Here is a 60,948-nt window from a genome sequence, read left to right as displayed (position 1 = left end):
TTTTACTTGAACAGTTAATCCGGTTACACACTTATGAGAGGACTTTAGTAAAATATTTTATTAAGGGAGAGAGATACAAGATTTAATAAAAGGTCTTTGTACACTTTTTTCAACATAGATGAGAATGGTCATAGTTAAAGAACTTATTTTTCAACATTTTCAACATTTGCAACTAGAATGTGAAAGAAAAAAAGATTCAGGAAATTGCATCAGATTTCCTGAAACAAAGTTCATGGAACAAAAGTCAGACACATCTTTTCGTTTAGAAATGAGTTATCAGTACCCAACCTTATCAGAGAAGGCAGTTAAATTCTTTTGCCTCCTTTAAGAAGGCAAACCACATGAGAACTGGGGTTCCTTATCCTGGTTAACAACAAAATTTTTTTAAAACCCAAGTAATTTTATTTATATTTAAAAACAAAGAACCATGAGCTTTATTGTTTTTAAAAGTTTTTAAATCTCAGAGTGGGCACCAAAAAAAAATTTTTTTAATATTGCCTCATATTTACCTTTCCCATTTCATTGGGCGATTTATTCTCAGGTCTTCATTTTGGATTATTAGGTTTATCAATATATTATGTCTTATTTTTACTTTTTAACATTTAACTTGTAATTATACTGTTTTCATAATATTTGTGTATTCTTTGCCATGAAGTAGTACTGATTTATCATTTTTCATATATAATTTTTGTGAAAAATAAATGAAATTTTGGAAAAATAGAGTTGTAAAAGCTAATCTATATAATTTCTTAAATAAATAATAATAGCATCAAAGGGTATTTGGATGACCAAATATTTGGAAACACTATGTTATGATTCACTTTTAGAATCAAGTTTCAAGGCATTGTTTATTCTTAAATTTTTAGGCTCAAGGAAAAACAGACACTTAAAAAGTTGCAATTATTCTTTCCACTCAATTAGCTTTATAACTAAATATCAATTTTAAGAACATTATCTCATTTTGCCATTAAATTACTGGCAAGTTTGGTTATTATTTATTCAAATATCAAATGTGTTTATATTTATTTTTCCTTCCAATCACTCTGATACTTGAAAGTAGGAACAGAAATGACCACGACAATAACTGCTCTCAAAGTATTTACTATTTGGTAGTGGAGGCAGAAGGCAGACATACAAACATATAGCCATAATGAAAAAAAAAAAAGAATGGATTTTGAGCTATGATAGATATATAAGCAAAGTCATGTGACAGTCCAACGCAGGTTAAGAAAAATAGTTATAAGTGAAACTGGAGAGGTGCAGACGGGGAATTTTCAAGGCTAAAAGAGCTGGTGGCATTTGATCAGAGGCTTGAGGAATGAGTAGGTAAAATTGTGATAGAATAAAGAAGTCCAGATACACAGAAACATGCCAGCAAATTTCTGCAGTGAAGAAAATGTAAGATATGTTCAAGAATTAACACCAAAAAACTAACAATCTGTTTTAAAAATGGGCAAAGGACATGAACAGATATGTGTCCAAAGAGGATGTATGGATGGGCAATAGATACATGAAAAGGTGCTCAACATCACTAATCATCAGGGAAATGCAAATGAAAATCACAATAAGCTATCACCTTATACCTGTCAGAATAGCTATCATCAATAAATCAAATGAGTGTTGGCAAAGATGTGGAGAAAAGGGAAAGCTTGTGCACTGTTGTAGGATTATAAATTGGTGCAGTCACTATGGAAAAGTGTGAAGGTTCATCAAAAAATTAAAAATAGAACTACCATATGTCCAAGTAATTTCAGTTTTGAGTATTTACCTGAAGCAATTCTAAACACTAATTTGAAAAGATATATGCACTCCTATGTTCATTGAAGTATTATTTGTGACAGCCATGATATGGAAGCAAACTAAATGTCCATCGATAAGCAAATAGATAAAGAAGAGGTGGCACATATATACAATGGAATATTACTTAGCCGTAAAAGGAAATGAAATAGTGCCATTTGTGACAACGTAGATGGACCTAGAGTGTATTATACTAAGTGAAAAAAGTCAGTCAGAGAACAACAAATACCATATTGTTTCATTTATATGTGAAATCCAAAAAACAAATTAAGCAAACGAATTAAACAGAAACAAACTCATAGGTAAAAGAGAACAGATTGATGGTTGCCAAAAGGGAGGAAGGAATGGGTGAAAAAGATGAAGGGATTAAGAAGTACAAATTGGCAGTTATAAAATTAGTCAAGGAGATGTAAAGCACAGCATAGTGAATATAGTCAGAAGTATTGCAATAACTTTGTATGATGCCAAGTGGGCACTAGGTTTATTGGGATGACCACGGCGTAAGTTACATAAATGTCCAATCACTATGTTGTATACCTGAAACTAATATAAATTGTATGTCAACTGTAATTGAAAATTGAAAAATAAATTAACTAAAAAAAAAAAAGCCTAATATGGCTGGAACACAAAGACATGGAGTCAAAAATGAACCTGTGAAGGAAAAACAAGCCCGAATATCAAACTAAGTAGTTTAGATTTTATTCGGGGAACTTATTAAAGCAATGGGTTAGTGAAAAGTTTGATCATTGCAACTCTATAACATCACATGCTGCAGTTTATGCACTTGGAATTGAGTCAGTTTTAGAGCTAATTCCTCCAAAGTCTCTTGGGAGAAGTAAATGCCAAGGCCAGAGGTCATTATCTCATCTTCAGAGCCACTCTTTCCATTTAGAAAAAAAAAGTAAAGCTCGCTGCCAGCGTTCATTTAACATCATGTGTAGGAATGCAACGTTTTCTAGGATTTAATATTTTCGGTGATGGAACTACTAAAAACAGAATGCTATAAATAGAATGTCATTTGTTTCCAAAGACTATCTTTTATTAGTGTGATATGAAAATAACAGTAAAAACGAGATATTTCATGGCAAACTTAGGGGGTCAGTTTAGGACTGTAATTTGTGAGTTATTTCAGGGTAAATGCTGCAGTCACGAGTGCTGTGGGCTAGTATTCTCCAGGCAAATGGGAAATAGGTTAGATTAAAATTGGAGATACACTGAAAAACCTCAACTCAAAAAAGACAGCCATCACAATTAAAACCAGTATTAAAGAGAGTAATTGCCTGGACATTTGCCAACTTTGAACTAATTAGATTTAGCCTTAATTTTTAAAAGTGCTGGTTGCAGCAAAATGAAAACATCCTTCTTCCATATAGTGAGACATTAATGTTTCCATTATCATTCATTTCACATTTGAGTTCTTCCCAACTCAAATCTGTTTAGCTGGTTTAAAAGGAATTGATGGTTGCAAATAACTTTGCTGTCAGGAAGACCTCCATCTGGCTCTAAATTAGTTAAATGAAAGGTATTAGTCCCACTTTCACCTGTCTTGCATGCTCTCAGCCTTAGTATTAACAGGTTTGAGGGTAATTATTCCTGGAATCAGAAAATTAAAAAACAAATTATGAATATCTAATCAAAAGATTCTACATTCTTAGATTTTGCTTTATGCTTGTGTATGTGTCTGAGTACATGAGCATGCATAGGAATGCCTGCTTTTAGTGAAACAAGCGAGTATGAGATACATCAATTGGGCTCTTCCTGTCATTAACTGTAGCAAACCTGCCACTTCAAGTGATAAATCACGTTGACAGGATGCATTACATTTTATAAGTTTTTTCTTTGTTCAGATCATTTGTAGTTGAAGCACATTTGCCATCATTTAAAAGTGAGCTCTGCAGCATTCCTCAGCCATTGAGACATTTCTCTTGACCTGGAGAGTCAATTTCTCTGATAGCACAGAAAATTTTTACCATGAACAAGAGCCTCTCAACCACTCTTTGCTTTGGACTTATAACTTTGTTATCTGTAATGATCTTTTTAGAATCAGTGCATGGACGGCCATATCTTATCCAAGGTATGTACATATGAATCTAAAATCCTATGGGTGAATAAATTAATCCTTATCTTCCCGTTTGCATCATTTTGATTTTTCTGCCATTACTGCAATAATATTTTAAGACATTAATATAATTTAATCATCAAACATCCCTTTAGTAATTGCTGTTTCAAACTAAATGTGATCTGTGATGCTGGTCTTCTCAAATAAATTAATTCCAACCAATATTATACTAAATTAATTTCAACTATGCTTTATTTTTTTCTAATCAGGGGCACCTCTTCCCTATCTTTGGTCATGAAATAGACCAAATGTATAAATAGTAATAAAATCCATCTCACATTCTCTGTATATTTCAAAAGTACATCTTGGGGAAAGGAAAATAAGATTTTCGTCCAATGAGATTGTTAGTAATTTACTTATGAAAAAAGAGTGACCCATAGAAGAACACATCAAGATAGAAGCTTATGTTTGAAGAAATTTGAGGGTAATAATGCATGGGGATATCTACCTAGTACTTTCAGAAGGATGATGCTGATGCTAATACCCACATTATGCATTGACTGTATCTATCAGATTTCTAACATATTTAGGGATTTATGTTAAATGAAGAAATTTAATCTATGACTCTAGAAAATATCTGCTGTAAAAGCTGGAGAAAATAAATTTCTCCTCTTGTAATATTATAACTTCTATTTATCTTTCCTTAAAATTTGCAGTGCTTTCTGTAGTGAATATAACTCTTGATCTGAGAATCGAGGGAGCTAGATTTAGTGCTACTTTATTAGGCAAACAATTTAACCTCATTGAACTTTTATATATTTCTCAATGCTATAAAAATAGTAACTCAAAATAGTGCGCTCTAATATTCCCTCTAGCTTGAAATTCTAGGGTGATCTATCATTTAACTGACCTCCTAGTCAGGAAGAGAAAGTTATCATTTACTTCCGTCTTATGTATGAGAACCAAGGCAGAATGTAATATTGTTTACATGATGCTGGGTTGCAAAAGGGATCTGGTTTCTCCTTTTTGGATCTAATTCAAGTTTACTAAATCATGTTGCTTTGAATATGGTTTTAAAAGTCAATGAAAATTAGAGCAGTTCTTTTGGCAGTGAAAATAAAATTAGATAAACCCTTGTCATTTATTTACAGGGATTTTCTCATTAAAAAACAAATAGCCTGAAAGATCTAAATATAAGCCTGGGGATCAAAGATTTTGAGTTTTATCTAGAGCACTCACATTTTGCTTTTGACCAGTCAAAATTATTGTACTTGGTAGGCCTTTGTTGCTCTTCCTATAAGATGATGAGATTTTTCAATGCTCTTAACACTGTAAATATATAAAGAAAAATGTGGCCATGTTAATGGTACCTGTAATTTCTGATTTCATGTGTATATGAAATACAGAAAAATCCACCTCTGATCCCGGCATATCACCCAGTGATATACACGTTATCACCGGCAGTATTTAGAGCGGTTTCTCTCTGGTATCCCTTTGATCTCAGTTTCATTGTATGTAGATGGGGAATATCAAATTATCAGTAAGGTTATTTTCTGTTCGAAATTGTCTACGATTGTTGTGAGCCTATCTCCATGTATGCATTTTCCAAAGAAACCAAATATTTGACTTACTTTAGTCTTTTAACACACTTTTTTAAAAAATATAAATTTGTCTACTGACCAACCGCAAAGTTGGGGTAGCTATCCTTCTTTGTCTGTGTTAGACAATATCTAAGACAAATGGCACAATCTGCCAGCTTTCATTTGACGAGGCCATGAAAAAAGCACACTCCAATGGCTAAACTTGAAAATGGGCAAACTGCCTATCACAAAAGGTAAAAGGCCAAATATTTTGACCAAGATAACTATGAAAATTTTACTTTTTGGTATATTATTGTTTGAAGGGGTAGGACTAGGTTTCTTTCTGGCAAAATTTCTTGTATATATCCAATAAAAAGCTTCCACTTAAATGGCAAGCAAGGAGACAACCAAGTCTTTGAAGACTGATTATCTCAAGTAGTAATGAATCAGTATTTTCTGTATTTGCATTTCCAAAAGCAATCACTCTCTGATTTCTGAGTAACTTTGCCATCCTTATTTTAAAGGTGCATCTGATGCAGTATTTTTTTATTCATACATTTCCTTTATCAATATTAATTTTTAGTTCAAAGATAAAACCATGTTAAAGGTAATGTGTTTTTTTCTTTCAAAGCTGTATGTTTAAAACTAAAAATGAAAACAAGAAAATAACTGTTTTTCCATTATTTTTCTTAGCCAATGTATCATACTTAACTTTTCTTCAGAGATTCCTATAAAAGATGGTTGTCTTAAAACATAGTGACAAGAATTCTGAGGATGGTAATATAGCTGTAATTATTGGAAATGAAAATGGTAAAGAAAGGCAAATATATTAATTTGCTTTTTTGAAAAATGTTTTAGTTAAATATGCAGAGAAATGGACTATGAATTAAGTAAATAAATGCTTTAAATCTACTCTTTCCTCGTTACCTTCCTTCTAGTCTTTCAATTCTCTAAATTTAGGGCACTGAATCTTTCTCTTATCGAAGTTCTTTGCCTGAAACAGTCATAATCACTTGGCTATAAACTATACCTTATTTTTTTTAATTAAAACATTATAAAGATTATAATTTAAAATATTAATGTACAACTATAAAAAATTACATTATTGTATAATCATATCTTTCTCTTAAACTAAACTGCCTGAGGGTATTTGTATCATAGACTTTAAGCAAAGGTTCCATTGATATTCTGCTAACATCGTAATTACTCAACAGAAAAAAAAATGCATAGAATTTCACAGATAATTTATATGTCTGTGAACTAAAGGAAATTGAACAACTGAGCAACAATTAAGTGTGTTTGGTCAATGCAGAAAAATTCTGTTACTTGTCCAAGTCACCTGTATTCTCTGTCAGCAATTCTTTCATTCCTTTAATTAGCCACTTAATTGTTTAAGTTCATCAATTGACATTTTGTAGACACAAGGAAAAACAAATGTTTTAAAGAAAGAATCTAGTCAAATTATGAGCCATTACTTTAGCTGAAACCACAATATTCTCACTCTTAAACTTTGAACTCCTTAATCTAGCTTCTGCTCACATTGAATCAGTTGGTACAAGGTGATAAAGAGAGAGAAAAATGATTCTATAAAATTATATGATAAAGGTTTGATTTTTTCCAGGCCACCTCACAAAAATTCATTTTGTTTGTAATAAACTAATTATTATATCAATTGCATTATTTGTTAATAGATATCTTGTTGACTACTCATGTTTTAAACTCTATAGCCCTGACTTCTACTCCAAAATAAAAAGGTTTAGGAATGAATGGGCTGTGAGGTAAACTGACCAAGATGGAAAGATATCAATATGGGAAAAGCAGACATCCCATACTTCTTCCACAAGGTTTTCTTAAATGGTTTAAAGGCCATACCCTGAACATAAAATGACTCATATTTAAATGTATATATCAAATGAAATCTCAAAATAAAATTATTAACTTTTTTCTTTTAAAAACTTTTAATTTATATTTTTTCTGTTAAATGCAGTAGTAGAAAATTTAAAAAACACAGATGAAAAAGAAAAAAGTAAAACTTACCTGTAATAATCACAGGTAAACGTAAAATGTTAAACTTTCCAGACATCATATTCTTTGTTTCAGCCTCTCTCTCTTTCACAAACAAAATTCCTCTTTGAGTATTCACATGCATTCAGTGATTTTTAAAACGGGCCTTCTCTTTGGATTATACACTTATCTTTACACTCCTTTTATTGGTGAATATACACATTGATAATTACCTGTAAAAACTATTTATTTAGAAACATTTTTAGTAACATAGATTGAGAGTAGAGGTTTTATTACACTAGGGTCATCAATACAGGAAATGAATTGTTTCCAGATAAAGAAGATACAAAACACAAGGAACTCTTGCTCTACTGAATAAAAATTTTGATTTTCAAAGACTGTTCAACATTGGTGAATTAAAAATAAAATCAAACTTTATTTATGAAAAAATAATAAAATCTATTCTATTTTCTGACTTGCTTTTTTCTAAATGTTAATTTATATTAAATAAAATAATAACTGCTCCATTTTATGCTGCATTGAAAGCTTAAATGTTTTCCTTGTTTCATATTCACACTAAAAGCAATACTTATTAAAAATATTAATATCTTATTTTCTTCAATTAGAGGGTCCTAATGGGATCAGTAACCATCCAGTTACAAAATAGTTATCTTTACTCATATTTTTCTCTCATCTATATAACTTCTCACTGGTAAAATGATCATTTTCTTTTACTAAATGCTGCAAGAATATTACTAAATGCTTGAAATCTGTTCATAGTTTTCCACTAGAAATTTCACAAATTAACCACATTATAGGCATTGAAAAAACATGCGGGGCTTTATATTAGGAGGTGTGGGTGATTTCAAAACATATGAAAAAGACCTTTGTCTTCCACATAAGATCTTAATTATGTGATCTGATGTGAATTAAATATTGCGTGCAATGTACTTTTTTCACATGACAAATGTATCTTGCAGATATAGAACTGGCTAATAAATTGGAAGAACTTAACCAGGTGAGTATGTGAAATACTTATATATTCAATTTTAATAATTATTATAAGGCAATTACTTTTAATGTAATTTTTTAAATTATTAATACTATAATATAAAATTTATAGCTGAAGTGATCATGGGACAAAATGTCTAGAAATATGAATTCTAGGCCTAGCTCTCCAATTACCTAACTGTGAGACTATGGCCAAATCAAAATTTTCTGTACCTAAATATCCTTTTATGTAAAATAGAAGGCTACAACTAGATTGTTGGTTTTCAAAAGAAATACTTTTTCCCAAACAAAGTTTTATATGGTCGCAGTAAATGAAGCATAAAAACGAAGCTGTTCAGCTTGAAGCAGCTGATGTGGGGGCCTAACAGTGCTGCCTTCTTGACCTGCTTTTGGCCTCCTGACAGGGAGCCCCTTATCAACAGGATTCCCACACTCCTTGACAGTCTAAGAAGAAAGTTTGAAAAATATTGTATTAGGTGATTTCTAAACTCTTTCAAATACAACTGCATGAAAATTCATTAATCTACAAACTGTGTGGCAATTTGGAGGAAAGAATTGCCCATCAGTCTCTCCTGAGCTGCTAGGCCAAGGACACATGCAGTAACCCTGGCTGGGCTCTCCTTTGGTATGGTTAGGTCTTCAGGCCTTAGGCAATCAGAGAGTTTAACGAAAATTAACATGGGCTGAATTCCGGATATAAACTCTAGGGCCTCAAAAATTTTCTCCTTTCACATTAGAAAGGACAAATACTTCAGGAAATTAAAATATGTGCATAACTCTTCGGAGTTCCTTGAAGAGAACTGCTCAGTATAGGTGACATAAAATCAAGTCCAGCTATACAAACTATGTTTATAGGCTCCCCGTTAATTAACACCCAGAGTAGACTTTCCCTCTAACCCTGTTTCTTCCGATTTCCTATTGAGTCATGTACCTTTCACAGCCAGTCTATAAATATACATTTCCTTTTTTCTCTAATTCTTTTTGTTTATTTTATTATTTTTTTTCCTTTTCCATTCGATTTTTCTCTTCCACCTTTTCTTGCTTTATTCTTCCTCTTCTTCAACAGAAAACAGAGTATTGTTGCTAAAGACTAATAATTATCGTATCTGATTTTTAACAGCTGGAAAAGCTAAGAGAGCAGCTCACGAAGGCAAGGTATGCTGAGATGTCCTATACTATAGGTGGTCTATCCTCTTCTCATTCTAATAAGAGAGGTATGTTTTCATTTTGAAGTTTAAAATTGACTTCTAAAATATTATTTTTGTAATTACTTATGAGAGGAGAGATATTAACTTGACATTTCTTAATCTCATTGAGGTGATCAAGATCAAGGCTTATATTTTTAGAAAAAAGTCAAATGAAAGTGTTCCCTTATAAATGAGTCGGAGCTTTGTCCTATTCATAACAGAGGGTAGCAAAGACTCATATTCCAAGTTAAGGTGAAATAAACCCTTACTGTTTAAAATTGTGGCCTACCCTTGCTATTTTGGCTGAAACACTGGAACTAGGAGGATTATCAATGGAAATCATCAAGTTTTTAGCCAATTCAGAATTTTAGAGCATCTTCATTGAAACAAGAACCCTCATTGCTATAACGCTTGGTCCAAAGTTTCATTCGTACCATTTAATTTCAGAAAGACATCTTTTGGATGTTTTTCCATAACACTTCCTGAGAAATTCTTGTTTCTTGCAGGAATAGTTCTTATATTTGAAAAAAAATTGTGTTTCTTTATCATGTAATGAAGTGAGATTCCCTAAGGCATTTTTAATTTTTACTTGTCCTTCTCTCAGATTTGTCTTCAACATCTGTAAAAATCAATTTTACAGTGTTACTAAGAGAAAAGAGGATGAGCTGCTGTTATTTAAACAGCATATACCAGATATTTTACATTTACATATCTCAAAATATTATAATTAAGCACATGGATTCTAGAGCTAAACTAGACTGCCTAGATTCAAATCTTAACTTTGACATGTCCCAGCTATGCGACCTTGTGCAATTATCTACTTTCACGTACTTCATTTTCTTTGCCCCCAAATTTAAATGATAATAATAATCCTTATGAGATGCTGGGAGAATTTGGTTAGTTATACATGAAAGACATTTAGACTATTGTCCAGCATACAGTAAGTACTGTCCAAGCTTAATCTTTTTTAAAAAATAATTTTCATCATTATTACTATAATTATTATTTTATTCTCATTATAAAAACCGTAAGGCAGCTATTACTAGGTTTATTTTATAAATGAGAAAATTACATCTTAGAGAGATTAAAATATGCTGAAAATAACCTAGCTGTTAAGTGACTTAGCTGGTAAGCTTGAAGCAAAGTGTTAGAAAATGAGCTGGAAGGTGGAAGGGAAAGAACCTTCAGGATTTTTAAGGTTGTTAGCTTTTACTCGGTATTATATAGAAAATTATCGGAAAGTCATGAGCAAGTGAGTAGTATGAAGTAAGTTGTTATAGAATCATTCTTGATGTTTTGTGTAGCATATACTGAAAAAGAGGGACAATGATGGAAATACTGATACCCTTAGTGAGGCTACTTTAATAATTCGGATGATAAATGGTGGTAGCTTGGATTAGAGTGGCAGTAGTGAATTGATAAGTAGGAGTCTGATTCTGAATATATTTTCGAACAATAAAGTCAATAAAATGTTCTTTAGTATTACAGTGTAAAAAAGAAAGACAGGTTTTAAAAATGACTCCAAGATTTTTGAGCAACTAGGAAAAAAGGGCGATTCCTATTTATTGAACCAGGCGTAGCTAGAGGGGAAAAACTTTTAGTGGTAAAGAAAGGTTAAAATAAAGATTTGTTGGACCTTGCCATAGTCAGTGTATCCTAGGCTATGATGTGTTAACAACTTTAATCTGAATCTCAGAGGCCTAATATAATGAAGTCTAAATATAAATTTCAATGCATGTAGTACAACGCTTTTTTATTTTGTGGCTATATCATGTAAAAAAATTGCTATATCTTGCCTGCCCCCAAGATTGCCATGACAGAGGAGAGGGATGGAGTACACGTGCCAGTGTGTCAGTTCGCAATTGTCTCAGTTTACAAAAAAGTCATCACTCTGCTGAAGTCCATTGGCCAGATTAGTCACTTGGGCTGCCACCAAAAACATTGGCAGGATAGGCTGAAAGGCTAAATGTCAGAAAGTACACATCATACTTGGGGAGCACTCCCTCTACTACGGTTAATGCTTTGATCTTTTCTTAAACAGATAGACTCTACTCAAGCCATTCCCATTAGAGACAATCCCAAATTCTTTTCACTGACTGCATGCAGAACAAAGAACAAGCTCTCCAAAAGATACTGACTAGCTTTCATCACATACAACATGACTCCTTTTCATTCACAGACCTGTTAGATAAAAGGACCCGTTATTCATCCCACGCAAATCCAATAATTAGCAGAAGAACAGGGAAAGGATAATCACAATCAAATCTTCCTAATGTGAGCTACTCCCCAAAGCTGCAGGTGCTGGGTAGTTGCAAACAGAGATGGAAGAAATAGGGCAAACCTAATATATCTAACCGAATAAGTCTGGCAAGTGAAAACAAAGCCTTCGGTTAATAATCTTAATCATAAATGGAAAGAACAAGAGATACATAACATCTAGGATGCTGGCCTCCACAGTTGTGAAATTCCACTGGGAAAATATTGTAAAAATTTTCTACCTTGGGGATGGAGAAAATTTTTCGATTAGGGCTGATAGTGTCTAGAAGGAGTTTTTTGCCCATTGTATTGTTTCTGCCGGCTCCATCCTTTCTGAGATTTTTGCTTTTTTTCATTATTATTCCTGGACACATCTTATGTGCTACTTGGCTATTATTTCCTCCTTGAGGATTGCACTGTTTTCTTGTCTCAGCCTACTCTTGCAAATTTGGAGGCACAAGGTTTATTTTGTCTCGAAGTGTCAAAAACATTTTTATTAGAATTTTTTTTTTGGTGGGGGGGGAGAATGATGTAATTTCAAAAATTTAACAAGCATCTCAATTATTTACTATGCAAAAGAGTAAAAAAATTATTTATTTTTCATTCTCACCTCCAACTTAGTAGCAGTTACATTGAAGGTATCCAGAATATACCTTAAAGATTGCATACTGAATCTGATTTTTACCCTCAGTTCTTTATTCTGACTGATATTTACAGAGACTCTGTCACTTAGAGTCATTTCTAATCTCATTTTACAGTGTTTGTGACTAGAAGCAGTTAGCTCTTTCAGTACTTCAAGACCTTGTATTCCTGAATTCTATTCCCTTTGTATTTGTGTGCAAAGACACCATTTCCTTGCTAACCTCATCTAGTTCTTGCAATACCTTGCTAAATATATCCAACATCAACCTAAAACTACTGCCAATATTCTATTTTCTAATCTTTTCCCTATGTGTTAAAGAGAAACATGATCTCCATCAAAACTGTGGTACATGTCAGCTTTACCACATATTTTGCTACTTCATAAAATGGCTCTTCATTTTTCCAGACTGTCAATTTTCTGTCTGCCATTAACCAATTGCTGAGACTGTGCCACGATTTAGGTTATTCTTAGAACAGCACCTTATTTTGAATTACCGTGTTGTATTTTGCAATAAATTAGGCAAACCACAATGACAAAATAACCTTAAAATCTCAGTGATGTAACTTGCTTTAAATTTTATTTTGTGTTAACATGAAGCCTTATGTACATTAGTCATTTTTCTTCTCTTTGTGCCTACACATTTTGTCCTTGTAGCAGGATAGGAGACAAAGGGAGATAAGCACACTCTTAACTGCCCAAATTGGGTACATGATCTCAATCTGACTGAACAGGGTTGGGGAAGTACCTGTGAAAAGAAGAGAAGTACAAGGATTAGTTGAAGAGTCCTATCCCTACCACAGACATTTTGGGCTTGTTTTGCCATGTACAACAAAATCTTCCCAATAGAGATTTGAGTACACCATTGAACATATAAATTTGGAGTTTAGGGAAGCAACTCAAATTGGAAATATAAGTTTGACAGTTATCAGCAAATCAATATTGAGTGGTATTGTGACGAGACCATCTAGGGAATGACTAAAGGAGAAAACATTCTAGGCAAAGGCCCAGACAACTGCAAAATATGAGATTGGGCAGATGGGAGAGAATCTGCAAAGGAGGCTGAGTAGGAGCAGCTACCAAGGAAGATGGTGACAAAGTAAGGAGTGCCCCAGAAGTCAATTTAAAAAAATCTGGAAGAAGTAGTTCAACTGTATCTAAAGCTATGATAGGTCCTATACAATGAGAACTGAGACTTTCCACCTGAACATCAATGGAAAAGTTATTAATGGCTTTGACAAGAATTGTTTGGCAGACTTTCGCTTAAAGAGAACATGATAAAACAACAGGAACCACTGACAAAAGACAGCTTTTGAGAAGTTTTGTTCTAAAGGTTAGAAAGAATTGGGATATTAGAGTAATTAGAGCTATTTGTTTGTTTTTAAGAAAGGAGATAGTAAAACATATTTGTATGTAATAGGAACAAAGCAGATATTTGTGGTGATAAACATATGAATTAGATACTCAGATTAGATGACAAAAACAACCCACATTATATGTAGTGTGGTTTTTTTTGGCATAACCAGAAACTATATACCATGAATAACAATGTATGAAGATAAATGGACCCAATAGAACTAACTCTCTGTGATGATGTGAGCATTCTGAATTTGCGCTGCCCGTAATGGTAGTCACTAGCTACAGGTTACTACTGAGCACTTAAAATGTGGCAAGTATGATGGTGAAGAGAAATCTTCAAATTTTATTTAATTCTAATTAATTTAAAGATCCACATGAGGCTAATAAAAACTGCATCGAACATCCCTTTTACATAATTTTCTCTTACTCAGGCACGCATATTTTATTCAAATCTAATGTTTTATCAAGTATCCTCCTAATAAAGAATTTGTTTTTGTGTTCTTTTTTAGCTTGCTTTTGGAAATACTGTGTCTAAAGTTGTTCTTCTGGATGCAAAAAAAAGATAAGAACATTAGAAAAAGACATACATCTCTTTACTACTTAAAATTGCAGCTGTTTAAAGAATAAAGAAACTGTGAATAGTGACAAAACGGTTGTACCTTCAATGGCATGGGGCTATCAAAATGGCTTTGCAGAGCTAAAGTTGAGAGTGTTATATCTATTGTATGCTTTTCATAAATTCATTGTCTACATATAGTTTTGTCCAGTGATGACTATACTGTTAAGCTATCAGTTAAAATATTTTTAAAAGCATCTTGGAAAATTAGAGTAAACTATATTGTCTCAATTCATGTGGAAAACATGCACCATGTCCTTTCTCTTTTTATGGTTGTGCCAGTTATTCTCTTTTCTGTGAATCTGGACAATTATCACTGAGACCACCACAACCAAAGGAATTCATTATTAGGGAGCAGAAATGTATTATTGGACTCTGGAGAGAGCAGTACTGGATGTCTCGGAGATAGGTATTAAGAAAACTTTTTTTATAGAGCGATTCATCTTTGACTTCTTAATTCTCATCTCTGCCTCCTCCACAACATCAAAAACTATTTGAGACTCTCAGCATGTCTGTAAGAGACTAGATTCAGTATGCTAAAAAACAACAAACAAAACAAAACAAAACAAAAACTCATTGGCTTTTCCTTGATTTCTTTTTCCCAAATCTATATATCAGACTGCTCTTGCTTACATCTGAGCAAGCTTATTTAATCAGTTTAAGGCTGAGAATTAAACTTCAATTTTGTCTGCCACCTTTGTTGGCACAGAAACATTGTCAAAGTAACTTTATAATTAAGGAATATTAATGACTAGAATTACTGGACAGATGAGCCTACACACATGCCCTTACTTCATAATATGGTGAAAATACATTTTATTTACATAATATTAATTGTGTAGTGCTTGAAAATAAAACCATCTCATAAGATAAAATGAAAAATATTGCTTAAAATGAAAACAAAACAAAAACAAAAACAAAAAACGTAAAACAGACAAAGTTGAGTAATATGCCTGTAGTGCTATATATATATATAGATACTGTTTAGGAGCCACTCAACTATACATAAGGATCAGTTGCTAAATAATCCCTAAATGCTCTCATGTATTTATGCGAGCTGTAAACAAACATAATATCATAAAGAAAGACAAAAACATGTTTCATCATCTCGTGTTTATTAACTTTGGAGCTGTTGAACAATATTTAAACATTTTGAAACTTAAAGGTAAAGTTACTCAAAAAATCTTTTGACACTTTCTTTTAGAAAAATCCATTAATTTTATCTTTTAATAATTTGCTTTAAGGAAATCAATTCCCTAAAGCTATCTGTAGATTAAAGGTAGCATTTGTTAGACTTTTTGTAGTATGAGTAAATCTTAAGATAATGTTGTCATGAATTAACATCCTGTCATTAAAAAAATTGATTATGTATTTTATGCTAGAACCCAGAAATCCATATTCACAATTTGCTCTGTGAAACTTCACACAGGAAACAAAGAGGAAAAATAAGGTAATAATATTTCTTTGACATTAAATGAAAAGTCCCTTCAAGTCGATGACTTCTCAAGGAAAATTAGTAGAATTTAGTAATGTACAATACATTGAACAAATGAATGAGATGACTCGTCATATTCTTAACAAAAGTTCCATCTTAATTTTCTGCTATGTTAAAAGAATGCCTTATTTTAAACTACTATGCTACTGACTTATTTTCTATGCTGTGTAAAGTGGTAAAAATTAAAACGTGAAATAAAATACGAGAGGAGAAAACTTTTTTCTTTGTGGAAGTCTTATGTATATATTATATTATGTGAAAATGCATTACACACTAGAATAGAAAATAAATCAATATACTGTGACCTCTTTAATTAAATTGAATGATGTAAGCATATGAATTTAAAAAATAAAGAAGATAGGATATCAATTTGTTTAATCCAACTTAAATCTTTGCCATCAGAAATTTTTAGGCTGAGTAGGTTCGAATACCTTTTATCAAAGCATGAAGCAGCAGAACCCAGTTGGATTAGAAGTTTATGATTATTTAAATGGGAGAAACAGGAAAGAAAGTACTTTCAAGGAATGACACATGTTTATAATTCATCAGAAGGTTAGGGAATCGTGTGAAAGAAAAACTATAACTTCTTCTTAAATAATTCTTTTAAATAGTGAGTCCTGCAAGATATTTGCCCACATGCCACTACCAACTTTCTAATGTAAGTTTATGAAAAGCAGAACTGGTAAGCTTTCTCAAAATACACTTCTCTTTGCTACAACCTCACTATCATAATTAAAAGAATCATTCATTTACTGTTTTTTTTTTCTAAACTTGAAGATTTTCAGCAGTTGGAGAAATTTTCCCCAAACTAAGAAATTATATATAAAATCACTCTATATTCTAAGTACGTATGTTCATTTTATGTTTCTCTGAGTTTATTTTTTCTTTGGATTGTATATCTATTAATTTTTAGTTAAAATTAACAACTACACATTTCTCTCCTCTTTTTCTAATATGAATATACCATCTCATAACTCTCTTCATTTTTATGCTAAAATAAAATTTTACTAATCAGGCCAAACTTTTTTCTTATCACATATCAGATCTGTTTGACAATGATTACTGGGGTTTAAAGAAGTATTCCACAGGATTTATATACACTTCTACTAACTTATTTTAAATATCTGGTCTAAGAAATAAGTTATCTTTGTGTTTTGAAAGCATTTCCAATGCACAATGCTTAAATTACAGTAACATTACAGTTATTGCTAAAAACTGAGCTTTCCAGAATATCAAACCTTATGCTTTGATAGGTCAATTAAAATAATTTGAATCATTTCATTCTTTTTTTCCACCTACAGTACCGGGTCTTCCTAGGTAGTCTCCCATTCAAGTACTAACCAGGCCTGACCTTCCTTAGCTTCTGAGATCAGACAAGATTGGGTGTGTTCAGGGTGGCATGGCCATAGACCTAATTTGAATCATTTTAAATAAATCATTCTCAAACACATCATACTGTTTAATGCCTCATGAAACACAGTATATGAAACAGATTAAACAGTTTCATAGGTGAGTCAGTAACATCAACAAGATTGCTTATGGTACTATGCTAAAATTTATTGTGCCAAAATTGTGTGTATTTAACCAGCCCCAGACTGCTGTGGTGATCATGAGTCTTATGAGTCTTTGACTTCCCCATACTTTCATCTGTTACTTCTGTGTGTAGTTTTCATAATCAGCCATTGCTGCTCTTATAACCATCACTTATAATTTAGAGAAATGGAAAATTATTAGGGAACATCGGATAACCCAGCTTGAAAAATGAATAATAACCTTCATTTTCTAATTCTAAGTCAATACTCTCTTACCTGCGGGTATTTTCTCAGTTCTTTGGGAGAATAAAATTTACGGGCATAATTACTGTTGTTTTTACCTTGCTCGGAGATCTTTTTCTAGAACTGAGGCTGTGCTTAATTTAGTTGAAACTGAGTGAAATTTGAATATAATAAGAGAAGCCTAATTTCATACTTATTACCCAAGAGGCCCACAGACAAAGGGTAAGAGAGAAATGAAACGATTCAAGAGAAAATACACAACATTGTCTTTTCTTGTTCCCTAATAACGAGCAGATTGTACCTAGGTTTTACAGAAACAAATCAGTCTTCTGTTATTGTTCAACCACATAAATCTAAATGGTAAATGCATGTAGAAAGCACTTTACTGCATTGTGCTTTTTGATTGTTTCTTAGAAAAGTAAGTTTTCAGACCAAGTAATCATTTCTGAGTAACTAAAAAAATATATGTATTTTAAAATATCCACACATTGAATCATCTACATAATTTACTTGAAGTTTTAACAATACTGTAATGTGATGAACCTAAATTCAAGCTTTGGAAAGGATTTGCAGAAGGCCAGTTCCTTAAAAGTTTAGTTATTAAGGAGTTTGAAGAACTTCACTGAAGCATCTTCATGTTTCTGTGACATTTCACCCAAGGAAATCACGTCTGCAAAAATGAAAGTTGAAATTGTTAAAGTTAGGGAGAAGTCTGTAGATAAGGGGAAATCCATCAGCTTCAGTTGAGAAAAGCTGAAAGTCTAATTACTTGATTATAGCTTTGATTTATGCAGCATATTTCATTGCAAAGACAATATGCAACATGATCATTTCTGTTCAAAATGTATTTAAAAAGAGCATTTTTAATGTATAAACTAGGTGCTTGTGCTTAAGCCACACTTTCTTTTTTTGAGTACCTGCTGTAATTTATTTCTTTTGCAATTTCAATCTTGGTTCAAAGAATGTTGCCATGACAAACAAAAGACAAGAAAATATGACCACTATTCTGTTTATTGTTATGATAACATGTTGATATTTATTGTATATTTCACTTCGTTTAAAGGGTCCAACCATATAGTTGGATTTAAACATATTTTTTCTATTTGAGAATTATATTAATTTATTTGAATGATGCTGTGTCAATATTGTTCTAAAATAAAAATTGTTGGTGTAATATAGCAACATGTGTGTCACATTATTAAAAGTCTTAATTCATGTGGCAGCAAAGTGTAGCACAATTAATGGTCATATTTTGACCAAATTTCATTAAGTAGGCATCCTGATTTCAATGGTAGAGACTTAGAACTTGCTACTTGTTTTACAGAATCTATGTAACCTAGATAAAAATACCTCTCTAAATTTAAGTTGCTTAGAACTGAGGCCTATTAACTCAAAACTTTGGTCCAATATGTTAATGATTTGAAGAGCACATTGTATAAATGTTGGATTATTGTCTTTTCCAAAATACATATGCAAGAAAAGATGAGAATTTTGGTGGTGGTGATGGTGGGGGGGAGACTAGATAACACATATCAGCTGTTTTTAGACTTGACCTCAAACAAAGCCAAACTTCTTCAATTAATATTAGTTTCATGCTTAGTGTAAAGACTTACAGTGAAACCCAGAAAGTGAAAATCCACAAATAAACCTGCTTCAAAAGGATATACATCTTCTCCCACAGAAGTGAAATAAAGATTTTCATAAAGTCTGAGATACTATTTCTGTTTGTTTTAGAGCTATATAACTAGTAAGGAATTAGAAATGGCATTTTAGCAACTAGAAGACCTTATGGGTCATAAAGAGAATATTGGTCTAGAAGTCCAGAGAGATGTTTAATTGAGGGCAAATCAGTTTCCTCTGTGTTTTCACTTGTTAAAAAAAAAAAAAAGATTAGATTAAATGAGACTTTGTGTTCTTGAATCGATAATCATTTAGTTTCATGACTATGAAACTAAATGACTCAAGTTATCTGTTAAGTGATACACATATTATATCACCTATTTAATCCAAAGAAACATCATGACAATATAAAATGATATACCAGAAATAATGTTGAAAGCTTGAATGGTAATTAGAAATATATTTTTATGGCTTCTATTATTCATAAACTATAAAAAATGAAACTTCACATGAGGAAGTAAAAAAATATCTGAGAAATCTTGGTGATAGTGGTAGGAAATAAAGAATAGAAACAATGGTTTAGCAGGCGAACCCACAATGACTGAAAAGGGAAAGGGAAAATGTGTAATGTTAGTTCTTTTCTAAACTTATTTTTTCATGATATTACTATCTCAAGACTTTAATAAATAAGGACTGAGTGTCATGATACTCAACAAAGTCTGTTAAGTGAAGGACATAATATACTAATTTAGATTTTACCCAACAGTTATTTTGTAAATATTTATTAACTCAAGTCCCTTTCCATATATAGTATAGTAGCTATCTAGAGGGTTTTTTTTGGTCTAAAACTTCATATGAAAATTTATATTAAAAATTAGTTTCCTGTATGATTTTTTTCTTCTAATAAACTGTTTTGGTTGAATTCAGAAATACTAAAATGGGTGATAATCAAGGATGGCAAAGGTGATAGGGTACATGTGGAAACCAATCAAACTTAATTATTTTAATCTCAGTGTCAAAATGTTTTTAGTATGTCAAGAAAGCAGAGGACTGTGTCTCTGATTTCAAGGAGTTACTTGATTTTTAACAGCAATTAGTTCATACTCAAATATAATGTGCTGATATTTTAATCTTTAAGAGTGATCATATTTGTTATATTGCTGGATATAAAGAAAGTTCGATATGGGATTTGAAGATGGTGCTGATCAAAAGGCAGTGGTCTTGACAGTATTCAGTGAGTCCTCTGGTATTTACGGAAATACACCGTAACTTTGTAACTTCATTGATCAATGACTCCGGGGGGGGGGGGGGAAGACAATTTTAACTAAGGCATTCCGAAAATAAGAAAGTTGAGGTAAAATACTGACTTATCATAGTTTAGACTAACATTTGATGAGGAGGAAGAAAAAAAAAACACGATTTAATTTAGGAGAAGGTCAAGGCTAATGTGATGCTTCTTGGGCCTCTGAATCATGGGTCTGAGGGTTATCTTAAGAAAAGCAAAAAGCCGAATTTTCTCTTCCGTAACCTGAAGTTGTCAAAGTAGTTCCAAGTTGTCTTATCTGTTTGGTGGGGAAGATACGCCCTCTCTAAGCTCTCCTGGGAGAAAATACATAGCCTAGATTTTATATTCAACAAATATTTAGTATTTAAAACATATATATGATTAAATATATTGTTGAAACTAATGTTTATGATTTAAGCTTTCTGGATTTGAAAATTCTACTTTCATCACTTACTAGCTATGTGGCTTTGTGTGTTAATATATCTAAACTTTCTATTTATTTGTATAATAATAAGAACTAATGATTATTGAGTATTCAACACATGTCAGTCACTATTCTAAGTGCTCAATATGCATCAACACATTAAGTCCTTAGGTCAATGTAATTGTGTAGAAATTATTCTCATTTTATGGAGGGGAATTTCATAATTTAAGCAAGGTCCCACGGCTAAATGATAACCAGGATTTAGATGACCTGGATTTGACCCATAAAGCCTGACCTCTCTACCTGGCACTTTTATCCCTTTTACTGTACTACTTCTCAAGATATGGGAGATAGCACTAGTACCTACTTTACGAAACAAAATGATTAAATGAAGCAATGTATATATAACACTAAGTATAGGTTCCACTGAAGAATAAATTTTCAGAATTGTAATATAAGTTGCTATCGTTTGTATTGTATGTTCAAAGTATTCTAGGACAATTACAAGCATTTAATTTAATCTTTGCAATACCACTGTATTATTATCTAAATGCACAAGCTGTAGAGAAACAAGGAATCTTAATAGATACAAAATAATGGCTGACAGAACCGGGATTTGGATTAGATATTCTGACTCCATGGCTAAAACTCTTTCCGCTATACCATTTTCAGTCTTGTTTCATGTTATCACGATTCTGGTAATGTTATTGGCAACAAAATGTGTGTCACTGGAATGTGTCTTCTTCATAATAGAGGGATTACTATACACATGTACATTTGTGAAGGTGATTTACTATGTTAATTACAATTTTAACCTTCATTTGCATAGCGATATTCAGTAATTATATAGGAGTCTGTGAGAATAACTAAATTGTTTTTTAGAGTAAAGTAGATCTAGAACGTTCTTCTGCTTCTTTAATGTCATTTAAATTATTTAGCATCAATATACTAATTGAGTACAGAAATGTTTGAAAATGTGAATTAATAAGCTAGAAAATCATAGGGCGATTTGTAAACCAAAATGAATCAATTAGCCTATTGCGAATGTTAACAAAAGCCTGTGTGTATTGTTATTTATTCAAATCATACTCACGATAGAAATTGATTAGCCTCTGGAATTTGAAAGCCGGTTTCCCCCAATCCGATCCATGGGGACACCGAATCGCCTTTTTGGATGATCTACTACTTTCCTGAAACAAATTAAGGAGAACATTTTTAAGCTAAAGTCCAAGTTATCAATTATTACTTTTACTATTTTATTTCATGGAGATGTGGGGTTTTCTCCCGGAGTTGGAAGAAACTTGTAGTTATCAATCATCATCACTCACTAAGTGTCGGATACTCTCTCTTATTCTTTAAACATGTGTTGAAGTAGGTATTACTACCTCCATTTTACATCTGAGGAAACTGAAAATTAGAAAAATTAAAAAAACTTATCCAAAATTAATTAGTCCAGATGAAAAATTAGGTATTAGCATCACACCATTCTGTTGTGTTTATTTTGGGTAAGACCTCTCTCTCTTCAGATTTTAGTGTGTTTTTTGTTAATTGAGGAAGACTGCACTAGGTCAGTGGTTTACCCATGCCTCATAATGATTCTTCTGGAAAAGATGGTGGTGGGAGAAGAAGTGGTGTTGATGCCAAGACTGAATATGGAATGAATGTGCCTCTCATGTCTTCACTCAGATTTTACCTAGAGAAACGTTGTATGAAGGTCTCTGTTATATGTTCTTTGTGTCAAATATTTTTTCAGGAAAAAAAAAAAACTATTATTAAAACGAAGTTTAAAAAATCTTACAAAAAGCCTTAAAGCTTGTATGTTCTACATTATTTCTTAAAAAGAAGAAACATTTTCATTTGATTTGTTATTACCATCACTTAGGGCAATCAAATTAAAATTTTAACAGGAGAGATCTCAGATCTTTGAGTGCATAATGTTGTCTGGCTTGGAGCTAAGAGTTTCGAGTCTTCTTAAAGAAGATAGAAATAGTAGGAGAAGCTAAGAAGCCTATGTAAATAAATGACTTGTCTCAGTTAAAGGTAATTGACTTGTAGATTAGCTAGACTTTTTATTGACATAATAGACATGCATAAAAGAGGACATGTTATGAGTGAACAATATTAGATGATTATAGATTACAAATGCAATAAGTACCCAGGTCAAGAAATACAACATAGTCAGCAGTCAAACACTTTTGGAATGGGACAGAGTCTTAAAGGTTATTCTTTCAACAAATGTCAAAACTTCTGCTTCAGTTTTTTGACCAGCAATGATACAGCTCATCAGTTGAACATCTCAGTGATGCAGGACTGATTATAAGACAACTCAATCAATTTTCAACAGCTTATAGAGTTAAGATTTGTTTCAGAACATTTTCAATAGCTTCTTCTTTTCTAATTACTCGCATTATATTGTCAATATATACTACACAATTTAAACACTAAAAATGAATGAAAACCACAGTATCTATGAATTTTTTCCTATTATCACTTACTATACACCTACTATGTATAAAGGTTTGTTTGTTTGTTTGTTTGTTTTTGCATGTGTGGTTGTCTGAAATAAGTCAGAAATACATCTTTGGTTTCAAAAAACCTATAATTAAGTACTGTCAGATTGATAATGATCTAATGCAAATATTACAAGAAAGAAGTCCCTCATTTTTCTTGATGTCAAGTTTTTACCTTAACTACCAGGTGCTATCAACATTCCACATATCATAATTAGATCAATAATTGATTTAAAAATCTCCGAAAAGTATGGAAAACAATGGGAACACAAGAGATTTTTTCATTGTATCTGGCACTTAGAAAATTCTATAAACATTGATTAATTCTAATTGAAACAATTAATTTAAAGGTAATTGTTTCTTAATGTTTTCTATATGTCAGGCACTGTACTTAGTGCTGTGTATACTACTGATAAAAATAGGCATTGAACTTGATATGAAGCTTACCCTCAAAAGATATTGTAGGAATAGGGCCATGTTAGAATTTTTTAAATTTATTACTTTTAAAAAATCTAATTCAGCCTTCTTTTCTGCTGATTTACATGCATCTTCTTTTTCAGGCTGGCCTTTAGTTATGCTGGCCAATGCAGATAGCATCGTATGTATGATCTTATAAGACTCTCCTAGACAACAATTTAATTGAGGAGAATCAAGAAAAAAATTTTTAGTGCTTATCCTTAATCTATCCATACTTCTGCCTTCATTCTTCAGACTTCTGAAAAACACACCTATTACATGAGTTCTATTGATTGCACTTCTGGATTTCTTGGTACTAAATTAACTATGTATTTTTTAGCTTGATAATCAGATGAAAACATATTACCTGTAAAATTAGCATAAAATTAGTGGTCAAGAGTTACAAGAAACTGTACATATCAGTTGTGTTTAAAATCTTCTGATGTAATTATAAATAATGACGGTAGAGAAAAAGAAATTATCTTCTTTATATTTGTTATTTTTATTCACATATATAAATTTATAGACTCTTAAATAGCTATTTTTCTCACTGTAGTCAGAATATGCCCCACTCCTGAGAGATGTCCATGTCATAATTTGCATAATCTTTGAATATGTCACTCTGTATAGCAAAAGGGACATTTCAGAGAAGATAAATAAAGACCGTGAGATAAAAAGATTGTCTTGGATTACCTGGATGGGCCCAAACCAGTCACAGGAGCCCTTAAAAGTGGAAGCCAACTGAAGAAGAGTTGGTTAGACAGTTACAATCTGAGAAGGGCTTAACCTATCATGGAATAAAGAAATGTTGTGGCCTCTAAGAGTTCTCAAAAGAAAATGGGGGCCTCAGTTCTACAAACGAAACAAACCGAATTCTGCCAACAACCTGAATAAGCAGGAAATAAATTCTCCCCAAGAGCCTCCAAGAATGAGCACAGCCTGTCTCTGATTTAGGGCTGATGTCTATGTGTAATGTGGTAAATATGTAAAAAAAAATAAACTTTTTTTTTTTTTCTCATTTAACCCTTAAATTCATTCACTAACACTGTTATAACTCCAGGAGATGGTAAGTCAGGAGCCACCGCAGGATGGAGGAGAGTGCTTAGGGGAAGTTCTGGACGAATAGAAAGAGGAACTAAAAAACCAGCTCCTTTCAGATGTTTAAAAAACTGGTGAGAAAGAGGAAGTCCACACCTGTGTACTGACTTCCTAAAGCTTCTGTGGAATGGATGGTGTCATGAAATTTTTTTTTTACTTTTTTAAATAGGAGTATGATGGTCACATGCATCATTGTAAATTTGAATAGAGCCTTTATTGGTCTATATTACCAATGAATTTTTTTTCAAAAACGAAGGTAAAATAAATGAAGATAACATTTTCTTTTCTTTATAACAATTGATCTTTTCTCGTGCAAGTAAATGAGAGGCCATACGGCATGGTAGAAAGCGGAATAGATTCTCTTTTTCCTTTCTTATTCCCTTGTTCCCTGTTCTTTCTTTTCCTTCTCTCCCCCATATTTTATTCAAAAAGTATTAGAAACCAGGAGATGGTACACTTGGATTCTATATGATTCTTCTGCTTACTGATAGTGAAGTGTGAGTGTTTGTAAGTCTGTTATAATTCTGAATTTCTTTCCTTTTTCATAAAATTCAAATAACACCTGCTCTGCCTATCTTCTGGAGCTATTTATTCATTTAACACACTTATTTGTTATGTGATATTTAATTGTTTTATGCATAACCATATGTAACTTGTTTTCTGCACTGGGAAAATAGTGATCAAGGAGATATATATTAGCCATTAGAATTCACATTTTACTTGAAAAAAGCTAATGAAGCCACACACCTGAAAACATTTCATACATTTTAACTGATTTTACTGTTCTTTCCTGTCAGTCTAGTTTCAAACTATTAGTGGCTTACTATTTTTACAAACAAAAGCTTTACAAAAGAGAACAATATCTAAAAAGTTAAGTGGAAATTATTTCAGTAAAGGAATACTACACCTTTCCTATATATGATGGTCCTCGAAAGAGCTTTCAGGAACACTTAAGGGTCCTTAGAGTAGAGTTTGAAAACCACTAGTCAAGTGGACAGAGACCTAGGGCATGAATGCTTTTGTTTTAGCAATAGATCTATAAATACTTTTGTCTATTTTATCAAATGTCAGATTAGTTGCAAATGATCAGAGTTATCCTGAAATCAAATAAGAAAAATAAATAAAGCAAAATATATAAAAAACTCCATTCAATATTTAAAGTTTTTTTTAGCACTAATAGAAAAAAAAAATTACTTCCATAAAGCAAATAAACCAAAAAATAATCATAGCTCAGTAAGTTAAATAAATTCTGTGTCTCTATCCATTCAGAAGTAAAATAGCAAACTAGCATTTATCTTAAACTTTTTGCTGATATGAAATATATACAACGGTACTACACTGAAACACATACACGGACAAGAATACATAATGTGTAAAATATAGATGTTAAGAGAGAGAAATAGTCTGAAGGCACTAAGAGAAAACTGTTCTTTCTGACTATCTGGTCCCTCTTGTGACAAAATAATGGTATGACATGGCTTATATCATATATCCATTTAACTTAATCCAACTTTTCAATTCTAACATATTCAGAAAATAGTTTAAAGATACAGAATATTTAGCAAACTAATATAAAGAAAATGGATTGCTTATTTTAAATATGACTTTAAACTTCATACTCAAATATAGACTTCCTGTGACAAATAGAATTTTTAAAATTTATAGTCTTTGACGATTCAATTTCTGAAAATGTTTTACATTCTAAAAAAGTTATAAAAATTGTATTTAAACTTTTTATTGAAAATCACTTCACATATACAAAAGAGTGTATAAATTTATCTATGTTCAGTTTAAAGAAAAATAAAATAAACATTCCTATTGGCAGCACCAAATTAAGAAAAAGATTATTATCAGTAGTTTAGAAGTTCCCAATATTCCCTCTCTCAAATTGCATCTCTCTCATGGCTCAGTCCCAGAAGTAATCTGTAAATTGAATGTTGGTGTGATGATTCATTTGATTTTGCTTATAGTCTATGTGTGTTCTTCAAACTCTCTTGTCTAGTTTAGGTTGTAGAATTTTATTTAAAAGATATCATGTATGAATTCTTCTTGACTTCTTTTGGAAAATATTGCATGTTTTGAGACTCATCTATGGTGACATGTATAGCTGCTGTTGCTTAGTTTTTATCGTTGTACAATATTTCATTGTATAATATACAACAAGTTATACATTCTATGGTGGATAAAAATTTGAGGTATTTCTTTTTTTGTTGTTATGGTTATATACTTTCAGCTGAAAAATATGTTATAAATACCTGTAGAGCATACATAAGGATTTCTTTACAGTATATATTTTTTAGAGTAGAATTGTTAGCTATGCTTATACTTATTTTTATTATATAGTGCCAGACTCTCTTCCAGAGTTGTGCCAATTTACATATCCAAGAACAGTGAGTGAGAGTTCCTATTGTTTCAAATCTATACAAACTCTTGTACTGTAGACTTTTAATTTTGGCCGTCTCACGCTTTTGTAATTGTTATGTCCTAAACGGTTTTAATACGCCTTCTCTGAATGCTAATAAAATTGATCACCTTTTCATTTGTTTATTAGTCACTTGGATTTCTTCTTATGGAAGTTCCTTTTCAAGTCTGTTCCTTGTTTTATATTAATTTATTTTTCTTTTAATTATTGATCTGTAGGAGGGCTGCATATACTGTGAATATTAGACTGTCAATTTATGTAAATATCCTTTAATGTTATGAAAATATTATCCTATGTCATCCTAAAATCTTATTGTGGTTTTGCCTTTCATATTTACATTTTTAACCCTTTTGAAATTATTTTTATTTATAGGGTATATCCTTTCCCATTTGTGATTAGACTTCTTTATTGTCTTTTATAATAATCTTTAATGTTGTTTTTAAGTTTATCAATAATTTTACATTTTGTTTATTAAATCATTTCTGCTCTAATGTTATGAAAATATTATCCTATGTCATCCTAAAATCTTATTGTGGTTTTGCCTTTCATATTTACATTTTTAACCCTTTTGAAATTATTTTTATTTATAGGGCAAGATATGGGTCATGTTTCTTTTTTTCTTTACCCATACCTAATTATTGATCAAATTTAGATTCAACTCGAGTTTAATAAAAATTCCTTTGCAATTTTATGTGAATTTGCATTAAATTTAAGATATAAATCAACTTGGAAAGAAATGAAATCTTTATAATATTGAATCTTACTATCTATGATCATTTATTTATGTTATCTTTAATGCTTTCTCATATACTACTTTTATAATTTTAACACCTCCCATAGCTTATTGGATTTGTTGTTGTAATATTTAAGCATATGTGCTGTAAGTTTTTTAATGAATGCCCCTCACTAGGTTAAAAAAAGTTTCCTTCTATTAAGTAGCTAGTCAGACATGAGCAACAGAGAGAACACAGGAATCAGGGCCCAGCCCAGAGACTGCCCAAAGAACACCCCAATGGTAGTAGACTTCTGGGTATGCTTATGTGCATTAGGCAAAGAGTTATATAGCAGCCAAATGTCAGTCAAAATGACCTCACTTGCCAATCACCTAGAAATGCCTTTGAAACCACCCATCATGGCCCAAATATAATGTTGACATCCCCAGTTCTGGGTCCTTTTGCCCTTTTTGTTGTTGGTTATTGTGGTTACGGCTCTCTGTTACAGCTTTTCACTGAAACCATGTGCTTCCTTGGGGCATTCGTTGTCTTTCTAAAAAATATTTTTAATAAATCTTTTCTAAATCTTACTGACCTGTGATTCTTCACTGCGTTGATGAGGAAGAACCAAGGAAAACTGCTAATTACATGTCTGCATAGTTCTTATCCCTCTCCCCCTACCTGCTGTTGGGGTGGCAGTGAACTCCTATCAGCCCCTATGGTAACATTTCTATTATTAGCTTACTAGTGATTTCAATAACAAATAGATAATTTTACTGAATGTTTTTTTTCTGTATCTAGTCAAATGATATGGCTTTATTTCTTCAATTACTTAACTTTATTAATCGACTGTCTAAAGCAAATCACTCTTATGCTGTGTTTTTTTTTATAAACCCAACATGATAATGGTGCATAATCTTTTTGATATGTTACTGAAACTGTTTTGTTAATTCTTTTCATAGGAATTTGTATCTATCATCACTAATGACATCTTATAATTTTCTTTTCTTGTTTTCTCCATATATGGTTTTGATGTTCAGATAATGCTATTTTCATTAAATGACTTAAGGATGGCACCTCCTTTTTTGTTTCTCCTTTTGCGATTTATTTAATTACATCATAATCTGAGAACATATTCTGTATAGTAACAAGCCTTTAAAGTTTTTAAAGCTGATTCTGTTGGCAGACACTTTATGAATAATTGTTTTTTGTTAATTTAAATACTTTTTCCCACAATTGTTGGATACCCGACAACTCTATTGATCCTGCTTATGGTTTTTAGTTCCAAAAAAAAGAAACATATGAATTAGAGTATGGAGAATATTCCCTAAAAAATGGTCTGTTTTGCTGCTACATCTCAATGGGATAATAAAATGCTTGGTCTCTTTCAAAAAAGACATTAGGCTCCACCAACACTGAGTAATATGCAAAAAGAAATAATATCGTAATGGCTAATGGAAGCAGTTCTTTAAATAGTTCAGTAATTTAGATTAGTAAAATATGAAATTAAATTATTTATTAATTAATGTACATTATAAATATTATAAAGCTTAGATGAATATAGTAGCTAGGCTCCAATAATTCTACCACAAGGTAGTCTCTTTTCACATTTAAACAGAGCCAATCTCTGTAACCAATAGTATATTGTGGAAATGACTGATGATATATAACTTCCAAGCCTAAGTAATAAAATATATTGCAACTACTGCCTTGCTTCGTTAGATCATACTCACTCCAGGGGAAGTCAGCTGCCATTTCCTAAAAACCACTTTTGCAGCCTTTTAGAGAGGTTTATGTGGCAATGAACTAAGGCCTCCTGCCAATAGCTAGTGAAGAACTGAGACTTTCTCTGTCAGCCATGCTAGTGGTCCATTTCCGAAATGAATATCCTCAGCACTGGTACAGCCTTCAGACAACTGCAGCCCTGGCCAACTTTTTCACTGTAACCTTGGAAGAGACCCTGAGCCCGAAGCACCCAGCAAGTATGAAATGGATTTCTGATGCACAGAAACTGTATGAAAGCATAAATGTTTATTATTATCTTATGCTGCTAAGTTTTGGGCAACTTATTTGCATATCAATAAATATTTTATACGGTGAGGTTTGAAGTGTTCTAGGATTCTACAAAATAAGAGATCACACTCAATTTAGGGGTTCCAGGAAGAATTTACAGAGTATGTGAAAATAATAAAACAAATGGTGACCCCTGAATCCTGCAACCTTGATTATCATCATTTAAATTTAAAGTCTGGAAGACAGAACTACATGAGTTTGAAAGAACTGATATGCGAGAATAGACTAAAAAGAAGGATTCAGCAAGGCCCTGTAACAAATAAAAAAGAAATCGTCAAAGTCCACAGAGTCACATTTAAATTTAAAAGTGACAATTAAGCTTCTAAATTCAAATCCAGAATGTTAGGATAAAGGACCACGATAAGTCTGAGTGATGGTGTACTTTTTAGGAGCCAAAATATAATACCCTTTTATCTCAAGTCTACATTTAGAAACAAGAGAGAAATAAGACATAAATGATCAATGCATCAAAATCAAAATGCCATTTTAATCAAGCTGAATCCAGAATATGACTTTAATATGTATTTAAAAAGGCTTCCTTCCATTTCCTCTCTGGATAAAATAGACTTACAAAGTAGTCATGGTTATTCAATAAAAACAGGAAGAAAGGAGATAAGTGAACGTGCTCAACTACTCCTCCCAAATTGACCTAATAAATATCTACTTCTTTCTCAAAAGAAGTGAATAAAGCTGGGCAAGGTACCAGCTTTTCCCTAACTGGAATTCCTTTCCATGGAACTATGAGACTGGGAAATATAAGTATTAATAAATGGGACACATTTAGAATGATGAAAGAAAGTGCTACTTCATAAGGAGAAAGTTGACTTATGACTTTGGGAATTTTATTTCAAAAATAATAATCCTATTTTAAACAGATTTTATTAAATTTATGATGATGGTTCTGTTGTCAGCTTCTAAAGTTTTATCCCAAGGAACGAGTCATAAGAATAGGCATTCAGAAACAAACCCTGAGCACTGGAAAGAAACAATGAGATTTAAAGGGTTTAATGTAAAGTAACCCAGGCATACTTAGTTTGAAAACTGTAGAGCTGTAAGATAGGGTAGAGGAAATCTTTATCTGCTTGACTTATGAAAACTCTTTGAGAGTCTAATGAAACTTTTGAACTTTTACCCAGAAAATGCATTTACATGAAAAAAGTTTTCTAAAATTTTCTTTTGAGAGAGTGGGTAATGCACATTTCAAAGTGTATTGTATATGGAATCAAGTATTACCCTTTGTGGGAGAAAGTTTTAAACCTTCATGTATCAGTTTGGGTGGGGAAAAGACAAAGGGACTTTTTCATTCTGTGATGCTGAGCTGGAGTGGAGAGAGGCAAGCAATAAAGAGCCATTATTGTAAATAGTGGCTCAAGATAATTTTCCTAAAGCAAATTTCTTATGGTCTAGCCAGTCTTTTCAGATATGAGGAAAAAAGCATGAAAATAGGGCAATATAGTCTGAATTCTTTTTCTGTGATTCTCACTCTGAAATGGAACCATTTTGAAATACCAATTTTGAGTGTTGCCAAATAAGAGCTGAAAAAAAAAATAGCAAAACTCATGAGATACTTAGGTTGGCCTCAGTTTGTGGCACTGTGAATTAGGAAGGAAAATGATATGCTAGCATTTTTACCTTTAATCTTTGGGGCTGTCATTATATCTGACAAATTAAAGCGAGAATTGCTATTATCAACTTTAGTCTAAACGTCATGTCTGGCTTAGGCTGGAAAACCATGTATTGTTGGTACAGTTTTCCAAAACAATTCAATGCATACATCTTAATGAACTTCACTGTTCCTGAACTTGGACAAGTGCCTTATTCATACAGAACTTTAATTTCTTTATCAGAAGCAGCTTAGTTAAGTGAAAGTCACTGAACTTGGAGTTTAGCAATCTGACATTCTAGCCAGGCAATCTCAGGGAAATAATTTTATCTCTCTGAAAATATAGCAATAAAATGGGATAGTATCTTTTTTAGGATATTATACAAATTTAAAAATATGTACCAGAATGTTAAAATGGGATTCCTTCTATCTCACTTTTGGTTGTGGCCCCAAAAAGCCGAGGGGAAAAAAAAGTGGTATTTCTTCTTAAATTCCAAAGTGAGGTGCTACACTTATACAGTATTTGCAAAGGAGGTTGCTACAAACTTGTTTTTCCAATTTTACTCAATAAAAGGATTGATGTTGAATAGGTGAAGAAGGAGAATTTCTCTAGAGCAAGTTATTAGAGAACAGTGGCTCTTTTCCTCCTCTTTCATATAGAGGAAGAGCTTCAAGGAAACCATAAAGAGAGCTTAACATAGACCCTCTGAAGCAAGGTAGACCTGAGAGAATAGTGTCTATGAAATCCAACAGGCAAGAAGCTGTGAGAATTGGTTCGCTGCCAGAGTGAAGTGATGGTTACATAAAGAACAGTTTCACTTTCAGCAACCAGAGTGAAGGATGTGGGTTTTCTGTGGAACAGATGTAGGGTGAGCATGTGGGTAGAGTTGGCCTAAGTTAGTTATAAAAGGAACCTTCCCCAAAGGACTTTTGGCCAGGGGTTATGAGTGAGGCAACCTCAGCAGGATGCTGGTAGTGATGTCATATGAAGAAGCTGAGAGGGACAGATGAGGATGAGAAGTAAAACTGACCTGCTGAAAGAGAAGCATTGCTGGAGGCAAAGATGTTTATATCAATGTTTCCAACAGAGGTTATGCTATGACTCCACCAAAACATCCCATGATACCGAGTCAACTTCGAGCAATTACTAAAGCCAGAGAGCACTAAAGCCAGGTCATAATATCACTCAAGTACGCCCTTTCTTTAGTCTCTGCTCCCCACTCCCAGTATTATGGGAGACAGAAGGTAGCTCACTGCAGTAGGGGAAGAGATGTGGGTAAACTGACTGCAACTTCCTTCCCAATGCAGCTTCTCAGCTTGAAAAGGAGAAACTTTAGTAATATTTGTGGTTTGGGATAAGACATAAGAATGATTATTTTAGTTACTGAAATATGAATGTTTTTCTAGTAAAAGTGACTGAAGGAATATTTATTATTTCAATGTTACCAGTAGAACAATAATACTTGCTTTTGATTTTATCCAAGAAATAGGAAACAACAAAGCATACTAAATAGGTTTGAATGCATGTGTGTGGGCATAAAATTATTTTCTGATTATGTCTTAAGTATTCCTCCTTCTCTTTCAGTTTAGTGGTTATAATAACAATGTCACGGTGCAAAGCATTTATTGACCTGAATCTGTAGAATGTGTATATTTGTGCTGAATATCTTCATTGAACTTTCTAGATCCACTCCACCTTTTCCCATCCTACTTTCAGTCCTAAACTATCTGGATCACGGAAAAGTTCTTGTGCTTTCTGGCTTTGATTTAGGGAAGGCAATGGGCAGCCTTGATGGGAAAGACTAAGAGGAGAGAGGAAGTTAGGCTATGATAATTTCCCCCTGGCTCCCTTTTTGCAAGATCACTTCCCTCTGACCAAAGGTTACTGCTCCATTCAAGGCATCTGACTCTTCAGACTAGGCTCCCATGCTGTTGCACCACCCTATGATTTGCCTATACCCAGTTTTCTACAAATAGTCTTGCTGTAAACAAACACTTCTCAAATATTTCTGTTTCTTGCAGGAACACTGATTGATACAATGACATTATCTGCTTATTGATCTCAAAATATTAATGGGAGAATTAAAGCAGTAACAGTTGTGAAAATGTTTACAGTAATTAAGTTCAAATATAGAGCATTATTACTGTTATTGTTTTTGCAAGGTATTTTCAGTATTGTGTGATGAAGTGAAGGAAACCATTCTTTAGAAAAATTCCAGGCAAATCATCAACACCTTCTAAGATTCAAGGGTTATTCAAAGAGTAAATACTATTTTGCCAGGTATAGCTATTCCTTTTTATCTGCATAAATGGGATGACCATTCATTAACTTCGGGTTTTATTGAAGAAAATATTCGGGACTTTGAAGCATATTTGAGTTACCTTTGTCCTGAGAATTAAGTAATTTTGCACAGCTTCTGAAATTAAAGTTAGTAAATATTAAATATAATATAAAATAGAAAACAATAGATGGTTCTTTGCTTCAATTTAACATGATCTGACATAGACCTTGCCTTGTTTAACTTTTTAAAATTTTTTTCCGTAGGCTGTTCATTCCTTCTTCCATTTTCATCACTTACAGAACTTTTCAAAAGCAGAGTTTAAATTTTTTCTCTTCTGCATATTTTTTAGTAATAGAAAATAAAATAGTATATTTTATATGTTTGAGACTCAGAGTTTTAAAATCAGGAGCCATGTACCACTGTAATTCAGGAATCTATAAATGTAGATGGGAAAATGTTACATCTTTAGTTTTATTACCCTCTAAGTAAAATATAGCATTTGCTTCAATTATGAATGGAGAAAACAAATCATAATATTATTAGCAGTAACCTTCATCACAAATGAAAATCACAGATACATTCAAATCACATTTTAGTCATTGTAGATACTTTGAAATTGTTTTTAACTTCAGCACTACTCGAGATTGTTTTTGGACCCATCTTTTAGATCCTGTTATTTTATTCATTAATATAGAAACATGTAGGTTGTCATATTATAAAGTAATTTTTAAATATTTATAATTCTGTTTTTATATATTGGTAAGCTTTAGACTTTTATGATTTTAACCATTTAAAAACAATATTCTGAAAAGAGATCCATAGGTTTCACCAAGTGCCAAAGTGGCCTATGCCACCCAAAAAAAGCTTTGAATCTCTGGGTAAAGTGATGGATGAGATCTTTAGGGCTACAATATAGGAATTGAATCTCAGACCTATAACCTTCTTCTGCTGAATGTGGGAAAATAGAACATGCATGACTGAGAAGGAGGAAAATTAATGGCATAAACCACAGGTGTTTATAAGCATCAAAGAGTTTGTGTACATTCATGCATATTAAAGTAACAAGGTATATCCTGGCTTTGTAAAACATTCAAAAATAGATAAGAAAGGAGTAAAGCTAACTAGACTAAAGGGCCAAAGCCATTATCTCATGTAATGTGATAAGAGAGCAGTAAATAACCTTGGGTACAGCTCTCTAAAGCAAAAGTATTATAATTTTTATGAACCTCCTTTTTACAAAAGAGTTGTAAAACTTCAAACTGTACATTCTTGGTACTAAATACGTGAAAAATTTCATTTTAGTCCTGTAACTTTATTATATATATTTAAATAATGCTGAAAAATCTTTGTAACAGATGATAGAAAAATTTAACCTTAAGTCTTATTTGAGTTACCATTATACTTTGCAAGACATCTAAAATTATTTTTCTATTAAAATTCAAGACATGTATAGGAATATTTTATGTGATTGCTATTACTTGTCTCCCATTGTTTTCCAATATATAAATTCAATATTTGCTTTAAGACCAAGAATATGATTTTATATATATATATATATATATATATATATATATATATAGAAAAAATGAATCCTGAAGAAAAATCTCATAGGATATGCCCTTGGAATTTAATTCGAAGGAGTGAAACACCAGCTATGAAAAATAAAAATAAAAATATATATAAATTACACGTAAATAAGAAAATTGTTAATTCGTATACATCATCTTAAATAAATCCTAAATAAAACAATTTTGAAATTGGAAATCATAGAGTAAAATGAACCGAGTCTCTTTTCCAGTTGCACTCATGAAGCAAAATAAAAAATGTAGATTAGAGAAAAATCTTCAATTTATCAAGTTCATGGGTAAACTGTGCAAATGCATTAGCTCTCCTTAATAGTGCCATCCTTCTGGAAGTAGTTGGAGGCAAAGGGAAAGGTAGAGAAAAATATTATTTTTGCAATTCTATGTTATAGGTAGTGCTGGGTTCTTTGTTGGGAGGCATATACTGACTTGCTGGGGTTTTTTTTCTTTCTTGTATTGCTGGCAGTACTTGGTGATCACTGTTTAGAGCCATTATTTCATTAGGGTTTGCAAAATAGAGATATTCTAGTTCTAACATCCTGTCTTCATTTATTAGCTGGAATAATTCTACCTCATGTACTAATTCTATCATTTCTTCATTGCTTTAGCTGTAACAATTCTATAAAGAGAAAATGCCACCTCATCTACTGTTAGCTATTTAATGATGTAGTTTGCAAAAGAAAAGTAAGCTTAATGTTTTGTTTATTTACAAGAATTCAAAACAATGAGTTGATAACTAGCATTCATCAAAGATGATCAATTAGTTTTAAATGTCATTTAAAATTCAGATAATGAAACAGATTTGATGAATTATAGTTAATGTGTTTATTGATGCTTAGATTGTCATACTTTGGCCAGTGGGAAACTCCTCTAATTGGCTCTTGAGTCCTTTGACCTGACCTTAATTACAGCGAGCTTCTCAGCCATCAGGTATGACAAGATATTTAAGCTCAACTTGTACATTTTCTGCCCCAACTCTTTTTTGGAGGAGTTCTGTTTCTTTAAGTGAGAAATGATATTGAGAAACGTCAATCTGGACACTAAACTTGTCTATTGCCCCTGAATGGTGATTGTTTTGCAGAATTTTTAATTTATGGACTAAATTATGAACTCATGCTGATAGTAATTTAGAAGCATGGACATTTTGAAATCATGGGATATTTAAGTACCGAAAATTTTTATTTTATTTAACATGTCCAGTTTACAACTTTAGCTCATTTTTAATCCATGTTGTGAATCTCAGTTCTTATTAAAATCAAGAATGACAGAATTAGAATGTCAAATAAATACTTAATTACTTTTCTCACAAAACACAATCAACAATCTCAGAATAGCAATACCAATAGTATCACTGCCAACATTATTTGTCAAAATAATTTTAAGGTTTAATTCTTTTATGTCTCATTTATTTCACTAGATATACACAGTCAAGTTATTTTGTTTCATCACTTGGAATAAATCTTAGTTGTACAGTAAGATTGCCATCAACTAGAATATATATGTAAGTTGTATTGTTTCAATTGTATTTTAATATTTAGATATAAAATTTTTTTTAAATATTACATGTAAAATATTCAAATGGTTCTAAAGACAATACGATTTATATTTAAATGTCTAGCTTTTATTTTCAATCTTTTTACCTTTTTTAATCTTTCATTATAGACAACCATTAAAAAAATTGTATATTTATTTATCTTTACTCTTTAATCTAAGAATTTTTGCATTTGTATTATCATTTTAAACAGTAATATACTATAATCACATTTATCCATCTTGCTGTTACTAATTAACATTATAAATCTCACTCTGTAGTAGTATATAGAGATATTCTTTATTCGTTTTTTTAGTTGCATGTAGCTGCATCTATTGTGTCAGTTTATTCAACCAATATCCTTTTGATTAACATTTATGTATTTTATTGTTACAAATAGTTCTAAGATGAATAGCCTTATGCATACTTTTTCTGTTACACATTTTTGCTAGTGAGATTTTTAGAGGCAGGAAGGCTAAACTAAAGGATAAGTACATATGTTATATTGCTGGAGAGGGCAACATTCACCCTAATATGGGTTCTATTTTGCAGTCTAATCAGCAACATATGGGAGTGACTTTTCCTCACAGTCTCACTAATTATTTTTTTCATTTTTATGGAGTTTTGCCATTTTAACTTGTAAAAAATAGTATATCAGTGAAGTTTAATATGCTTTTTTTTTTTTCTCATTATGAGAATGGTTGGCATCTTCACATGGTCAGGAATCATTTGCATTTTTTTCCATAAACTATTTTTTACTCCATTTTTTTGTAGCTTTGTTCTTTTTCTCCTCTATTTTTAAAAGTTCTTTATGTTTTAAAGATTAACACTTTGTCTTTAATATGAGTTGAGAAGATTTTTCCAATTTGTTCTTTTTTCTTATTACTTTATGTATCTTTTGACATGGAAATTTTAAAACAATATGTAACCAAATTTATTTATTTTTCTTTATTTTTTCCTGAATTTTTCTGGAATTTGCATCAATTTGGAAGATTTTAACTATTCTTTCTCTGTACCAATGTTTTCTTCTAGTAGCTATGTGAGTTATCTGTTTTTTTTTCCTTTAGATTTCTGATTCATTGTGAATTTATCATAAATGTATATAGTTCAAGACCAGACTGATTTTATTTTTTTGCCATATCACAAATCACTTATTCAAAATCTAACCTTTTACTCATTTATATGAAGTGCTCCTTTTTTAATATCTTAAAGTTGCATATGTAATTGAGTTTATTTCTTGAATTTCCATCCTGTTTTATTTTTGATTTATCCATTATGCTATTGAAAGAAAGAAAAATTAAATATTTTATAATATTTGGTAGGGCTTTTCCTTTTTTTTCAGGGTTTTCCTGGCTATACTAATTTTCAATTCTTTCAAATGACCTTTATGATAATTTCTTTAGCATCAAAAAAACTGATGGTATATTTGATTGGCATTGTTTGTAATTTAATTTAGGAATAGCTGTTATCTTTCTGTTCCTGAGTCTTTTGATGCAAAATTATAGTATGTGTCTCCATTTGTACAAATCTACTTTTTGTATTTTAGCATTATTTTTATAGCTTTTCTCATGTTTGTTGGACATTCTCTATTAGCTTTATGTCTAGATATTTTCCTATCTTTATGCAATTGCAAATGAAGTTTTCTATCTTCTATTTGATTTCTTTTTGTATAGAAGGGCTATTAGCTTTATATGGTTATGCACTTCATGTTTTTATCCAAACAGTTTTGTTGCCCTTGTTTTTCCATTGATTATATTGGTTTCTAACTTATAATTTGTAAACATAGTTTTATATTTTTTCCAATTCTTAGGTCTCAAAATATTTTTTGTTGTCTATATGCATTTCTAAATTATGGTGAAAATAATGGGTATTTTTTGTTATTGTGTCTTATGTTAGTAAAGTTTGCAGTATATTTCATCATTAAGTAAAATACTGACTTGTGGGCTGAGGTACACACACACACACCATGTTAAGAAATTATCTGTCAATTTTTATTTTGTTCACTTTTTAAAAAAATACTAATAAATATTAGAATTTGTAAAATATATTTTCTGCCATCGTGGATATGATCACACGCTTTTTCTCCTTTGCTCTATTAATATGATGGATTATATTAAAAGAATTCCTTCTGAACACACTTGCCTGGAATAAACTTTACTGGTTAAGACATGTTATATATTTAAAGTGTTGCTGTATTGTGCTTGCTAACATCATATCTATGATTCGTGCTTTGATATTAATATATGAGACAAGTCTAAAGTTTCCTTATTAAAATGTAATGTTTGTGATTTGGAGGTTAAAAATACATTTGTTTCAGGAAATGAACTTGGAAAGTTTACTTAAGATTTGGTAAAATTCTCCTGTGAAAATATCTAGATCTGATCATTTCTCTAGACAGGCTCTAATAAAAATTTTCTGTGATAATTAAACTGTTTGTGTTTTTCTTTTGGGGGGGGTCAGTGTTTGTAAATGATATTTAAAAAATTATCCATTTTTTCTAGGTCTTCAATTTATTTACATAGAATTGAGCAAAGTAGTTTCTTGCTCTCTAAATTCTTCTGTTTTGATGGTTTATTATGATTATTTCCATCTTGTCATTTTTAATTTTGCAAATATGCTTTCTACTTTTTTTCTTAATTAGATTAGCTCATAGATTGTCTTTTTATTAGTTTAATAAAAACAGGTTTGCATTAATTTAGTATATTCTGTGTTTTGCTTTACAAACTTATTGATTTTGGTTTTTATCACTATTATTTCCTGTCTCCTGCTTTTTTCAGCTTTTTTCTGGCTTATTTTTACTGTTCTTTCAAGATTTTTGCTGTATAGTGTTTGCTTTATTTTTATTTTTATTACTATGATAGTAATTTGAATCTGATATTTGCTTTATCTGTCTATAACATTATGTTGTCATTATTGCTATTTTCAATAAGATGTATAGATTATTTTGTATTACTCTTTGACTCCACAGCTTATTTAATAAGATGGTTTATACTTCTAGGCAAAAGTGCCCTTTTTTTCTCTGATTCTGTCATTAAGTTCTAGTCTTAACTGCAGTTCAGTTAGTGAAAGCATTTGGAATACATTTGTTTAGAATTTCTTGAGAATGTTTGTCACCTCAGCTATATATTTTCTGAATATTATATATGCACTCGAGAAAGAGTTATATTTTCTGTTATTGAGATTCAGCGTTCCAAACAGATTTATAAGTTCTCCTTATGTTGTATATGTCTTCTATAAGTTTTCAATATACAATCTGTCTTGGATTGGAAAAAATGAACCAAAGTCACCTATTATTAACATGTGTTTTTTCTATTTCTTAGCATTCCCTGTGGTTTCTTTTGATATATGTTGGTGCACTCTTTTTTATTTTTAATTTATGTTTTTTTCATGTATAATTTTTCTATTATTTTATTGCCAACCTTTCTAAATCTCTTTATTTTTAATCGTGTCTCTTAAACATAGAAAACTGTTGGATTTTTCCTTTCTTAACAATCTGAAATATCTGTATTTTAATAGGTAAGTTACACCTATTTACATTTATTGATATGATCAATATTTTTGGAAGCTATCATATTTTACAAGTTATATTTATATATGTGAGTCTTTTACATAAAGTTTTTCACCGTGTCCTATTTTTTTGTGCTCTCTTTATATGAGAGTTTTAATTTTTATTCTTATGGTTATTTTTGTAGTAATATTTTTACATAAAAACCATGCTTTTCCCTCTTTTTAGTTTTTGTTTTTTATTTTTTAGTAAAAGATTCATTAAATTTTGTTGATAATTTTTTCTTTTCTTTCTTCTCCATTTCCTCAAGCAACTAGTTATTGTAATATCCTTTTATCCTAGTTAATAGCTATGAAACAAGCAAAACCTCACTCTAAATTTTATATGCTCTCAATATTTTCCCTGAATCATTTGATACTTTGATGTACCTATATTTTCAAATTGTATAACTATAACACATGACATTCTTTTTCTTGCAGCAATCATTTCACTTTAACTCTAAAATTAAGCTTATACCAATTCTTATAATGATATTTCTCCAGTCACTTTGGTTGCCTGAAGAGATTAAACTAGTAGCTTCCCCAAGAAATTCTCATGAGCAAAATATTCCCTACATTTTGTGGGCTTATAAATAGTTTATTTTGAAACTTTAGAGGTAGAAACCTGTTCAAATGAATATTAAATGCTTGCCAATTTCCCTTATGTCTTGCAAAATGAGCAATGTTAGATAGACTATAGCTCCTAATATAGTCTTTCTTTCTGACACTTCTTAAAGAAATTATGATGAAGCTTTAATGTAAACTATATTCATAATACAGAGATTATAAATATAATATTTATGCAATACATGTTTAGCACATATGCTATGTCTGTTATTATAAATTCAGGTATAACTATTTACATATAACATTTATGTATTGATTTTCAAATTATTTAGTAGTTGCAAGATCCAGAATTCAAAGAAGTAATACCTATTAGAAGGCACAATATTTTCATCACTTATCTTTTGTATCTCCATGACCTTTATAAATTACGTTTAAAACATATCTCATCTTGCTTCGTATTACAATTTGTTATAAATATTTCTATGTTTCTTATTAGTTTATGGTTTATTTGAAGGCCAAAGACTACATTTTCCTTCTGTTTTCCACCCTAGCCCAATGCAGTGCCTAGAACATAAATAGAACTAATTTACATTTGTTTTAATAAAATAGGGTCTAAATTTGAAAAATAGGTGTGGATTATTTTTTTTTAAGTATAGGTGGTTAAATTATAATCCCAAAGTGATGATTTTATTTTCTAGTGTAGATTTTAGAAACGTTTAGAACAGAAATCTAGCAAATTGTATCTTTCATGCTGAGAATCATTGAGCATACAAAGTCATGGAATCATGAACAAGCATGTCAGATCCTAGAACTCCAGGTCATCAGGCAAGGTTGGAACAAAGATTATGTAGATGAATGCCTGAAGAAATGAGGTGCCAGATTATGAAATACTTTATAGGATTTCACTAAGAAGTTTGCTTTTATCTTGTAAGAAATGGGAACATTCCACGAAAAGGATTTTTGTGTTAGATGATCCTTCTGGTAGAAAATAAAGGATATATTGATGATAAACGGGTGGTGATGGTGGTGGATGAGGAAAAATTTGAAAAATAACAAAATGTGAAAAAGACAATTTAGGCCAGAATTGAGAAAACCTAGGGGAAAGAATATTCTGTAGATATTTAACATATAAAACAAATAGGATTTAGAGAATTTAATGAAAAATAAAATGCTTAGCATGAACAAAAAGAATCCTGGTAAATTCCTCAAATTCCAGACTTTGGTAATTGAGTGGTTTTTGTGCCATCGTTAACATAAAATTTATACATGAGGAATAAATACTGAGGAGGCAGAAAATGAAGTGTTTGGAATGATTGTTTTAAAATACCGACAGTTATTAATGATTAAAGGGAAATTTAATTACTTACTTTAATTCTGTTATTATAACAATCAATAGTTTAAAAAGTATTCATGTAATTTTAATGAAGGTAAGTGACTATCTCTATTTTATAGATAAATATACTAAGGATCATAGAGAATAACATTCTTATAAAAGTTACATGGCTAGAAGTGATCAGAAATTTGACATAAGCATACTTGTTCTGATTTCAAATTCTATAAGAAATCACTACCTTTTAGTATAGGAGAGTTGAAACATTCCCATAATTCAGGAAGGTGTGTATGACTGGTAAAAAAAAAAAAAATGGTATTCTGGTTACCTCTAATAAAGAGAAAACTCAGTTGACCAGAACATTGATCTCATAGCTCACTTCTCAAGTACTGTAATGTCTTACATTAAGTATTTTACATCTGCATGCAATAGAATCTTCCTCAGGAAACAATATGATAAAAATATAAACGCATGCATATTGTAGGAACCGTTTTGCTCCCTAAACAATTATATCTGAAATCATATCATTAAACTCACAAATAAGCTGACACACTGTCAGATCTGTTTACCTAAAAGTCTACAAGGTTTTCATTGTATTTTTTATGTGGCATTCTCTCTGTTTCTGAACCCAATGTGGAAGAATTAGAAAACGAGTTTCCTTCTCCAAATACTTCGCTTACCTCTGTTTGCCTTTGTGATCTACAGAGCCGGCTGAGAGCCTGTCCAGTGGAGAGCCGAAACCAGAGAAGCTCCTTTTTTTCTTTGTTTCAATCACATCATTCTCCAGAGACACAAGTTCATCAAGAAGCATAAGTTTTGCGGCCAGATCAGCAGCTGATTTCCCTTCCCTGGTTATGGGTGGTGACTGCACATCTCTGAGTCCAGAATCAAAAGCCTATCGGGCAGGAAAGGTGATTCCATTCATTAAGAAATAGAAACCTCAATTATGTGCCATCATCAATCTGCATTTGTTTTTTGCTATGTTTAGCTGACATGCCTGTCATGCAGTTTGATTTCTTATGCAGTTACGATCCAGAGAGAAAGACTTTTGGGGACAAAAACACAAGGAGGTAAAGCATGCCCAAAAGAAATTAAAGGAAAACCCAACCAAATACTCACAGAGAGCCTGTCTCTAAAGTTTAATGTTAATTGATCATTCTTTCAGATTCTTTTCCAGTAATGACTGCATGCTTTCTTATTCCCATTACATTTTAGCTATATTTTTTAGTCATTAAACTCATGACATTTTTCTTTGAATTTGATTGGTTACAATGTATTTATATTGCATATTAGATTGTGAGTAACTGGAGGGCGATGGCTATGTCTAATTAGTCTTTTATTTGCTCTATTCAATGCCTATTCTAGTTTTTTTGCTCATAGTACTCAATACATTTCTGATGAATATTTATTGAATTAATTTTGAAAAAAAACTAAACTTATTATTTTTTCAAAACTCCTTCATTCCTTATTGATTCAAGCATACACTATGTGCCAGGTTCTACATTAGACCTAAGGGATACAAAAACAAACAAAATCCAGTCTCTGCCCTCAGGGAGCCTACCATCTTTATTTATGTGACTTATTAACAAATATTAATGAGTATCTACAATGAATTAGAGCTACCCATGACTTTATGGTCCCATGTAAAATCTTTTGTTGTTTACTTATCTGTTACATATATTGCCATTTTGTACCTCAACTAAGTTACAAAAGTATGAGTGTCCAGGTTGTGAAGTCTAGGCCTAATGACAACATTTTTAAAATGCTCCTATTAATAATCTTGAGTCACTGTCTAGTCTAAGAGATACCACTGCTTTTCCAAGAGCCTGAGAATATTCCCTTGTGGCAAGAAATTTGGCTCCAAGGATCTCGTGACTTTCCCCCTTTAATCACATTTTCCATATGCCAGACTTGGTCTAGGCAAGAATCTTTTTCTTCACTTCCTGTCTTTTCTTCTTGAATGATTTCTTCCATTCTCTATATTTTCTCTAATAAAACCAGAGGAGCATTTTCCAGTCTTTTCGGCATTGACTCCAGCAACTCTCATTAGAAATACTTACAGTCTGACCCACAGATTCAAAGCCATTGGGCCTGCTGTTTCCTAAACCAATCAACTCTGCACTAAGTCTAGTTAATTCTTTCTGGAAAACCTCTCTTGCTTCTGTTCTTTCTGAGTCCTATCAGTAGTAACTTATATCAGGTCCTCTTCATTGCTTAGTGTACACTCTTAATCACCTTATAACTTGTTTTTCTATTTTTTATATCCCTCTCTTTTTTATTCTATCCTGAATATTTCCATGAAGTTAATTAACCTCAAACACCACTTTTATATAAAGAAAAAACTTAAAATGTCTTCTAGTTCTTTGTTACTTACAGTGCAAAGTCCACAATATGGTTTCAAATTCCTCGTAAAATCTCAACTTCTATCACTTCCCTTTTTAAGACTGACAACAAGAAAGTGGAGAAGGGAAGAATGCTATAATCATGAGAAAGAAGCTCTAAAGAGCAGCAGACAAACATAAAGGGCAAAGATAGGAGATCTTTTATTATCCCTCAGAGCACCCTCCAAAAAATATCTTTTATTCCTCCAATTAACATATACACAAAATATTTTGCTTCTTTTTAAAGCTATTCGTAAAGAAAAATAAATCATAGAACTCATACAAAATTTGTGCTTTGGTGAATGCATTTCAGATTCTCTATGTTACTTAAGAAGTATAAATATTATTTCTAATAAGATCAAATAAACCAAATTAACTCATCTTTCTGTCAAGATGTCTTCACATTTCTTTACTTCTGTATTCTTGTTATGGCAGGGAGAAAACATTTGTACAGTAATAAAAACTACTCAAATTTTGACATATAAACAATTTCAAATTTTACATAAAACACTTTAACTTTATGTTATTAATTTAATTATTAATATGGCTGAAATGGAAATAAATATTCTCTCTGATTTTTGTTTAAGGAATTCAAATCATTGTTATTACTTCCAGTTTTTTTCTATATTTAGGTACTTGTTTTCCTTGGAATCCACAATGAAGACATGACATAGGGAAAATACCTATTTCCTTGATTTTGTGTTATCAAAGCATCTCCCTAATTGTCAGCAGCACTTGCTTCTGACATTAGTAGAAATGGTTTATGTTCATAAAAATATATATAAGTTCTCTAAGGATGGTTTTCATTACCTCTGTTGCTACATCCACTGAGAGCACTTTTCCTGAACTCCACAGTGTCAATGTCACAGCCAGGATAAAATGCGTACCTGCCAATCTCCAGTCCAGCATCTAAGGGTGACATAGATCAGGGTTACCATTTATTAGTTTGGCATATAAAAATAGAAATAAAACTCCTATAAAGCTTTGTATATGCAGGTGATAAACCAAATCATTCAGCTTCGATGTGTTGGAGTGTACTTTTGCAGAACACAAGACACATAGTTAATACAAGCTATCATTCTCCCAGACTGAATTCTGTTAAGGCTTCATTTCCATGGAAATGTAGATTGAGGTTCTATAGCTATAATCATAATTTAATTCAAAGTAACCCAAGTCTGAGAAATTTAGTTTGTGTAACTTTATTCTTCATCTCATCCAGGGATTACAGCTTCATGTACCTATAGGGAAATGTATGAAATTGGTTAGATATGAGAGAATAAGGCCTGGTGAGGTCTGTGGTGAACGAGAGAGAATGTACTGTGTCTAAAAGCATTTAAATTCTTAATGACTTAAATATATATGTATCTACTGCTAAAATGTTATATGTATTTATATGAATTTCAAAAAAACATTTTTGGAGGAAATTAGAATTTCTGGGACAATACATATGGCATGCTACCATTTACCTAAATTGGAAATACACAAAGCAATCCCATGTATTTTGAAATACATACATATAATTAAAGTATAAATCAATGGAACTTGATTTATGACTACGATTGCCTCTGGGGAGAGTGGGAAGTAAATAAGATTATAAAGGAAACATAAGGGGCTGAGTTTTTATCTATATATAAGAAAGTATGTCAAAACATTAACGTTTATTAATTCTGTGTGGTAACCACAAATATGTCATTTATACATTTATTTTTTTAACATTAAAAACCACTATACATCCAACTAAAACTTATCTATGGCCTATATCAGGCCTGCTGGCTGCCAGCTTGGCGACTCATAAGGCAGGCAGCACTGCTTGTCAGAAGGAAGGTTACAGGCTGTGAGTTACAATACAGTGGGCTTGCTTCGCCATCTACTATGGCATCGAGAAGTCCCCCAGTCTTTCTTTTATAAATAAAAGTCTCAGTAAACTTTTACTTTCTTTAAAAAATCATTTGGAAACCTTCTGGGAGCAAAAAGAAAAGGATGCCAAGATGGATCTAAAGAACAGGGTTTGTGTCTCATTTTTGCTTTAGTATTTATTTGACCTTGGGTGTGTATCATTTAAATTATTTAAACTTTATTTTCCATTTTGTGAAGTGAGCTTTGAGAGGGTATAACCGATTAATGTATAACCTCTTTATCTCATGTAGGATTTACAGTTTGTAAGTGAAAGGACATATGTGAGGTATATTTTTTTAGTAACTATGTTCTCTTTAGTATAACCCAAGACTTTCTTTATGATGCTTTCTAAAAATAATACTGGTATGAAACCTCAGTGTAGATTTTAGTAATAAGTGATATCTGCTAGAATATAGACAAATATGTGTTTTATATAAATAGAGTAGTATCTCTATTAACCATGTGTACTAAGACTTAAAATGGAGAACAAATATTTTAGCATTGTCTATAACATTTATGTGTCAAATATAATCTTAATTTTCATGTAATATAGTCTAAACTAGTTCTTCATTAGGTCACCAATTGATCTATTTTGGAATCTTGTCATGTAATATTAGTTATTAACTGCTTCTCTGTATTCTACACTTTTTGGAAGCAGGCAGTAAATTCTCTGTGTTTTCTTCCTGACAAATCGATATTGAAGCTTTTTTTTTTTTTTGATAAGTATCAAAAAAAACAAGTAACAATTATGTTTCTAAATTGAGACAGTAGAAAAATAACAAGAAAGAATGCAACATTATCTGGTGAAAATACCAATCCAAACCTGCATTAGCTACTTTAGAAAATAAGCCATAGAACCATATTTTTTCCTTCTGATTTTGCTGACTTCTCTTTGATTTTCCTCAACAAAAAGGAAGATACATTCGAGACATAACTGTATTTTAAAAATTATCTCATATTTCTGGCACCTCTCCCTTTTTGAAAAAAATAGCTTTCTCATTCAGTCAAAGATAAACTACAATTGTGATGTTTTCCTTTCTCGTTTTTTTATCATGTTAAAAACAAGTTACGAAGTATGAAATTGCCCAATTTATAAGCCTTTCCATGTGGATTTCCCTTAACTATTTTTATGCACGTTTTACTAACCAGGTTTCTCTTCATTTCTGGGATCTTATAAATGGCACAGGATGATGGATGTTTACAATATTGATGATTATGTCTGAAGCATATATTTTTGTGCTTGGGTGTATATAGGAAAAAAGTCGTAATGTATCATCTTAAAGATAACCACATCCTGATTATTTGGATAGGGAGATGTAAAAATAAATGCTGAGTTTAAATACACACGTTTAATGGTTTAAAGCCATGCCTGTAGTCAGTTAACCAAAGGCCAAGTTCCTAAATATGGCATTTGGTACACTAATGAAAACAAACACTCTGGCACCTGCCATACAAAAGACATTTGATTAACTAGTTGAAACTTGATTGCTACAAAATTAGAAACAGAGGAAATTATAGGGAGGGAAGGAAAAGACTGGGTTCAGCTCCATTTCCCTATTTTGTTGATAGTGGATAAATATAGCTCATGATTTAAAAATTCTGCTCAGCCCTATGTACACTCCAGATCACAGAAAGAACACTCAAAGGATGTTCGTTGTGTATATACACCAAAGTGGAGGTATTTGCAATTTTTTCAGTATACCAGTAATTTTAATTGAGTAATTTTTAAATAATATTCCTTTGGGTAATGAGGAACTTCAAAGGAGACAATCACAATCTTATGAGATCTCCCTCATGATATTAGGTGTGTACTTCATTCATTTTTAGCCATTTGGTCTACTATGTGCATGCATTTTCACTTTTTAAAGTAATACTGCTGAATAAACAAACATCTTATACTGTGTAACATCTTAACCTTTGTTTCAAAGACTTTTCATGTTTAAAAATTTATTATATCCAGAAGAGATACTCCATTCTGTGGCCGAAGTGGTGGTGGAGAGAGTAAAGTGGGGAGGTGTGAAATTTTATCATTTAAGTTTGGGAAACAATATAGTATATTCCTTTAGAACATTGATAGTGCATATAGACATAATAAATGTTCTGAAAGTTCCATAGTAAAGTAACTGATTTAATTATATTTAAATGAGAGCTCTTTTGAAACAGAAAGATGTCTACATTATTGAGAATGAATACTGCAATAAATCATTGTTACTGTGACTAAAAATCTGCTAAGTAGGTTGGGGTGGAAAAGATTGAGAATCACTAATTTAAAAAAAAAAGAGCAAACAGGAATGAGAAAAGGTATTGGAATAACATTAAGCTAAAAAAAAGAGAAACAATATTATCCAGTATCTGCTGTAATGGACGTTATAACTAATAAAACTTTTAAATTATCCGCCTTTGAGGGCTAGTGTCAAAGGAAAATAAACTACTCAGGTGATTAAGCACATTTTTCTTCAACAATATCTGACTTACAGATAGTAGACCTAACCATTAGACACTTATAAGAAGACTGAGTTTGAGGGTAAATCTTGATAACTTCTGAGAGTTTTCATTTACCCTAATTTATTGATTGAAAATATTCAAAATAGACTTTATCCAAACTTATTTTTGACAAAAAATTAAAAGTAAAGACTTTAATTAAAGATAAAGGACAAAGAATAAAGGATAATTTTTTTTTTTAATCCTTTCTTCTCACTTTGTCCGAGCACAGACACCGAAGTGAGATACAATATGTTATAAAGGATCCCTAGTTGGAACACTACAGAAGGACTATGTGTGCCTGACCGCAACCTTGTCCAGTTTTCTTTCCCTGAAAACAATGGTGGGCTTCTAGGCAAGAGGTGAGTCAGCTTGGCCCCTAAGTAAATTATAAAACAGAGTGAGTTCTTCAGTATGCCTTTTACCCTGCCCCATAAGTTATAGTTATAGCTTTTTAATAGAGAAAAGCATTAGAAATAGTAGATAACAGAGTGACTATAATTTTTTATTTTTAAAAAGGACCTACAGGTATACAAAGTTCATGTGGCTCTCTATAAGAGAGATCTAACCTAGGATTTGTGAGACTCAGATTCTGCCTGGGGTTTGTGACTATTTCACTGTATGACTTTAGGCAAACTTTTCTCTGCAGACCATATAAAATAGGGCTGGTCTAACTGACCTTTTAAGTTTCTAGCTTTTTAATCCTTTGTTTGTGAAGATGGCTCTTTTCTGTCAGACGTGCAGACACGGCAGGTGATGATAATAGTTGGTGAACGTTTAGCTAGGAAAATTTTTTTAAATTATGTAATTAATGTTAAAAAATTTAAAGATTTGATTGAGTTCCTAGTCCCCTGCTTTTAGAGTTAATAGTCTATCAAGGTAAGATTATCGTTTAATAAATCACAAATCTTAGTAGATACTAAAATTAGTAGATACAAAAATAGGAATTTATGAATAACGGGAATTTTCAGATATCTGAAACTACCACTAATATCACATATACACCTACATATGCACATGTGATTTACACATAATGTTACTACAAAAATCTTCTTTAGATGAACTGATAAGTACTTAAAAAATGAAAAAGTCAGTGCATAGTAGTCAGCATAAAAATATTATTTCTTTGATGGTGAGGAAAAAATTCAAAATTGAGTTGAAAGATAGGAATAAATGTCCTTACTGGGCTATTTATTGGCCTGGTGACCTTGAACAAGATGCATAAACTGCCAAAATTGTCTAATTTTATGAATTGTCTCACTTTATGAACTCACAATATTTTAATTAATTTTACTTAATTTTAAATTATGTAATTAATTTACAAATAGCACATTATGGATTTGGTTTAGGTTTACCAAATAAGAGCAATAAAAGTAATTTTATATATAATATTTACTAAAAATGTATAAAGATATACATTCATCTGTGTAAAAACACTGCTTTTTATTATTATTATTATTGTTGTTGTTATAGGTAAAAACTTCTCAGTGGGAACTCTAAATCGTGCATGAAAACATTTTGTAACCTATAAGGTAACGTGGAAAGATTAATAACATGGTATAAAAGTAATTATTACTGAGCTGAAGGCAAGCCTTTGAAGCCAAATCCTTCAAGGGAACATAAAGCTTGTACTCAAAAACCACCTAGGGAATTTGGGGCCATTCATAGAGATAATCTGCAATACTTATGTTAAACAACCAAGAAGATACATTACAGTTTGATGTTATACAGATAATCGTGATATTTCAACGAATGACATTTAAACAGGATGTTAAAATTGTTTCCGCTTTTCTTTGATGAGCGAAGCAACCAGGTACTTGAGACCCTTGCCTGCTGGAAAGCAGAGGCGAGGGATTTGCGGTCTCTTCTTTATTGGTGCTGCAATTCCACAGCTTTGGTGAAATCGGCTCCACAAACAAGAGAACTGAGTGCAGCTATGGCACTTAGAACTTTAGAAGTGGGAAATTAGTTTCCGATCCTTATAAACTCACATAAGAAATTTTAAATCACTGAAGATTTTATCTAAGAGCAATTGAATTACAACTTGTAGCTCTTTCACTAACATACACATCACCTACATAATCCTCACAAAAATACATCTGAGAAATACTCATGGTGCTTAGCCATTTAAAATTCTCTTTGTAAAATTTGTTATTTTCAATAAATTGTGTGATGAGCATTTTGCTTTATGTTTTGAGTGTGATCCTGAAAGAAAGGTGCAATTTCATTAAAATATCAGCAAAGTGTTCTTTCTCATTTGTTTTTGCTCTTCAATCACCAGTAGTGAATTTTCCAAAGTCACAAAGCAAAATAGAAGAGCCAGAACAACAAACATTTTCAGACACTCAGTTTCATGTTCCTTCCAGTATAACCTGTTTGTGAAAGTATAAAATATTTTTTTTCATTTCCAAAACAAATTGCTTCTAAAGTAAAATGTTTATAGATGAGATGTTCTTAATGGGGAAGACACCTGCATTTTAAAATGACTTTCCCTGAATGTTGCAAATCAAGGAAAATGCTAATTTCCTAGTATACATGTGTCAACTGATTTTATTCTATTTGCACTATTTTCATTCTTTTTCAGACACTATTGCTTTCCAAAATTGTAAAATTTTGTTTTCAAATATCTCTATTTTTTTCTATTTGTAATTTTCAATCATATTATTGGTATCTTGCTTGCAAAAATGTAAGAAGTCGGAAACCTATAATGGCACTTTATAGGAAGATCTCTTTATTTTAAAAAGCCCAGGTATGCACATTTAACAAAGCATTCAGTGTAAACTCCTATGTTCATTTAGTGTAAACTCCTATGTTCACCATCGTACCTCAGCACCCAACAGAATGCCTGATATAGAACCAAAATTATATGTTGAGTGAATTCATGATGCAACCTTATCTGGTGTAAACAAGAATGCAGGTCAGATATTAACATTCCAATTTTATTGGCATGGGAACTAAGGCTTGGAGAAGAGGAGAGATTTGCTCGTTTTATACCAACAGTAATATGTGATAAAGTTCATGCCAGAATCATAGTATTTCTGTTAATGTTTTACATCATAGATTCCCATTTTAATAAAAGGGACATGCATTGATATTATCTAATAATTATCCCAGTAGAGTTTAAGATTTCTTCTTATCAAATGTTAATTTGTACTTAGATCCCTGAATTATTATGTTTCTTTATATAAAACTATGTCACCTAGAAATTAAAGAGAACTTCATGTATGACCGAAATAAAAACAAATGGTAAGGGCATTGGTTGTTTAATTGTAAGGATTAATAAGGGGAAAAACATGAATCTTTAAAACTATAGATAAGAAAAAGCGGGCACAATTGCACATGAACATGCTGCTTGGCCATTTGATATATGGGCAATTTTTATGTGGTGTAAAAAGGCTTCCAAAGGGTAAAGTTGGATAAGCACAGTTAAAGTGTAGATAAGCCTCAGGATAATGTGGAATATCACTGTCTCCTTCACCCTTTTTTCTATTTGTACTTACATGAAATATATAATAAAATATTGACTTACATTTTAATTATACTAAGCTAGCCAATATAATCAATCAAATGATATTTTCTAAAATGTAAATGGAGGGCTAAAAATATAAATTTTATAATGACAACAGAATGTATTTATTAAGTATAGACCGTATATTAGATACCAGGGATGTAAACGTGAATAAGACACTCTCCCTGTCCTCCAGTGGCTCACAGCCTAGTGGAGATAAAAGCCCCTTAACCATTGCCCTGCTAGGAGATTCCTCCTGCAACAGCAGACTCCATTTCCTTCAAGTACAATTTTTGTAGATAATTGTTTTTTAGTTTGCCAGTGCTTTATCATTTGGAAATTCATCTATTTTCTTTCATCCTAAGTCATGTTAGATCTATATGAAAAATATTCTAGTTCATTTTTTCACATGGATGAACTAACACAATCTGGGTTGTTTTGAAACCCTGGTCTCCTAATTTCTGGTATTGTATGAATATTTTCTAATACAGCAAAGTGAATTAGTAGAATTAGTTTGGTTGGCATTTAAGTTACAGAGATTTCGGTATGATTCTTGATAAGCATGTTACTTAGCTTCTCTAGTTTAATATCTTTATTAGGAAAATAGGCAAAGACTTAGTTTGTAAATTTATTATGAGGATTAGAAATAATATAGGTAAAGTGACTGGCACAAAGTAATTATTCAAGAAATGATAGCCTGGTATATCATTATGAAATAGCTTTCTAAATATGGCAACTTTCAAAATATTTCTTTCTACCTTTTTAATAAAAAAAACTTTTTTATACTTGTTTATTTTAAAGAACAAAATTAGTTCTTGGAATCTAAAATTATTGCAGAGTAATATAAAATAAAATATAATAAAGAAAGTAATACTGAATGGGGAAAAGAGATTTCACTAAAGAGAGTTATATGTGGCAATCACTCTAACATTGATGTTATAGTATATTATGCATTATCATTAATTTCAGCCATAACATTTCTATGAAAATACTAGCATACAACTATAGAGGCTACCATAATCGAAAGAAAACAAAGAGAAGAAACAAAGTTATACTCAAAACAATTATTCTTCAAGCTCTTATTTTATTTTAAAAAGTGATTTTTAGTTGAATTTTAATATAATTTTGTATAAAATATACTTTTGTTTCATAATTCATAAGATATCTTTATTGACTTCATTTTTTAAAAGTCACTAATTATGTTGTTGGCATCATGATTTTCACATAGTTTTTATAATATCGACAATATAGAATAGTCAGGTTTGCATTGTGGAAGCAGAGCCACCATGGGTGTTATGGAAATTAAGGACCTTGTTACAGGAGCTAGACTTTACACAAACAAGGGAGCATCTGAGAAGGGATGGTCTGGGGAGGAGGTAGAGGAAAAGAAGATATTGTTTTCTAATCCTCTTAGAATCCTGGTGTGGATGAACAAGTCAGAGCATGAAGGAAAATGCCACTATCACCAGGGGGCCACCGTGATGCCCATGGGAAGCCACAGCTATGACTTGATGGATCAGCAGCCCAGCTGTGGTGGACTAGATGATATTTTTAAAGTGACTTTTTAGAGTCTCATGTGTCATAGGAATATAAAATTTTAGGAAGGGGGAGCTCGTTAGAAATCATCAAGTTTATACCCTCAATAGATGAAAGAGTGAGGTTCAGAGACAATTAAATTGCTCAAAAGAGAGGAAATGAAGGAGCGATACAAATTGGATGAAGACGAGAAGGGAGCAGCAGGAAGCATGGCAGAGGAGTTGTTTCCGAAGGGAGCAGGAGGTCGGTGCTGAGACCTGAGCTGATAAACCATCAGTAAGGAAGGGGTAAGGCTGGGCAATAGCCAGTTCAAATTAACCAAGGCACCAAGCAATTACTAGCAAGTGATGTTAATCACTGCTGCAGAGAGGTACCCTGAGAATTATTTGGAAAAGGGAGAGAAGGGCTCATCTAAGAATGCTTCTAATCAGAGAGATCTTTAGGCACATGGGAGTTGGCCTGGGTAGAGATGTGTCTAGGGCTAGGTGAGAACTTGTGGCTCACCTTTTGTACCCTCCAGACTCCAGTTTTACTGAGGGGAGAAGGAATCCCTAGGAGCCTGAGCAAAAGCTGCTGAAGTCAGGACTAAGATTAGAAGTCTGGTTTCCTAATTTCAAAGCTTGTGTTCCTCCAATGGTACCATTGAATCTAAGCAAAAGTTGTCTGGTGGGTAGGGATCACAGAAGTTGAAATATTGGCCAGGAGGTCAAATTAGATGATGTCTAAAGATTAGCCCCAAGATTCTCTTATGTTGGGTGCTCTTATGTTCGTAACATAGGGAAAACTGCTGATACAGGAGCTTCCCCAGGTCATTTATACATCCAGTGTCCTCGACACTTTTAGTTCTTTCTCTTTCAATAATAACAGGATACCATTTAGCCCTATTCTCTGTGCTTAAGACTTGCCTGAAGTTGTATAACTACATAGTAAGAGTTGGGGCAATATTTTGTGACTGCTTACTTTGAGTTCTATTGCTTTAAGACAAGCTCAATTAATCTAATTTTATTATACAAAAATGTTCGAATCATTGAAAGTATTTGAACAATAAGTTAAAATTACAGCCTTCAGGTCCCCAGACCTACTCTACTAAACATCTGTTTCTGTACTGCCTGTGATTTGTTATAGAAGAATCATTTCAAAACCCTGAGAAATAAGGGAAAGAAAACAAATGTCAACCTTAAATACCTTAAATATCTTATTGAATGAAGCTACAATATAATTCACTTAAAAAGAGGATACTTGAATTCATATCTACAGGAAGCTCTCCTTTGAAAAGTTTTATGATTGCTGAAGGGTAGTACCAAAGTAAAGAAAAGACACAAAATGTGCCTGTTTTTGAGACCATTAAATATAATATTATCACTTCTACAGCTTATGTGGACGTTAAAATAATTACAAATCATTGTTAAAATTATTTCATTTCCAAAAGGAAAGCTCAGAAACAAATAATCATATTTCTAAATCTATATTATTGTAATTCACAGGAGCAATCGTTTGCATTACTAAAACTAAATTTATTGAGTGCATATTATTTTTATAGAACAAAACCTGAAACAAAATTTTAAATTTGTTCCTAAACAGAACTCGAATGTATATTTCAGATTGCTTCTCAAGTCAATCACTGAACAGCAAAAACACTGCAAATACTAAATAGACATGATCTAAGTCTACTTTAAACTATTATTAATATCATCCTTGTATAGTTGAGTTTTACAAGAAAAAAAATAGGATCTTTTAGATTTAAAGAATATAGAATTTTACGAATTTATGGATGTTTCTTTGGTTCTAGTTTTGATAATAGAAATAAAGATAAGAGGAAAACTTTCTTTTCTACCTAGGTTTATAAAAGTAGGTCTCTTTTGTACATTTAAAAATTTCCTAACACAGAATATCTTTGATAGAAGTAAAATTAATACTATTGACATACATATAGAATCATTATCTTGAGTTCTCTTTCTCTTTTTTTTTAAATAGAAAATAAAAGCAAAAAAATAATATAATAAATATGAACTATCTGAGCAAACAATTAGCTCCACCCAGAGTTTGCATTACAAAATGATCTTAGATTTTCTACTATTCATTTAAGAGATGGAAATATTATCTCCCAAAAAACATTTCTAATTTCAACAAAATCAAAATATAATCAAACATTTAAGAAGTATGTAAAAATTTAAAAAATAGTTAAAAGGAAAAAATAAACTAAGTATTTATCACCTTTTATATTTAACTTACCTTGTGAAAAATCAGGAGATTCTAACTTTAAAGTTCTGTCTGTAGTTTCTCCCCAACTCAGCCCTGATGGTGTTTTCTCTCTGAGTTTTTATAGTCTCAGTTAAACACCCCTTACTCCAATCCCTGACTTTGCTTTCTCTTACATCATTTCTACAGATTTTCCACTGAACATTTCTCCAAGCCTCTCTTTAATCTCTCTCTCTCTCTCTCTCTCTCTCTCTCTCTCTCTCTCCCCTTTTCTCTCTCCCTTCCTCTTCCTAGTATTTCTCTTTGTATTTATTATATCTATTACTTTGATTATGGCATTTAAGAAGCAATGGGTTTGGTCTCTGGAAAATTTAAGTATACATTTAGTATTGTGTTCAGCCTTAGACCTATCACCTCTTCCTGAGGTTTTAGTACAGCTCTGATCATTACAAATCATATTTGGGAAATAAAATGACTAAGATTTATTTTTAAAAAACCACTAGAGTATTTTAAAGTAAAATTTAGGGAGTTCATAATTAGAAACCCAAACTGATGTATTGGTGTATATTTTGAACCCTTAAATTAAATGATCATCTGTGGAAATGGTGAGTAGTTTTCAGCCTCAGTCAGGTGAACAGCGTTGTCAGTGAAAGTGACAGCTACTTCATAATTAACATTGCTATACTGGGAAGGCTGTCACTAACAAACCTATAAATACTGAACTGTGACATGTGGGCTATAAATGCAGACGTTGTAATCATTCTTATCTTGTTCCCGTTCTCCAGTGTTTTAATTTCCTTTTAATCAAAATATTCCTGCCTCTGTCTGAAATTTCCCTTCAGTCCCATTTTCTACTAATCATGTTTGCAAACTTATATACATAAATTGTAAAACAATGTTATTAAGTCCTAAAAGTAGTATGTTAGTTTGTGAGATCATTATTAGCTCATTTGATTCACCAGTAGATGCACATTTGACAGATAGATAAACCGAGGTTAGATAAATTAAGCTAGAATAGAAGTAGTAGCAATGCCAGATTGCAAATGTAGATCTGCTTAATTCCGTATCCAGTTATTTTCCCATGATTTCGTTCTGTCTCACTACTTAAAAAGCTGAAAAAAAGAATCCAAACCATATTATGCTTTTGCATAAATAGAAATAAATTTGTTCTTTTTGGTTTTGCTTAAAAAGCCATTTAAAATACTACTCACTAGTGTAGGAACTATTACATGGTTAATTTGGATCTAGATGGGGAACTGACCAGAGCGCTCTCGAATTGGTGGGACAGTAAAATGCTTCATTTTTATGAAGGGTTTCCAGGGATAACATATGTCTCAACAAGCTTGAAATTTGAGTAGTTGGCAGCAATAGTTCACAAGTCAAGATAAAAATACAGCCTAATTGTGGACTCTTGTTTAGACATTACTGCCATAAAACGATTATGTTAGCTTGAATCCACATGATGGAAAACTCTCAATATAGATTTAACGGATGTATCATAATGCTACCAGAAGCCAATATTCTTGACGTACCTTCTACCCTTATTTGAAATGCCTCCCTCAGCATGCTGACAAGTGATATCTGTGGCTGATTTATTCCAGATCTGTCCCTGCTTAGACAGTCCAAAGATTCCACCCTATTTGTGGATTTTGTTGACCTAATTCAAAAGTTTGACTTAACTGTTCTGCAGCAGTAGAAATAGCAACAGTTTATTCCAGGAACATAACCATGGTACATTTAAGCCATTTATACAGGCTTCTGCACATTATATACCGTTATGTAAATTACTTATGCATTTATACACAGTAGAGAAATTCAATTATCTTTTTAAAAAAAGTAGAAATAAGAACATGCGAAGAAATAGAGAAACAGTCAGTGATGGATGGGAGAGACTGAGATGAGGAAAGTAGAAAATATTAATGAAAAAAATTTCAGTTAGTAGCATTATTTCATTCCCATAACAATCTTGCCAAGCAGGTATTTTTATTGATATATAGCAATTGGGAAAACTAAAGTTCCTTATGAAATAGCCTAATTACTCACAGATTAAAAATGATGGGACCAGGAGCTGAACGTTACTCTCTTTATCAGTCAGAATTCTGGCAGGAAAGAAATGGCACATTCAAATCAAGTAATTTGGGGAGAACTTAATGTGGGCTGAACATAGAGTAACAAGGAAGAATATAGTGCAATTATAGCCGGTTATCCCTAATCCTGAAAGGTTAAAGTGATTACAGGAACCCCGAGACAAAAGGGACCGCATAGAGAAAGTTGCCTGGCAGAAGCGTGACCTTTCATCAAGGGTTACAGCCAGTCAAGAGTGATCTATATGGGAGGGAACTTATGAAATACACACAGAGATGTTACTCCGCTTCTTTGATACAATCTCACGTTGTGTTTACCTTTGGTCAAACCCAACTGACAAAGAGATCTAGAGAGGGGAGATAAAAGACTCGGCACTTCGTTTAACCTCAAAACAGTGCTAAGAGATGGTACAAATAGGAACATCTATAAAGACCAACATGACTGCAAGTACCATTACTTGCATTATTGTCCCATACTTCCTAACTTTTTTTCAAGTCAGGTTTATTGAGGTATAATTTATGTACACAAAATTCACCGTTCTAAAGTATACGGTTTAAGTGTTGACAGATATAAAAAGAACTACTACAATCAAGATATAGAACATGTCTCAAACAGCTCCTCCCCACCCCAATTTCCTTCCTGCCTGCCCCTTTACAGTCAAATCCTTACCCTACCCCCAGGTCCTAGAAATCACTAATCTGATTCCTGTCCTTATAATTTTGCCTTTTCTAGAAGGCTGTAGAAAATTGTGTAGTGCGTACTGTTTGGTGTCTGGTTTCTTAGTACAATGCTTCTGAGATATATCCGTGTTGCCAAATGTATCAGCACCTTTTTTCTTTTTATGAGGGTGTTCTATTAGATGGATGTACCACAATTTGCTTATTTATCCACTAGTTCCAATTGCTCAGCATCGTTGTTAGCATTTGACATTTACTGCCATTTTCCAAAATTTAGCCATTTTGATAAATACATACTGGCATCTCACTGTTTTAATTTGTATTTTCCATAATGACTTACGATGTTGAAAATCTTTTCATATACTTATTTCCCATTCCTCTATCTTCTTTAGTTAAGTGTCTGTTAAAATCTTTTGCTTAATATTCAGTTGTGAGAGTTCTTTATATAATCTTATAAGATATTTATAAGATTTGTGCTTTGTAGACTTTTTCCACTGTGGCTTGTCTTTTTATTCTTAACAATTTCTTTCACACAGTAGGCATTTAAAAAAATTAAATCTATTTAAATTTCTTGAGACTTGTTTTACACTGAGTAGGCATTTTTAATTTTGGTAAAGTGCAATTAGCCATTTGTTTTAATGGATCATGCTTTTTTGTGTCCAAGAAATCATTCCCTCACTTAAGTTTGCAAAAATGTTCTCCTATGTTTCCTTTTAGAAGTTTTTAAAAATTATTTTGGCTTTTCTAAGTCTTTTTGATTTCCATATGAATTTTAGGACCAGTTTATCAGTGTATACAAAAGAGTTTGCTGGGATTTTATTGGGATTTCATTAAATCTAAAATTCATCTAGGGCAAATTGATATCTTAATAGTAGTGAGTTTTCTGATTTATAAACATAATATATTTCTCTTTATTCAGCTCTTCAATTTCTCTTAATGATTCTATTTTCCAAAGTGCACAAATCTTATATATAGTTTGTTAAATTTATCCCTAATTATTTTGTTTTTTGATGCCATTATAGATGGTAGTTTTTTAAAATTTAAATTTCTAAGTGTGAACATTCTGAGTAGATAAAAATGCAATTGGTTATTGTACATTGATCTTGTATTTTGTGATCTTGGCTAACTCACTAATTCTAGCTGGTTTTTGTAGATTATACAGGATTTTCTACGTGTATAAAATCTTTTTATTTGGGAATAAAAACTGTTTTGTATCTTATTTCAATCTGTATGTCTCTTCTTTCTTTGTAATTGCCTATTGCCTTAGCCAAGTTCTCTAGTTCAATACTGAATGGAAGTGGAAAGTGAACATGCTGACTTTGTTCTTGATCTTATGGTGGGATGTGCACTCATTTTTTCACCTTAA

General features: G+C 31.8%; 2 protein-coding genes across 2 annotated transcripts; one reads left to right on the top strand and one right to left on the bottom strand.

Moving 5' to 3' along the window:
- Positions 1–3,768: 3,768 nt before the first annotated feature.
- UTS2B (urotensin 2B) lies at positions 3,769–14,428 on the top strand. The gene is given in 6 exon segments (XM_016136247.2): positions 3,769–3,871; positions 7,757–7,798; positions 7,801–7,851; positions 8,421–8,458; positions 9,572–9,665; positions 14,403–14,428. Coding segments are annotated over 6 exon segments (354 nt in total).
- Positions 14,429–18,386: 3,958 nt separating this feature from the next.
- Positions 18,387–46,109, bottom strand: OSTN (osteocrin). The gene is made up of 4 exons (XM_016136244.2): positions 46,011–46,109; positions 43,500–43,714; positions 22,202–22,298; positions 18,387–18,449 (listed from the first exon to the last, which is right to left on the bottom strand). The coding sequence occupies exons 1-3, from the start codon at positions 46,107–46,109 to the stop codon at positions 22,214–22,216; spliced, it is 399 nt and encodes a 132-aa protein (XP_015991730.1). The 3' UTR covers positions 18,387–18,449; positions 22,202–22,213.
- Between the last annotated feature and the right edge of the window lie 14,839 nt (positions 46,110–60,948).

The sequence above is a fragment of the Rousettus aegyptiacus genome, unplaced genomic scaffold (genome assembly GCF_014176215.1).
Source record: "Rousettus aegyptiacus isolate mRouAeg1 unplaced genomic scaffold, mRouAeg1.p scaffold_m13_p_4, whole genome shotgun sequence".
NCBI classification, from domain to species: domain Eukaryota; kingdom Metazoa; phylum Chordata; class Mammalia; order Chiroptera; family Pteropodidae; genus Rousettus; species Rousettus aegyptiacus.
This window is presented reverse-complemented; position numbering and strand designations above follow the sequence as displayed.

Bases quoted from the DNA above. Each gene is read 5' to 3' on its own strand.
- OSTN (XM_016136244.2), bottom strand. From the start codon at position 46,109: ATGCTGGACTGGAGATTGGCAGGTACGCATTTTATCCTGGCTGTGACA. The intron at 43,715-46,010 runs GTAATGAAAACC...CCTGCCCGATAG, and splicing joins CAGTGGATGTAGCAACAGAG to GCTTTTGATTCTGGACTCAG. The intron at 22,299-43,499 runs GTAAGCGAAGTA...AATTTGTTTCAG, and splicing joins GATCACAAAGGCAAACAGAG to GAAAGTAGTAGATCATCCAA.